Here is a 72,089-nt window from a genome sequence, read left to right as displayed (position 1 = left end):
GCGGCCTAGGAACAAGAAACCATACATCATTGCGCTTGAATTCATTTAATTCATCTTGCATAGCAATAATCCATGAATCATCTAATAAAGCATCATCAATACACTTAGGTTCAACATGCGAAACAAAAGCAAGATGATTTCAAATATTATTAAGAGAAGATCGAGTGGTTACTCCCTTCGAAGGACTTCCAATGATAAGATCCATAGGATGATCTTTGTGAAGTGTCCAATCCTTCGGAAGTGGTGTTTCCTCAACAGAAACATCTATATCATTTAAGCTTGATGAAGTCATCTCTTCTTCGAGTAATTCTACATCATCGTTAGTAGTACGAGAAACTACAGACATAGATTCATCAAATATAACATGCATAGATTCTTCAACTAATAAAGTACGTTTATTAAATACTCTAAAAGCCTTACTTTAGGTAGAATATCCGAGAAAGATGCCTTTGTCAGACTTGGCATCAAACTTACTGAGATTATCCTTACCATTATTATGAATGTAGCATTTTGATCCAAAAGCCCGAAAATATGAAATGTTAGGCTTTTTCCCTCTTCATAATTCATATGGAGTTTTCTTGATAATGGGCCTTATTGATACACGATTGATGATATAACAGAAAGTGTTCATTGCTTCATCCCAAAAATATTTTGGTAGAGAATGCTCACATATCATGGTCCTTGCAATCTCTACAAGTGTCCTATTTTTCCTCTCAACGACCCCGTTTTGTTGAGGAGTCCTAGGACAAGAAAAATTGTGACCGATGCCTTTTTCTTCACAAAAATTTGTAAAACTCTCATTTTGAAATTCAGTTCCGTGGTCACTACGGATCTGCTTTATTGAAAAAATTTTCTCATTCTCAACTCGTTTGACAAAAGTTTTAAAAAAATCAAAGGCATCATTTTTGTGGGGTAAAAACAATGTCCATGTGTAACGTAAAAAATCATCCACAATGACAAATGCATAAAGCTTTCCTCCTAGGCTAGCATTCCTCGAGGGACCACATAGATCTAGGTGAAGAAGTTCAAGGGGCATAGAAGTTGATACAAAATTTTTGCTTTTAAAAGATTCTCTTGTATGTTTGCCAAGTTGGCACGCATCACAAACAGAATCTAATTTTAAATTAAATTTTGGCATACCAACGATTAAATCAAGTTTCAAAAGTTTTTCAATGGTACTAGGACCAACATGAACTAGTCTTCTATGCCAAAGAATGTTTTCATCAACATTCAAAGATACAAGGCTTTTGATATTTGATAAAGATAAATTGTTTAAAGAAACCTTGTATACATTTTCACTTCTATAACCTTTGAAATTTATGGATTTGTCAGTAGTGAATGATATAGTGCAGTGTTGGGGAGTGAACTTGACTTAATAACCTCTATCGCACAATTGACTTATGCTTAGTAGATTATGTTTAAGCCCTTTCACTAGGAGTACATCATCAATCAAGCAATCCACTGTCTAGATATCATATGCTAGGAAGAATAATTTGATGTTGTCTCCAAAGTTGACAGTTCCCTTCTCCTTTGGTTTGACGGATTGGAGTAGATCCTTGTTCCCCGTCATATGTCTAGAACATCCACTGTCTAGATATCATATGCTAGGAAGAATAATTTTCCTATTTTCCTGCAGAGAGTGTTTTTGGTACCTTTTAGTTCTTTTGGGTCCACAGTTGTTAGAAAAGAGAAACATAAAATAGATTTTTAAGAGTTCAGTTTCTCATAGCAACATCATCGTCATTTTCCAAGAGTGCTCCCAGTAGTAGGTAGGGCTATGGTAAAACATCCTAAAAATCCTACTGAATTTATTTTGTTTTTAACAAAACTCTCTGATAATAAAATAATGAATATAAATATATATATGCCCATACATATATATATCATACATAAAAATAACTTTACTTAATTTAAAATACATAAACACAATAAATACAATAAAAGTACACATATTCAATTAAATACTTAAAATTAATTACTAAATAATCATTTATAAATATTCCATAATAAAATTCCTAAATTCCATGCATATACTGAAAATCTATAATAATAAAACATATGCGGAAATAAACGTTCTAGTCTCAACATAAAATTCATCTTAGAGCAATGGTCATGGGTTCTAGCTGCCTGGATACTCATACACCCTCGCCGCCAGTCGGAAACACATTATCCTTATTGACATTTTGCTCACCTGCACCATTTAAATCTAGTGAGCCTAGAGGCTCAGCACGTTCTATCCTTACATAACAAAATTAAACCACACACAAGCACACATCATATAAAATACGTGAATAATAATTATACGTGCATGATCTTAAAATTATATGCATATAAACATAAATAAATAATCATACTTCTAAATCATCATGTTATAACATAATTCATCATACTTTATAATTTTCGTAAAAATAACATATCATGATTTCTTAGTTCTCAACAGGTCGTATCCATGTCAGTGGCATCATACTGAGCGATTGATCAATCTATAAACCATCGTACGCGGCAGTGGGGTTTCCACCTCTGTGCTGCCACTCCACCAGCCCTCTCAGCTGGATCCATAAGCTCATCATACTTATACATCATTAGGAAGGTCACCGGGCCCAGGTATCCCGGCCTCCAACCACATCACTTTCCACCTTCACTTCAACTTCCATAAAAAAATATATTTTTCTTAACATACATTTAAACTTATCATAAAAATTCTTACATGATGCATGAACTTTAAAAAAATCTCATTTAGTTCTTTATTTCATGAAAATTTGTCCGTAAATATATATTTAATTTGTTTTCTTAAAAATCATACTTATATATCTAATAAAAATGCATGCATGAATTAAATATATATTTACGAACATTTATTTTTCCAAGGACTTGTTCGAGCTGCTGACCACTAGACTTAAACTCAAAAATTCATAGACTGGCCCAAAAACCCAAAAGCCCAATCTGACCTGGCCAAATTAGCTTCATGGGCCCCCAGGCCCATGAAAAACTATTGGACTCACTTAAAACATAATTTAGGCCCATCAACTTATTAATTTAAAGTTAAATTAATAAAATTATTAACTAACCATTACTATAAATTAGAACGATAAAATTATTAACCCGACTCAACTTGACCCAATAATTCTCATGGATCACATGGCCCATGACAAATTAGTGGGCTCACCTCAATAATTATTAAAGCCCATTAATTTAGTTCAATTAATTAATCAAGCCCAACCCATAATTTATCAACTTAAACTATTAATTAATTAAAATAAAAAACAACCGAGCCCAAATAATATAATCTGGACTCGGACCAAAATAATTTGACCTATCATATTTTAGACCCAACCCGGACCCAAACCCGAGCCCGGCCCGCCTAAACCTAAAAAAAACAAAAACAGTACCCTAACCCCTTACCTTACTCACGTGAGCAGCACTTTCCTCCTTGCTACTGTATAGCTCCGACAACCCATGGCCGGAGCGCCGCCGGCAGGACCTCCCCAGGGTCCTGTCGGTCACCCTAGACTAGGCCTAACCCAACCCCAAGCCTTGCATGGAGCAGCCGAAGTCTCCCTCCCCGATCTGCCGCGCAGGTTGCGCAGTCCACAAACCGTGGACTTTCTGACCAGCTCCGGCCACTATCGGCCGGAGCTCCGACACCTGGACCACCCCAGGGTCCCAACGCAACCTTAGGACCAAGCTTGGCTCAGCCAAAAGCCCTCCTATGCAGAATCCGATCCCATCTTCCTCCAGAAATCTGCACTCGCCCAACTTCTGTCCTAGCCCATTTAGCATGGTTCCAGCCACTTCCAGCCCTGAACCACCCTACCAAAACCGGACCTAAGGACCCTAGATCAGACCCCTAACAAAGGTGCAGCAGTCCCGATCAAGCCATGGTCAGAAAATCATCATCATGTGCCTTATACAACAAAAACGGGATTTCATGCATGAATCATAAATATTATCCTTAAATTCTGAAAACACATGCATTAACAAATCATTCATGCTTAAAAACAGTTTATATGATTCAAATGGTGGCCAAGAATGGATTCGAAACGTGCCTTGTTGAAGATTTGGACAAAACGAAGAAATTGACGCGTATCGAGCTCATCGGGACGAACGGCTTGAAAATTCCTTGCCGAAAAACCTCAAGAAAAATCGTGTGTGTTGTGTTCTCTGACATAGAACATGAGAGATGGGGAAGAAGGATGAGAGAGGCGGCTTAGAGAGTTTAAGCGTGAGATAGGGTAAATCTTTTTTTTTTAAAAGATAATCTGGGTTTAATAAATAAATAGATAATTAAGATAAATATATACTCTAAACATATAAAATTTTAAACTCTTAAATACAATATAAATTTGATATTTAACCTTAAATCCCGAAATTATAATTAATGGGATTTTTAAAGCTTAATAAAAGTCATTAAAATGACTTATCTTGGGTAAAAACGAACCTATAAATATATATATATATATATATATATATAAACACTAAAATTTTCTTGAAATAATACCTTAAAATAATATTTTAAGGCTACTAAAAATCTCATAAAATATTTTGGATGAAAACAACATCTCGTCCGTCCACTGTCCCGCCTACGCGATCATAAAATAATTTTTCTCAAATAAATTCATAAATCATATCATATAAATTTAAATGCCGAAACAATATTTAAAGCATGCAAATAAATCACATAATTCACATACTAACTCATAAAAACAATTCAACACATTTTCATATTATTTTAAAATTATTAAATCTCCTAGTTATGCATGCGGATTTACGTAGCAAATTTTCGGACGTTACAATTCTCTCCCCCTTAAATGGAATTTCGTCCTCAAAATTTGATTTAACTTAGTCGTCTAATAACACATGAATAAAATTTTTCAAAACTAATTTTCAAACTTAAATCCCAAAAACATAACTTAATTTATATATCTAAAATTCAACTTAAATCTCAAAAAAAAATTCTAACTTGTCAAACTTAAATCTAAAATCATAACTTAATCTACAAATCTAAGTGTCAAACTTACGTCTCATAAATTATCAAACTTAATTTTCTAAACATATATCATTCTAGTCATCCTGGTGTGTAACGCGTCTCAAAGGCATACTCTAATTTCCATAAATTCTCTACGTAACCGCATTGCATAACTAAGTATTTTTAACTTTAATACTGTAATAACTTAAAATTCTCATTTTCATAAATCATTAAAACAAAAATCATGTGTCTCATTCATAAAACATAATTTAAAACATTTAAAACTTACAGACTGGCAGTGCGGCTTCTGAGCTCCGTGTAGCAGGCTAGTTACCCTCCAAGGAACCTGGCTCTGATACCAAATGAAACATCCTAAAACTCCTACTGAATTTTTTTTTTTTTAACAAAACTCTCTGATAATAAAATAATGAATATAAATATATATATGCCCATACATATATATATCATACATAAAAATAACTTTACTTAATTTAAATACATAAACATAATAAATACAATAAAAGTACACATATTCAATTAAATACTTAAAATTAATTACTAAATAATCATTTATAAATATTCCATAATAAAATTCCTAAATTCCATTCATATACTGAAAATCTATAAGAATAAAACATATGCGGAAATAAACGTTCTAGTCTCAACATAAAATTCATCTTAGAGCAATGGTCATGGGTTCTAGCTGCCTGGATACTCATACGCCCTCGCCGCCAGCCGGAAACACATTATCCTTATTGACATTTTGCTCACCTGCACCATTTAAATCTAGTGAGCCTAGAGGCTCAGCACGTTCTATCCTTACATAACAAAATTAAACCACACACAAGCACACATCATATAAAATACGTGAATAATAATTATACGTGCATGATCTTAAAATTATATGCATATAAACATAAATAAATAATCATACTTCTAAATCATCATGTTATAACATAATTCATCATACTTTATAATTTTCGTAAAAATAACATATCATGATTTCTTAGTTCTCAACAGGTCGTATCCATGTCGGTGGCATCATACTGAGCGATTGATCAATCTATAAACCAACGTACGCGGCGGTGGGGTTTCCACCTCTGTGCAGTCACTTCACCAGCCCTCTCAGCTGGATCCATAAGCTCATCATACTTATACATCATTAGGAAGGTCACCGGGCCCAGGTATCCCGGCCTCCAACCACATCACTTTCCACCTTCACTTCAACTTCCATAAAAAAATATATTTTTCTTAACATACATTTAAACTTATCATAAAAATTCTTACATGATGCATGAACTTAAAAAAAATCTCATTTATTTCTTTATTTCGTGAAAATTTGTCCGTAAATATATATTTAATTTATTTTCTTAAAAATCATACTTATATATCTAATAAAAATGCATGCATGAATTAAATATATATTTACGGACATTTATATTTCCAAGGACTTGTTCGAGCTGCTGACCACTAGACTTAAACTCAAAAAATTCATAGAGTGGCCCAAAAACCCAAAAGCCCAATCTGACATGGCCCAATTAGCTTCATGGGCCCCCAGGCCCATGAGAAACTAATGGGCTCACTTAAAACATAATTTAGGCCCATCAACTTATTAATTTAAAGTTAAATTAATAAAATTATTAACTAACCATTACTATAAATTAGAACGATAAAATTATTAACCCGACTCAACTTGACCCCATAATACTCATGGATCACATGGCCCATGACAAATTAGTGGGCTCACCTCAATAATTATTAAAGCCCATTAATTTAGTCCAATTAATTAATCAAACCCAACCCATAATTTATCAACTTAAACTATTAATTAATTAAAATAAAAAATAACCGAGCCCAAATAATATAATCTGGACTCAGACAAAAATAATTTGACCTATCATATTTTAGACCCAACCCGGACCCAAAACCCGAGCCCGGCCCGCCTAAACCTAAAAAAAACAAAAACAGTACCCTAACCCCTTACCTTACTCACGTGAGCAGCCCTTTCCTCCTTGCTACTGCTCAGCTCCGGCAACCCATGGCCGAAGCGCCGCCGGCAGGACCTCCCCAGGGTCCTGCCGGTCACCCTAGACTAGGCCTAACCCAGCCCCAAGCCTTGCATGGAGCAGCCGAAGTCTCCCTCCCCGATCTGCCGTGCAGGTTGCGCAGTCCACAAACCGTGGACTTTCTGACCAGCTCCAGCCACTACCGGCTGGAGCTCCGACACCTGGACCACCCCAGGGTCCCAACGCAACCTTAGGACCAAGCTTGGCTCAGCCAAAAGCCCCCCTATGCAGAATCCGATCCCATCTTCCTCCAGAAATCTGCACTCGCCCAACTTCTGTCCTAGCCCATTTATCATGGTTCCAGCCACTTCCAGCCCTGAACCACCCTACCAAAACCGACCCTAAGGACCCTAGATCAGACCCCTAACAAAGTTGCAGCAGTCCCGATCAAGCCATGGTCAGAAAATCATCATCATGTGCCTTATACAACAAAAACGGGATTTCATGCTTGAATCTTAAATATTATCCTTAAATTCTGAAAACACATGCATTAACAAATCATTCATGCTTAAAAACAGTTTATATGATTCAAATGGTGGCCAAGAATGGATTCGAAACGTGCCTTGTTGAATATTTGGACAAAACGAAGAAATTGACGCGTATCAGGCTCGCCGGGACGAACGGCTTGAAAATTCCTTGCCGAAAAACCTCAAGAAAAATCGTGTGTGTTGTGTTCTCTGACATAGAACATGAGAGATGGGGAAGAAGGATGAGGGAGGCAGCTTCGAGAGTTTAAGCGTGAGATAGGGTAAATCTTTTTTTTTTAAAAGATAATCTGGGTTTAATAAATAAATAGATAATTAAGATAAATATATACTCTAAACATATATAATTTTAAAACTCTTAAATACAATATAAATTTGATATTTAACCTTAAATCCAGAAATTATAATTAATGTGATTTTTAAAGCTTAATAAAAGTCATTAAAATGACTTATCTTGGGTAAAAACGGACCTATAAATATATATATATATATATATATATATATATATATATATAAACACTAAAATTTTCTTGAAATAATACCTTAAAATAATATTTTAAGGCTACTAAAAATCTCATAAAATATTTTGGATGAAAACAACATCTCATCCGTCCACTGTCCCCCATACGCGATCATAAAATAATTTTTCTCAAATAAATTCATAAATCATATCATATAAATTTAAATGCCGAAATAATATTTAAAGCATGCAAATAAATCACATAATTCACATACTAACTCATAAAAACAATTCAACACATTTTCACATTATTTTAAAATTATTAAATCTCCTAGTTATGCATGCGGATTTACGTAGCAAATTTCCGGACGTTACATATGGCCTCTTTAAAAACTTATTTCCTTGGAAAGAGCAGCGTTCATCAGGAAGACCAGTCGCAAGTCAAGGCAGTTTAAACCGGTCTATGATGAACTCCCTTAGATCATGATCTCATAATGCCGACTGATGAGTTGTTAAGTACTCTTAGGCCTCCATTTCATATAGCTCTTTTGATCATATTGATATTTCAAAGATCAACATTTATGTCTAGCATGACCTATTTTACAACAGTAAGAGCATGTAGGGGGTGATCTCATTTTTGCTTTAGCAATAAGGCTAGCAAAGTCTATAGATTTCTTATCATACCCTATTCCACCTTTATCAAGGCTACATTTTTGCATGCTTAGTAAATTATTCAATTTATTACTACTAACATTGAATTTATCAAATGATTTTTCTAAGTGAGCTATGTCATCCTTTAATCTTAGGTTTTCATGCTCCTTAGATTCTAATTCATTTTTAAGGTTTTTATTTTCCTTTCTAAGAGATTTAGTCATATCATACATGAGTTGATATGCATGCAATAGTTCATCATAGGAAGGTATCTCGTCATCGCCGTCGGAGACGATGTCATCATCCTTAGGCATGAGGCATATGTTGGCTTTCTCATCGTCGTCATCGCTATCGCTCCAAGTGGCTATGAGTGCTTTCTTCTTGCCTTTGTCATTTTTCTTTTTGAGAGGGCATTCATTTGCATAATTCCCTTGTTGTTGACAGTTGTAGCATGTCACTTCCTTGTCCGTCTTCTTGAATTAATTTCCTTGCATGAATTTTTTGAATTTCCTTGCGAAGAGCACCATGTCATCATCATCATCATCATCTTCAACTTGGCTAGATAAGGCAATCCCCTTTGCCTTGATCTTTTCATCTTCTTTCTTCGTTTCCTTTCTTGTGGATACTTCCAAATCATGGGTTTTTAGGGTCCCATGAAGTTGGTCAAGATCATAGGATGCGGTGTCACCTTTGTTGGATTCGATGATGGCCGTTCTCTTTGCATCCCACTCCTTGGGTACGGTGCGTAGAGCTCTCCTCCATACTTGCTTGAATGGATATTGTTCTCCAAGTTGAGCTAACTCATTGATGATTTGAGTGAGCCTTCGGAACTTGGTGTCAACATCCTCATTGGCTTCCATCTCAAATGTCTCGTATTTGAGTTGGAGTAGATCGATCTTTGTCTCCTTGACTTGATTAGTCCCTTCGTAACATATCTCCAATTTATCCCATATCTCTTTTGTGGAGGAGCACATCGAGATCCGGTTGTATTCGTTCATATTTAAAGAACAATGCAAAATATTCATAGCTTTAGCATTTTGAGAAATTAACTTCATGTCCTCCTTTGAAAAGTCATCCATTCCCTTAGGAACTTTAACCCCTTCAACCTCTTTCATAGGTATATAGGGACCTTTCACGGTAACTTTTCAAAGATCATAATTTACGGATTGGATATATAGGGACATTCGGTTTTTCCAATATCCGTAGTTTATACCGTTGAAAAGAGGAGAACGATTGGTTGATTGCCCTTGAGCATAATCGCTCGCTAGGTTTGCCATAGAGCCTTTTTGAAAATATTTTGTAAAAAAGGTGGCTCTGATACCACCTGTTAGAACCTAATGGTGGGGGAGATTTAGGTTTTATTGGCAACTTTATCAATTTAAAACTATTATGCAAATACGCAAGCCGAAGACTTAAAGCAATCAAAAATAAATGCGGTAAATAAATGCGTAAAATAAATAAAGCGATAAATGAGATAGGATATGTTTATGGAAGTTCGACGATAAATCGTCTACGTCTCCCCTTCTTGGTTAAGATCGATTAACCAAGGATCCACTAGCACTTCAACGTCTTGGCCTTGATGGCTCCAAGGATAGCCGTACAACTCAACACGATCACCGCATCGATACAACTCGAACACTTGGCCTTAAGGGCTCCAAGGATAGCCTCAACACAACACACTTGGCTTCACACTCAAGTGTTTACAACAATTGTACAACACACTTGGCTTCACACTCAAGTGTTTACAACAATAGCACAACCAACTCACAAACTATTTTTACAAACACTCTCAAATATTTGAATATATCACACAAACACTTTGATAGAGAGAAGATTGCTTGCAAAAGAGATAAGAGACGAGTTGGGATATCAACAAATGACCTTTGAAAGCCTCTATTTATAGTTGGCAAGGATTTGAATCTGATTTGAGTGCATGGAGCGTGTGCTGGGAAGTCAAAGAGTAGACAAAAAAGTGTTCAGCGCCGCTGCCTGCTTTCCCCAGCACTGAGAGGATTTCGTGGAAAAATCATATTTCACAATCTAACCGTTGGATGGATCTGAAATGTTTTCAGAAGCTTTCTCTACATCATAATCTTTATTCTGAACGGTGGAGATTTTATTGGAACGAGTCAAAAATTTCCAGTAATTTTCGAAAGTCGCTTCATCATGTTTTCGCTTCTTGTTCTGCGCAACAAATTTGAAAAATTCATATCTCCCAATCCATCCGTTGGATTGATCTGAAATTTGGACATAAGGTTTATAACATCCTGATCTTGAGTTTTATTGGTGGAGATTTGATTTGGATGTATCAAACACGTCTAGGAAGTTTCGGAAGTTGATTCTTCATCCTTTGCTTCATGTTCTGCAGAAATAGGTACTGCGCAAATTTTGTGGAAAAATCATAACTCCATATCTAGCCGTTGGATTGATATGAAATTTTGATATAAGTTTGAAAACATCCTGATCTTGACCATGATTGGTGGAGATCGGATTATGAAGTATCAAACGTTGCCAGTAAATTTCTGAATTCGCTTCTTCATATTTTTGCTCCTTGCAGAAGTAGGTACTGTGCGGGGCATATTTCAAAAAATCATATCTCTCCATATAGCCGTTGGATTGCTTTCCAATTTGGATAGCTGGTTTAAAACATCCTCATCCGGATTATGATCGGTGGAGATCTAATTTCAATTAATAGACGATTTCCAGTAATTTTCGGAAGTTGATGCTCCATACTTTGGCTTCTTCTTGTCCTTTTCTTCATATCCACATAACAATGTTCCATCCATTCAATGAGAAATAAGAAACTTCATAACTACATTTATAGCATCAAAATAGCTTCCTATAATTTATTTGTCAATAAATATAATCTGCAAAATCTCACTTTAAATGGTTAGTAACAATTAACCGAGTTTTGTAATCATCAAAACATAATATTATAAGACTTGTTAATGCATTAAAAATATTAATCTCATAACACGAGATTTGTATGCGTTTAAGGCGTAACAGATGAGAGCACCCACTCTTGAATGTACAACTTTAGGGGATGAAAACCCAACTTTAAAACAAGAAAGAATGATGATTTAGTGGCTGCTCCTAGGGTAAACTACCCAACCAAACCTCCCTTTTTCCTCAAACACTACTTACCATGAGCGGTCCAACCGAAAAACCCATGACTCAACCTTCCCTTAATCAAATTGACTCCCGCTTGAACCGACACTCTTTACACACTTTAAACTAACCCAAGAACCAGGTTACAGCCTCCAAAACCAACCCGAGCAACCCAAATAAAACGGATTTTCGGGCAGCTCCTAAACCTTCCCGAAATCAGCACCAACCACCTTAACTTAAATCGCCCTTAACTCGACCATAACTAACCGGAATCACTCCAAATTTAAACCGATACGACCACAACATCCTAAACTTAACTTAGAACTAGACCAAACCCAGCCATAGTTTCCCGAACCATCCAGTTTAATCTAACACGCCAACAGCTCTACACATTGCTCCGAAATTCTGCACGACTTCAGCTTATCATCCACCCCTCCTATCAAACCTTTCCTTTCAGCTTGTCTCATCCAACACAGCACCATGGGAACACATTTGGCTCGTCTCCAGCCCCTGAGCCAGCCTAGGCCAATGGATCTCCTTTCCATCCTAACTCAAACCAACAATTCAAGTCATCCTATGTACCATCCATCCTTGCGACCAACCCTCAAATCCACCTTACCCACCATCCATACACCATAAAACACACCCAAAAAAAAATTCAAACTCATATCTAGGGCAGCCCATATACCATCATTACAAAAAATTTTAATTTGCAATAAAATTGCCGCAAAATGGCCTCAAGCTTTCGAACCCAAGCTCAACAAATGATAATCAATACTAGGCTCAATATATAACTCAATATCAACACATTACCTCAAGAGCGTTTCGAATTTACACAAAAATATTGCATAAAACCTACTGAAATTTGATGAAAATCTCTAAACCTCCATTCAAAAATTCACATAACACCAATGCTTAAAGTAAACAATGCACACAACATAATATTTTCACTTGGTGGCCAAGGGATGATTTATACTTGCCTTTACCCTTCGAAATCCAAGAAAAATATAGATGGAAAGGGGCTGGAAATCTCAAAATACAGCAGCCAAGTCTTCCTTAGGTCGAGCTCTGGCCGGTGGAGGGTGTGGATGCCGGCGGCGGCCGCAAGGGTGGAGGAGGGAAGAGATTTCCGTGAGTGAGGGGGAGAGAAAGAGGATGGGGCGGCTCCTTGAGGTGAAAAGGGGCTAGGGTTTGAGTCTTTTTATTTAATTGTGTAGGGATATATTAGTGTATATCTATATGTGTATGTATGTATAAGTATGTGTGTGTATGGGGTTTGAAAGTATTACTCACACCACTATTAAAAGTGCTACTTAAAGTTTTACAACTTTAACACTACTCACACTTCGTCTCTCAAAATCTTTGTTTGAAAATTCAATAGTTGAAGAAAATAATTAAATTTCACTTGCCGGATTTTAAAATGCTAATTTTTTGAAAAAATTCTAAAATAAACTCAAAAATGCCTTAAAAACGATTTGATCACCCGAAAAATCTTTAAAATAAAAGCTTGATTTATTCTCCTCAATTCCTCACAAATCTCATATCTTGCAAATCTAAGGGTTTCACCTCTAATATCCACCGTCACCTCATGCCGGAACCGGAAGTCGCTGAATTCAAGCATCTCAAGAATAATTAACTTAAATATTTGAGTAACATAAACTTCAAAGGAATTTAAAGCAACTAAATCTTAGAAATTAGAATTATAAATATTTAAACGAAATTTAGGCATGTAATCGAAATGATGGAATGCTCGACGTTACAATCTCTCAAAACTCAAGATTTCTTTTAAAATCGATACTTAAATATTTTGGTGGAAATTAAAATAATTTAAATAATCTAGATGAACGTTTAAAAGTCATTTAAATAAATACACAATCGAAATAAAAATCTTTAAATCGAATTGGACAATTAAAAGAATTTAATAAATAAGCTAGGAATTTAAAATAATTAAAATAACTAACCACTAAAATTAAGTTATTTTAAATAAATAAGTTGGATAATTAAAATCATTTAAATAAGCAAGTTTATACCTTTAAAATCTTTAAAACGATTAAGTTGCACAATAAAATAATTTAAATAAATAAACTTAAACAATTAAAAGCATTAATTAAATAGTTAGTACAATAAAATCATTTGAATAAATAATTAATATTTTAATAACACATAATTCAAATAAATAATTTAAATCGATTAATCTTAAAAATAATAATCATAATATTTATTTAAGTTAATTCTTGCGGTTTAGTAGATTGGATTTTAGGCGCTACAGAACGTGTACCAGAAACCTATCATGGTAGAACTCTGCTCAATCAAATGGTACCATGGTATGTAGCACGCTGGGCCGTTGCTTCAATAGGTGACTTTCATACCAAAAAGAATACGTGGAAAAAAGTAAATGGGTCCGAATCCATGGAATCCAACATCCACTCAATAACTCGGGCTTGAGCGACCCTATTAATGGTAATATCGATACAAGAACAACATGATAATGCATGCAGTAAAATAATCATGACATCATATACGCGCATAAGTCATGCCATATAAATCATGCAAACATAGAACATGCATACTCAAGCAGGATATCTCGGATAGTACGTCTGTACCTCTAATCAAGCAGCTCAAGCAACCTAGCCACTCGAGTATTAAAGTCCAAGCCTATAAGAAATAATCATCATCATATCACTTATCGCTTACTAAAAACATTGACTAGACTAATAGCTACTTACAGAAGCTAATAAGAGTCTAGCATTATACATGCATCTGTCGTCAGTCCTTTGATGGTGATGGCTCCAAACTCTAGGCACAACTCCGCTACGAACCAGGTAGCGCCTAGCTATCGACTGGCCTCCGAAATGATGCCTAGAAAACCCATTGGAATCAAGAAAGAAATGAGAGATAAGAGGAGGGGAATGAGCAAACAATGAGGGACTCGGATCCCCTATTTATAGACATCGATCGGAATGTTCGATCTCTCGTTCGGAGCTTCCGAATGCTCTTCGGAACTTTCGATCTCTAGCCACCGAACGCGTGTCCTTTGATTGGACAACACAGCTGCCGATAGAGTTCGGACATTTCGAATAGGAGTTTGGAGCTTCCGAACGCACCCTTGTCAAATCACCAATCAAAAACCCATAAATATTTGTCGGGTAATCTTCGGATCTTCCGAACTCTAGATCGGAGCTTTCGAACTGCTTGGAGCTTCCGAACTACACTCTAAATTCAGAAGGGTTCGGAACCACCAAACGAAATATAGCTCAAGTTCGGACATTCCGAACTGCTAGAACACCTGCCCTCCAAACAGTTTCCGAACAACCTGAATCCAATTTAACTCCTTATTAATCTCATCCGAGAATTTCTTAATCATGTTTTAACCATTTTAAACATTCTTAGACAATGAACTAATTATTTTGGAAATCGGGCTACTACATTCTCCCCACCTTAAAAGATTTTGTCCTCGAAATCAGACTTCGAAAGCATCGATCTCAAGTTCGAAAAGTCCGATCATCTTCGGAAGCTCCGATCTCGACACTTGTCACATACCTTTTCAATACACACTAGTGTACGTGTCCGCGGGAATTCAAAAGCTCCAAACAGAGATTGGAAGGTCCGATATCACCCTCTGCTTCCGATCTACTTTGGATGGATCCGAACTACTTGGGTCTCTGAACTTCCCGAACCATTTTCAGACATTCCATAGTTGATTTTTCATTTATTTTTAGCATAATAAATATCCTTAAATCATATTTTACCATTTATTACGTAAAACAAAACTCAGGTTACTACATTTATTATATCTCTCAAATTGTACTCGCCCTAATATAACATTTTCTGTTAATTTTCTAGCGAGATATAGCTCATGCCCAACCCGATGATATTGGAATAGTGTAAAGCACATATTTCATTACTTTCACGGTAAAACTGATATGTGGTTATTTTATTCATCAACAATATTCAACATCATAGTCTTTTAGTTGGATATGTAGATGTGACACCCGAATCCAAATGTCCTCGGGCGGTACATGGTCCGCAATGTAGTAACCCGCACCCAAAATTAATGTCTAATTGTTGATTATTGGAGTAATCATGGTTATATTGGGTAAAACATGATTAAGAAATCTCCAAATGAGATTAAGGAGTTGAAAATCGGATTCAAAACACTCGAAAGTGGCCCGAAGGGTTCCAAGTGATCGGGTGAATCGGATGATCCGAATCCTAGGATCGGACCATCTGAAGAGGCTTAGTTCGGAGGCTCTAATCAAGATCGTAAGTGAGTGAGATCAGACGATCCGATCTAGCGTTCGGACGATCCGAACTCAATGTGGACAGGTGTCCAAGACCAGTCAGCGTGATGATGTCATGGATGACGTATTTTTAGGGATCGGACGATCCGAAGAGCAGGATCGGATCATACGATGTGTCACCTGGATAGGTGTATGGCATGCATGCATTTTATTGGACGCGTGGAGGAGATTGGACCGTCCGAAGGTGCAGATCAGATGATCCTAAGTGTTGGCAGGACATGTGGCTCACATGTAGAGATCGGACGATCCGATGGGGGAGTTCGGACCATCCGAACTCCGGCTATAAATAGGAGGTCCGAGAGCCTCATTCAGTGCACCTTCCAACTTTCTTCCTCTCTCCTTTAGTAGTGTTTCTAGGTGTTTCTAGTCACCTAGGTGGGTTCGAGAGTTAGCGGACAGTCTCCGGAGTAGTACCCAAGTTACGGGGCAATCGCCATCAGCGGGCTGACAACAGACTCAGGTATGGTCCGAGTTCCCTAAAAATATTAGGGAGTATTTAATAGCTTAATTAAGGTTTTTAGAGCTTGATTAGTGATGCATGGGTATTTTGCATTGTAGTGTTAGAGTGTAGATGTGGGGCATCTAGGAGTATATTACAGAGGTACGGACGTATTATCCGAGATATCCTGGTAGAATATACATATTCTATGTTTGCATGTATTATGTGGCCTTGATTATATGTGCATTTATTATGCCACGGGTATTATGTTGCATACATTGGAACGTTGAGCCGGTACTGTTCATTGAAATTACCTGTAGAGGGGTCGCTCAGCCCCGTGTTTTTAGTGGATGGATTCCATGGACTTGGATCCGTATATATCCAGAGTTTTATGGTATGTGAGTCACCTCCTGATGCGACAGTCCAGCGTGCTACATACCATGACGCCTTTGACTGAGCAGTGTTCTATCTATGATAGGTTCCCGGTACCCATTCATATGCATTTATATTTGCATTCAGATCATGTGTATATTCGTACTCTCGTACTGTGTTTTAATGCTCACATCCAGTGTTTTCTGTGTTTTCTGGAGACCCCATTCGACGGGGCAGTTGTAGGTGTTAAATCAGGACATGAGATTAGTTGGTGACCAAGCAGAGCTACAAGAGTAGTAGCTAGGATTAAATATTGAATTATATTCAATTGGGTTGTATAATTGGATTTGTTTTACCGATTGTATTCTGTCGGTTAAGTATTTATTTGGTTTCCGTAGCTTATCTCTGATTATTGTTTATTTCATGCTTAATTAAGCTTAAATCTCTGATTAGTAGTGGATTTGGGTTAGGGTCACTACACGCTATATGGGTGGTTATTACCTGAAATATGAAAATTCCACCAATGAATGGGAGACGAGTGTCATGAATGAACCGATCCCACACCAGAATGAGAGGTACTAAAGATTTTATATGTACTACCCATATCAATAAGGTGCATCTTCTTTGTGGGAACTCATCACATAAGAACTCCAAAGTCAAGCGTGCATGAATTGGGGTAATTATAGGATGGATGACCCCTGGGAAGTTTCTCAGGGTGTGTGTGAGTGAGGAAGCATGCTGAAAAGACCTATCTTCATACAGTGGGGATAGTCGTCGAATTTGAGACTTTACAAATGGTATCAGAGCTTGGCCTCTCCTAGTACTGTATGGTTCGGGGACGAACCAAGAGCAAGCTGGTGGACATGTGACACCCGAAGCCAAATGTCCAAGGGTGGTACATGGCCTGCAATATGGGTGGTAATACTTGAAAAATGGAAAGTCCACCAATGAATGGGCGAAAAGTGGCATGAATGAGCCGATCCCATACCGAAATGAGAGGTACTAAAGATTTGATATGTATTATTCATATCAAGAAGGTGCATCTTATTTTCGAAAGTTGATTACATAAGAACTCTAAAGTGAAGCGTGCTTGACTTGAGGTAATTATAGGATGGGTGGCCCCTGGAAAGTATCTCGGGGTGCGTGTGAGTGAGGACCAAAGCACGCTCGAAAGACCCATCTTGATACAGTGAGGATAGTCGTTGAATCTGAGACGTTACAGTAAATGCATGATATCTTTCTGATCTACATAAAGCCAAATCCCAGATAGATTATGTATTTATACGATAAGGCACTGCGATATCATGGAGGTCAGTGAAATAACCTTTAGAATCGACATCTTCAAATAATTCTGAGATCATTCAATTGCATGAAACAAGTCAAGAATGCATATAGTTGAGAACCATGGAACAAGATATCCAAGAATCATGTGGGTTGTCAACAACCAAATCTAGCCCAACAGTAATATTCGAATATAATACGGTTTGCATTCCACAGTTAAAAGAAGGCTACATCAAAAGAGATACAACAAAACACATTTCACCAAAATTATTCTATACATATGAGTTTCAAGCAAATGGTGATATTGATATCCAGCAAATTTGTTCAAGTGACAATGTAGCCAGCCGACTTATTCACAAAGGCATTGAATTCACATTCAAGAAATTGGTGCAAAAGATAAAGATGCGTCAGTTAAAAGATCTTACAACAATGAAATCAGAGGAAGTATCTGTTGTTGTACTCTTTTTCTTTCATTCAGATTCTTCCCATTGGGTTTTACTAACAAGGCTTAACGAGATAACACTTGAGTTTACATCTCTCTGAAATAATTTGTCAATAATCATCTGAGAGGAGTTTTAAAGATAAGATTGATTATTGATACGATTTTCGATTAAAGATATGTTATCTTCTATTCAAATCTGTACATGTAATCTACTAATAGAAGTATGAACTGATGAATAAAGCATTCCAAATCATTTTCTCTTATCTATATTCTTTATTATTCACAACACATTTGCTATTATAACTAGAAGTACTTTTTAACAATAGTTACTTTTTGTCTTTTCGTCAGTCTCACCCTAAACATAACATTATCCGTCCAACATTTTTTAGGATTGTGAAGATTTGAGAATTGCGGTTGGTAATGGAACTGATATTGAAAAATACTCAATTGGTTTAGGAGATGACACTGACGCAGAACATTTGAAACGTAACATAACATGGGTAATAGTTTATTAGATGATTTTGTGTTTGATTGCGATAATTGTGCATTTTTGCAAAGCGATCGACAAAAATTTTAATATCAGCCTCCATTTCTGAAGGACACTTCTTCACCGTCATCTTCTCAACTAATGAGTTCAGAGGTTCCTTCAGCAACCAAAAAACAAGATAGGATTGATTTTTGAAGTAAAATCAAGCACATTAAAAAATAATGACCCTGATATTATGTAGAGGCACTCTTGCAACCATGAAAAGGTTGTTCTAAGATTGAATCATTTGGTATTGTAGATGATATATAGTTTTTGGGATGCAATCAAGGAAGTCTCAAATTTGGATAATCATACTCGGTACACTTTCTATAGTTATATGTTCTAGTTCTCTGGAATTTTATTAGGCAAATATTGGCATCAATGTCGGCGTGTCTTCGCCGACAACCTCTGATGCCACTAAACAAATCACTTTGTTTTGTGATGCAGATAATCCAAGAAGTTCATTTTTGGGATTATCAAGTATAATCTGACAACTCAAAACTCCACGAATTATTCGGATTTTTGCTAATAAGGTAATATCAATTTTCTGGCCACAACAGATGAATATATTTTAACTTGTGCCAATTTTTTTTAAAAAATATTATTATTATAAAGTTGGAAAATAACTTTATTGAGTTCGTAGATTTTAAGCTTTCATTATTTTATGGTGAATATACTTTAAAAATTTATATAAATTCTAACGAGTCCAACTTAGATCGGACTAGTTGTGGTTACGATTACAGGGCAGGTTGGGCAAACCCTCCCTAGACCCGTCCTGTTGTCAGCCCTAACACAAGATCACTTTTACATACATTTCAGTATTCAATACATGCATCATACACGTAAGTACAATTTATTATATGCCCTCAAATTTTTTTCGACACTACAATTCATAACACGCCCTAAGAGTAAGATATATTTTCAAACTACAATTTATACCATCCCAAAAACCTTAGTTATTAGATTTGTATATCCTTCCTAAGTTTATAAACTACTTTGTATTAGTTTTTATTTTTAACACGAGACATTTGTAACAATGTTCGAGTTTTACATTTCAACTCAGACCCGACGAATATCATGTAAATGAGACTGCAATCAACAATAGACAATGAAAAATATCAACAAACACGACATTTCCTAGTCTCAAGTGATTGCAAAGTAAATAAAAGAGCACAACGACCATTTCAAAAGCTACCAATGGTGACTAAAGCATATCAATAATTTCCTATGAAGCTGTTAAACATCACGACAGCGTGTGTACAAGAAAGAAATAAAAAATCAATTTTGATCTAAAGTTGTTACTTCAATTCTCAGAAGCACTTGCGATGAACAATAGAGGGTCCAGTTTCATCGTAATCCGCTTTGGTTACATGTTGGTTTTGAGGAAACACGACTTTGGCAAGAATGGCTCCTCCCACCCATGCCGAATACTTCAGCAAGTTATCCGACATATATTCTGGAGGCTACATGTAATCAATAAGAAAATAATGGATTATTATCAGACAAAATAATACATAGGTGTCTAAGAAATTCACAAGGGCAAACTTAAATAGATAAAGGATTTCGGTTATTTAACTTATTTTCAACCAGATCTGGATCAATTTCAAGCTAATTTTAGTTCATGCAGTTAAAAACCTAACTAAATTGGGTTGTATTCAGGTTGAACTGATTTATTTGTTCTTAATTTTAAATCTTTAAAAAACTGAAATAAAATAACAAGATGTTATACGAACTTTTAATAATATACTAGCTAAATAAGTAATTTGTTTTCAAATATACAAATATCTAAAAAAATATAGAAACTATTAACAAAAATGACAACACATATTTAATTATTAGGTGGAGGAAAACAAGCCCAAATATCGAACGTTTCTTTATCATCTGGATGGCAAGCCTATCATAAAGCTCTGCGGTTGATAAATTCATAAATCCAGGCGAGCCTATGTTAAACACCGAACGGACCCTAAAAACCTGTGTTTTTAAAAATGAGAAACTTTTACCCCTTTTCAAAAGGCTTTTACACCTTATTTTTAAAACACAAGATTGTGAGAAAGATCATTAATTTTATGTAGGGGTGACAACAGGTTTTTAAAACCCATTAATGGCTTGAAATTTCCAGTCACCTTGCTGGCTGTTGCAGAGGAATTTGTGAGAAAAATGAAAATTAGGTGAAATATGTTCCTTAAATAAATACATCCAGTTCAAGTAACTTCCACTGCTTAAAATATATAACATCGAGATGAGTATTTTCACAGCTTAACCTGACTACTTTGATTTGTCAAGAGTACAATCTGATATTCATGCAATAGATTTTAAAATCCAGTTGGTATTGTTGTTTGAGTGGGCAATTCAACGGGATTGAGAATGAAGAAAGTGGGAAGTATAAATAAAAGCCAACTATATTTAGATTACCTTAACCAGACAAGGACGGATAGCAGAGGAGCAAAGGCTAGCTTCCTTCTGAAACCTATCTTCGAAACCTACAACAAGATGCAAGCGACGGCATCAGCCACAGCAAAATAAGACAAACTGTTTGCTCAACCCAACAAAAAAATCCCCGTATAAAAGCATCATCCCTCGCATGTAGTCAGCACCAAAGCAGCTATGTCCATGAAGTTATCATAAAATCAACAGCAGGCCAACTGAAGATATAAAGTTAACACACGAACCACAGATCTGCATACAGGTTGGTAAAGTGTCTCATTTGAATAAACAAATATTTGTCACCTGGCAAAAAACAACTTTATCAACCCTGAACTCAGAATTAGTGTTAAAATGTCTTGAAACCATGAATGCATTGGATTAGATTTACCTGTGAAGTGCAGGAGTGTGCATTAAATGCTATTTAGATATCAAAAGATTAAAGTCCAAATAAACAAGATTACTTCTTTGGGTTTTTTTTAAAAAAGCGACTTGTGTTGTTAAACGGTAAGCCCTTTGATAATGGCTCCCATTTTCCTAATAAGCGCAAGGATTTAATTATTGCTAATCTAGCAAAGATAAGAGGAAGGCATTATATTGTTTATTACACTTCTTGCAAAACATTTACAGGTTTTGTAGATTTGCAGAAGATTTCAGATTAAAAAGGCCTACAAATTAAAATTATTTGTTTTCTGCCAGCAAATATTACCATTGTCATCAAAACAACATACAAAGAACATACTGAACAATGCACCTTATTCATTTGATACATAATTTAAGAATCTCACCGGTCATTGACGCACTTCCACCACAGAGTACAGTATTTTCTAGTAGCTGACGATGATTTTCGGATGACACAGTCGAAATACATCGAACAAGCTGCTCCACTATCCCGTGTGCCTCTAAATTTAAAATAGATGGTTGAAATAAGGCCTCACCGACAGTATATCTTCCTCTTCCAATTTTTATCACCTGAACGAACGACAGAAAAATTTACATCCCAGGAACACAAGAATTACCTGTTAGAAATTAATTGCTAATGGCTGATTTATCTCTAATGTCAGCCACAACATTGAAGCAACTTAAGTTCGTGTTTGTGCATGCATAAAGGCTGCTGCATCATCTAGGATGAGATTATTTTGGAAAAAGAAAATGAAGGATTATTAAGTTTTATGCGAAGGATATTTAATAATTAGGATAAAATAGGTTTTTGTTTGGTTTGTTTTTTGTATTGAGGATAATATCGTGACCTTATATTATGTTTACCACAATACCCCTTGCATGAATTAATTTTACGTACATTCCAAAACCCTTTTCTTGCCATCAATCACTCTCCTCTGTCTAACTTTTCCTTAAGCTTGGAACCATTTTTCGGTAGATCTAGGAGTTGAAGATTGTTGGCACGTAATAAAATGGCAGAGATAAAATCTTTCCATTTTACGAACACACAACTATGATGTGGTCGATATATTGGGGGTAGAAAAATTCTTGGTTTTAACATAGATTTTTGTAAAGTTTTTTGTTTCTAAATCATTTTCTCAGATCTGTTGGTTGTTCATAAATCGATTTACACCGCGTTGCATTTTCACGACTGAAATTGAAAATGAAGTCACGCGTTTTGCACTTTCGACGGACTGAAATTGAAACCAAAATACGGAAAATATCTCTGCAAAGTATCGACGGGAAGGTCGGATAACATACACAGCGACGAACCTCAATAAGAATTGATTTCCGAAGGGAAAGCGGAGAAGAAGAAAGATGTACGAGCTCTACACAACGCGCTCCAAATCGCTCTGCTGGAAGAAAGGAGTTTTGTTGGGGTATTCTAGATAAAGGGTAAAAGGGTAACACGACGATGTAGTCTATCGAACTGTAGAACTTAGGATACAGAATACCTTGGGGAAGAAATGGATTATTATCTCACGATTTCAGCCATCAACAGTGTTGTAATCACGGGCTTGAAGTTATCATTCGTATCGTTAAAAACCAGTCAAACGTAGGACAATTAGCTAACCATATGAGGTAATCATCCCTACCAAACAGGGCTAAAGGCATTGGCAGCAGCCGGACATCTAGATTAAACTTAGCATCCTTCAAGGCTCAAGCATGTATATCAGCAGTCCAATTAGCATGACAATGGCATCAAATCAAAACAAAACATCATGGTTCTCAAAGTCGGGAGGACACCAAATTATGTGGCGTGTAAGTCAATCATTGTAGAATAAAATAAACGATAGTGTAGATTGTGTGAATGTTTTATTATTTAGATGAGATTTGGTAGGATCTGACAAATATTTTAAACTTGGTAAGAGGATATTATCTTTACTATTTTATTAAGTGTGCGTAGCCTATTCTAACTGTTTTTGGTGTCATGGTATGTTTTCTCCAATTTTTTCTTTTCGTACCCCTACACTCTCTCTCCAACTCACTTATCCCACCTTTTCTCTCAACTGCTCTCATCATCTATTCTTTTATCATATCTCTTTCCATCAATTAAAACTGAATTTCATTTATGACTAATTTTTTTTATATTTGAAAAAAAAACAAAAATAAAAATAAACAAGCACTTTAAAATTAACAAATTATTTAATATACAATAAATTATATTTGTATATAAAATTTTACACACGCAACGCGTGTGCTCCGTCGCTAGTCTTTCTGATTTTAGGGATTTAGATACACTCTTTGTATTTTCTATTTAAATGTGTAAATTGTGGTCAATGAATAACATACAAAAATATTTTTTCCTCAATTCTTGTTTTCTGCATGGTAGCACGAGCTGTAGGGTTCGAAATATCCTTCATTTTGACAGCCTCCAACAGGCTTGTTCATAGTCTCCTCCTCGCAGTCTTCATCTTAAAAAATTGTCATCGGACTTGTCCAAAACTGATGCAAAGTCTGAAACGTCGGAAAAATCACTGGCGACTCTTGCTCCTCTTTCCGGGAGCAATTTTCCTCTCTTCTTTTTTTTTTTTGATAAGAAACATATATATTAATATTAAAATAGGGAAATTCAATACAAGAGGTGGACCAACGGTCCACAAAGTGCTCAAAACAGAACACACCAGACTAACTCAGTTTTTAAACACTGCCCACAAACTCAATGGCCACAATTGTTTACAGTGGGCAAAATCTGTCAAAATTGTAATATGTGGCAGTGGAAAAATGGGATATCTCACTGGAGAACTTGTGTCACCTAAGAAGTCGGATCATTCATACAAAACATCTGTGGCTGAAAATTCCATTGTTCTTGCATGGCTCATCAATTCCGTGGAGAACAATATCAGCAGCCGTTATTTGTAGTTCCAAATTGCGAAAGAAGTCTGGGACGCTGCTCGTCGGATACATTCTGACCTTGGGAATGCCTTGCAAATCTTCAAGCTTTGATCAAAACTCAAGGAACTAAGGCAGGGTTTGAATTCCGGGACCCAATACTGTTGGAGGCTGTCAGAACGAAGGATATTTCGAACCCTACAGCTCGTGCTACCATGCAGAAAACAAGAATTGATGAAAAAATATTTTTGTATGTTATTCATTGACCACAATTTACACATTTAAATAGAAAATACAAAGAGTGTATATAATCCCCTAAAATCAAAAAGACTAGCGACGGAGCACACGCCAACGCGAGTAAAATATTATATAAAAATATAATGTATTGTATATTGAATAATTTGTTAATTTTAAAGTGCTTGTTTATTTTTGTTTTTGTTTTTTTTCTCAAATATAAAATAAATTAGTCATGAATGAAATTCAATTTTAATTGATGGAAAGATATATTCATTCATTTTAATTGATGGAAAGAGATATGATAAAAGAATAGATGATGAGAGCAGTTGAGAGAAAGAGTGGGATAAGTGAGTTGGAGAGAGAGTGTAGGGGTACAAAAAGAAAAAATTGAAGAAAACAGACCATGACACAAAAACAGTTAGAATAGGCTACGCACACTTAATAAAATAGTAAATTGTTCATAGCCTCCTCCTCTTCATCTTAAAAAATGTCATCGGACCAAAACTGATGCGAAGTCTGAAACGTCGGAAAAATCACTGGCGACTCTTGCTCCTCTTTCCTGGAGCGATATTTCCTCTCTCTTCAAAACACAGCCCACAAACTCAATGGCCACAAGTATTTACAGTGGGCAAAATCTGTCAAAATTGTAATATGTGGCAGTGGAAAAATGGGATATCACACTGGAGAACTTGTGTCACCTAAGAAGTCGGATCCTTCATACAAAACATCTGTGGCTGAAAATTCCATTGTTCTCGCATGGCTCATCAATTCTGTGGAGAACAATATCAGCAGCCGTTATTTGTAGTTCCAAACTGCGAAAGAAGTCTGGGACGCTGCTCGTTGGATACATTCTGACCTTGGGAATGCCTTGCAAATCTTCAAGCTTTGATCAAAACTCAAGGAACTAAGGCAGGGTTCGAATTCCGGGACCCAATACTTCACGGATCTTCAAGACTTGTTGCAAGAGTTGGATCTTTTTCTGGACAGCCCTCCAACAAAACCTGGAAAAAGAGCATATCTTTTTTTTCTTGGCAGGACTGAGTCAGGAACTCGAGGATGTTCGAGAATGTGTTGTTGCACGAGAGCCATTCCCATCTCCTGAAGATGCATTTGTTGAGGTTCGGCGTGAAGAGATGTGCCACAAAGTCATGCTGCCCATCTCCTTACCAGCTGCGCCTTCTGCCCCGGAAGTCTCTGCCTTGATCTCAAACAAATCCGACAGCCAGGGCCAGCGCCAAGACAAACGCTCGTGGTGCGAACACTGCCAACGTCCCGGACATGCCAAGGAGAAGTGCTGGGAAATCCAAGGCAAACAAGTGGACTGGCAGCCACCGAAATGACCCCAAGGCCGTGGCTTCCAAACCCAAACAGCCACAAAGGAATAGATAGAGCAAATTGAACAATATTGTCGTCTTCTACGTCAGTCCTCTCTCAATCCATCTCCAAGTCCACCTGTTGGCTCTTCCTCCATTACCCAAACTGGTAAAATCCGTTCTGCCCTAAATTCTTGTGTTGCAGAGTCTTGGATTGTCAATTCCGGAGCCTCCGATCATATGACGGGAGACACTAATCTCTTTTCCAATTATATTCTTTCCACTAGACGTACTACCGTTAGAGCTGGTGGTTCCCTAACTCTTGTTGTAGGTGCTGGCAATATTCAATTGTCGAGTGATATTATTCTTAAATCCATTTTCATGTCCCCTTCTTGAAGTGTGATCTGATCTCTGTCAGTAAACTGGCTAAGGATAATAATTAAGTCGCGAAATTCTTACCTTTCTCTTGTTTTATTTCAGGAACTACTATCGGGGAGGACGATTGGCAGTGCTAGGATTCGCCATAGTTTTTACTACTTCGAGAATGCTCCACCCATCAGTCGACAATCTCTTTTGTCCAGTGTCAGTTCTGCATCTGTTTCGATTTTTTCCAAAATAATGTTATTGCACCATTGTCTATGTCATCCAAGTTTTTCATATTTAAGACGTTTGTTCCTTCATTTCTAATGATTAATAAAGATCTCAATTTGGTTTCATGTGATACTTGTCAACTTGCCAAGAATTTCAGAGTTGCTTTCTCTCGAAAGTCGTATACACCCTCGTCACCATTTTCATTAATTCACAGCGATATCTGGGGTGGTCCCTCAACGGTTACGACACAACATGGTAAATGATGGTTTATAACATTTATCGACCATCACACACGGGCCACCTGGGTTTACCTTCTCAGGAACAAATTTGACTCATATACCACATTCACCAAATTTCATCATTTGATTGAAACCCAATTTAATGCCCACATCCGCACTCTACGAACTGACAATGGTACGGAATACTTCAATACACTCTCGGTGACTGTAAAATTAAAATCCCATGGTATTACTGTTGTGAAAGAGAACAATGAACGGCGATCACAACAATAACAAAGAAATTACCCAATCAATAATAGCTAATAATATTGCAATATTCCCAGAGTTAAACTCTGTAATACAATATACCCTAGCCTCAGCTAGTAAACACTCACAAAACAGAAATGATAACAGAATAACTCTACTGATGATTTGCTTCTTCACTTTATACGTTACTTTACTCGTCACGTGGAGGTCCCCTCTTCTTTCTCTCATAGACTTATTTTATAATGGGCCTTTCTTTCTGGACTGGGCCTGTTTCATGGTTGTCACCCTTGTTTCATGGTTGTCACCCTTATCTTCATAAACTGATATATGCTCATGATCTTGGCCTATCTTAAAAGGGCCTGTAACAATTCCTTCCTCCTCAAAAATGGTCTTGTCCTCAAGACCAAAAGCCGGAAATTTGGATTGGAAATCATCAGCTAGCTCCCAAGTGACATCTTCCAAGGGCCGATTCTTCCATTGCACTAGCACTTGCATGACCAATTTCCCATGCTTCCTCCTGTATCTTTTATCCACAATCTTTTCTGGCTCAAAAGTCAGAGAAAAATCAGAATCTAAAGAAGAAGGCAACCTCGGTTCCGGATTGAAATTACCAACTGCCTTCTTGAGACATGAGACATGAAAAGTGGAATGAATTTTAGAATCTGCTGGTAATAAAAGTTTGTATGCACACATGCCCATCTTCTGAATAATTTTGAACGGTCCATAATACCTCGGAGATAATTTTTGGTAAACCCGCAGACAAGCGGACTGCTGTCGATGGGGACGCAGCTTTAAAAATACCCAATCACCCTCCTGGAACACAACATCTCGCCTGTGTTTATTCGCATTTTTAACCATAAGTTGTTGTGCACGCTGAAGATTGTATTTAAGTTGTCGAAGGAGCTCATCCCGGTCACTCAATTCATTAGCCACAGCGGCAACTAAAGTTTCTTGGGGTAAATATTGAAGAATGGTCGGGGGTTTCCGGCCATACACCGCCTCAAAAGGAGTCATGCCCGCTGAACTTTGAAATGAAGTATTGTACCAATACTCGCTCCAATGAATCCAATTAGCCCAACTCTTCGGTTGTTCAGTAGCAAAACACCGGAGATAAGTTTCAAGACATTTATTTAAAGCCTCACTTTGGCCATCCGTCTCCGGGTGATAAGACGAACTCATTTTCAGTCTAGTCCCTTGCAATCTAAAGAACTCCTTCCAGAAAAGACTCATGAATATTGAGTCTCTGTCACTAACAATGGATTTAGGCACGCCGTGCAACTTGACCACTTCCTTAATAAACACTTCGGCTACTGTCTTAGCAGAAAAGGGGTGCTTGAGTAATAAAAAATGACCATATTTTGATAGTCGATCAACGACCACAAATATTACGTCAAACCCTTTGGATTTCGGCAGACCCGTAATAAAATCCATTGCAATGTCCTCCCATATAGCTGTAGGAATAGGCAAGGGTTGCAAGAGCCCTGCTGGAGACAAAGCTTGATATTTCTGTTTTTGGCATTCTAAACAAGCTGCCACAAATTCATATACATCAGCTTTCATGCCTGGTCAAAAAAAAGAACTAGCCACCCTCTTTAAAGTTCTTAGCGCACCAGAATGCCCTCCTACTGGAGTAACATGCAACTCGTCAAGTATTTTTCGAAACTAGGCAGTATTTCTGAAAATTACCAACCTATCCTTGTAGAGTAAACAGCCCTTTGTCACCGTATAGAATTTAGGAGGTGAAATATTTTGTGTAACCCGCTGCTTGTATTCTCTCAGAACTGGATCTTGCTCTACAGCTTGCTGTAACTCATCAAATTCAATCCACAGTGGCATCGAAATAGAGTGTAACCCCACTGCTTCTCGCCGAGATAGTGCATCCGCAGCCCCATTATGTATACCAGCCTTATGCTTAATTTTGAATTCATAGCCCATCAATTTTACAAGCCAATGTTGTTGATCTGGTGTGGAGATTCTCTGCTGTAGGAGTGTTCTGAGGGACTTATGATCGGTCAAAACCAAAAACTTGCGGCCTATTAGATATGGACGCCAATGTTGGATAGCCATGACTAGTGCCATCAATTCCTTCTCATATGTGGACTTAGCCAAGGTGCGCTCCGCCAAAGCCTTGCTGTAATAAGCAATTGGCTGTCCTGCTTGAGTTAGAATAGCGCCTATTCCCACCCCCGAGGCATCGCATTCAATAACAAATTCTTTTGAAAAATCCGGCATGCGCAAAACTGGAGCAGAGATTAGAGCCTGTTTCAAAGCTTCAAAAGAAGCTTGTGCACTTGGAGTCCACCCAAAACTGTTCTTTTTCAACTGATCTGTTAAGGGTCTTGCTACCTTGCCATAGTCTTTAATAAATTTTCTGTAGTATCCCGTTAAGCCCAGAAATCCTCGTATTCCTTTAGTATTTCGAGGTAAGGGCCAGTGCTTCATACTTTCAATTTTCTTGGGGTCTACTTCCACTCCTTGTGTCGTGATAATATGCCCCAAGTACTTTTTTTTTTTTATAGGAAACTAGAACTTTATATATTTAGTGAAATAAGTAGATACAAAAAGTGAACCAGCGGTCCACAAAAGCTAACTATGGTCCCTTGCAAACAAAGGCAATTATCATCTAAATCAAAGCCAATTTCCAATCCCTATACAAGTCTAATAAAGCCAAAGAATGGAAGCTAGAACCCTTGTGAGCCCACATGGAAACTCTCAGTTTGACTTTGTCCCAAGCTTCCTTAACTGTTTCTTCACTATCATCAAAAATTCTTCTATTCTGCCCCAAGTACTCAATTTGTTGTAACCCGAACTGACTTTTTTTTTTTGTTCAACACCAAGTGGTTCGCCCTCAAAATATCCAAGACAATTCTTAAATTCATCAAATGATCTCTCCAACTTTTACTGTAAACTAAAATGTCGTCAAAGAATACCAAAATAAATTTTCGCAAGTAGGGGCGAAATACCTCGTTCATAATGGATTGAAAAGTAGCTGGAGCGTTCTTGAGACCAAACGGCATGACAAGGAAATCATAATGCCCCGTATGTGTTCTGAACGATGTTTTAGACACATCCTCGAGTTTAACTCGAATTTGGTGATACCCGGAACGTAAATCCAACTTAGAAAAAAACTGAGCACCATAAAGTTCATCCAACAATTCATCCACAACTGGAATAGGGTATTTGTCCGCCACTAATATCTCATTTAAAGCTCTGTAGTCAACACAAAATCGCCAACTCCCATCTTTTTTTTAACTAAGGGAATAGGGGCTAGCACTTGGTTGTGTGACCCCTGCTGTCAACATTTCAGACACCAATCTTTCTATTTCATCTTTCTGACTGTGTCCATATCAATAGGGTCGAACAGAAACTGGAGCACTGCCTTCTTTGACCACTATGGCATGGTCCTTACTAGATGAGGAGGCAACCCCTGAGGCTCATCAAAAACTTGCGCATACGGCGCTAATATCACCTTCAAGTCATCCTGCCACACAACTCCCTCACGTTGTTCCTCACTCGTATCGTCGGCTGCCCATCGAGTCCACACGGCTCCACAATATTCTACATCCACCATCTTGACAATTGATTGTAATGAAACAATGGTTCTCTGTAAAGAAGAATCCCCTTGTAGGGTGACTACATGAGAGCCCACATTGAACTTCATTTGCATCTCCGTCCAGTTAACCATCACATCCCCTAAAGTTCGAAGCCAGTCGACTCCCAAGATCAAATCCACCCCGCCTAACCCAAATACATAACTATCAATCTGCATCGTATAATCGCCCAACTGTACTGGTAGAGCTCGACATATTCCCTGCCCAGAAACTCGACCACCATCTCCCAAACACTCCAAACCGCACCGCTTCATCTACCTCCATACCTAACTTGACGATTAATTCCCGAGATATGAAGTTGTGGCTAGCCCCACTGTCAACCATGGCGATAATGTCTTGCTTGCCTAATCGAGCCCGTAACTTCATAGTTTGGGGCTGATTTAGGCCCCCGACATAATAGAGGGGAAGCTCAAGAGTGTTATATTCTGGACATTCTTCGCCCACTTTATCTTCCTGAATCTTCTCAACGGTAACACAATCTGTATTATCATTGCCCTCCTGTTCTTCTCCGCCATACTCATCTTCTGCAAAATAGATCACACGCATCGTCTTGTTGTGACATTTGTGAAGTGGGTGATAAAGGTCGCCACACTTGAAGCAAAGACCTTTTTCCTTCCGAGTGAGATATTCTTGGTGTGAATATATTTTCCCTTCTCGACCGCCTTGATGATATAGGCGATTTCCTCCTCCCTTCTCTTGCGTCGTCGGTGGTTGAGATGGACCCGGAGATCGAGGTTGGATGATTTTCTTGTGGACTGATCCCAAGAACCCCCACTCCGATAAGGGTTTGGGCTGAAAGTAGTGGGCTTAGTCCTGGTGTCCATTGGTTGGGCCTGTCCTGCCCAACCAGTAGTATAACATTTAGGTTCCCACTTTTGGCCCATCGAAAAATACCCACGGCGATTGCCCAAAAAATCACCGAACAGTTCTTCTTCAATTGCACGCGCCAAATCCATTGCACGCATGATGGACTGTGGCTCGTGAATACCGATCCGCCGCCGTGTCTCCTCGCGCAAACCACCCAGAAAATAACCCAACGCCTGGTCCTCCGGGAGATTCCCGATTTGAGATAACAGTATCTCAAATTGCTCAATATAGGCGTCGACGGGCTGTTGTTCTTGGCGTAGACGGACCAATATCTCGAAGGGATTTGCAGCCAAGCCGCCCCCATAACGTTTCACCAATTCACCAGCAAATCGCTCCCAGCTCATGTTGGGAATCTTAGTTTTCACCCACCGGAACCAATGCGACGTCACCCCTTCCATGGCGATATGGGCCAGTTTCAAGCGATTGCTAGGGGCTGTGTTCTGCAAATCAAAATATTGTTCAATCTTGCTTAACCACCCTATGGGATCTGAACCATCAAATCCAGGTAACTCGATCCTTCTTAAAACTTGTTGTAGCTCATTAGGGTGATGGTTGTGGTTACAACTCACGTCCTCCGTCGTAATTTCTGGAGGTTCTTGGCCTGAATCTTGCTGATGTCCCGACAGCAAGGAGTCGTCCCTCATCCCTCCCTGTCCGTGGATCATCTGCTCAACCAATGATTTGAGTTCCAGAAGATCGGTGACCTTCTTGGATATGGCTGCAACATCGCCATGTACCTTCGCCATTTCGCCCACCGATCGAGTAAGTGATGCCATATCCCCCTGCACCATAAACATCTGATCCTGTAGCCCCATCACCATTCTCTCCATAGCCTCCATTTTAGTTTCTGAACGAGTGTTGGCCATCTTTCTCAGTGTCGTGCCGGCAGGTCGGACCAATTTGTTGTGAAAGAGAACAATGAACGGCGATCACAACAATAACAAAGAAATTACCCAATCAATAATAGCTAATAATATTGCAATATTCCCAGAGTTAAACTCTGTAATACAATATACCCTAGCCTCAGCTAGTAAACACTCACAAAATACAAATGATAACATAATAACTCTACTGATGATTTGCTTCTTCACTTTATACGTCACTTTACTCATCACGTGGAGGTCCCCTCTTCTTTCTCTCATAGACATATTTTATAATGGGCCTTTCTTCCTGGACTGGGCCTGTTTCATGGTTTTCACCCCTTTCTTCATAAACTGATATATGCTCATGATCTTGGCCTATCTTATAAGGTCCTGTAACAATTACCCATCAAAGTTCTTGTGTCGATACTTCCCAACAAGACGGGGTATCTCAACGAAAAAATCTCTACCTTTTCGAAGTTTCCTGCGCCCTTATATTCACCATGAACATTCCCAAATACCTATGGGGTGATGCGGTGCTCACCGCTGCCTTTCTCATTAAGCGTCTACCATGCCAACCCCTTAACTTCCAGACTCCCTAGTCTCTCCCCACTGAAGAGTTTCCTCGTGGTCATATCTCCACTCAACTTCCGCTTAAGACATTTAGGTGTACCGCATCCGTGCATGTCCATAATAACCATCGCAGCAAACTTGATCCTCGAGCCATTAAACAGCGTTTGTGGGTTATTCAGCATCTTTACTGATGTTATTGTCCTAGCACTAGAAAGATGTATGTCTCGCGTTATGTTACCTTCCTTGAGAACACACCTTTTTTTCTCCCCATCTACACTTCAGGGGAAGATTTCTAATGAAGCTTGTTGGGACACTTCTCCTCTCCTCAGTGTACTTTTCGCTCTTCCATTTTCCTTGTGCCCACACTCGTCACTCGTGTAAATGACACTAGTACATCTCCTGCTCCTGTGTCAGTCACAAAACCAACACCACCAAACGAGTTGTATGTAAGGAACGGGTCTCAGATAACTAAAGATGTAGTGAATCCTAGCCACAGTCATGAGAACGAACCGATGGTAGATCTTTCTCTGTCAGGTACCACTCATGATCTTGATATACCTATAGCTCTTAGAAAGGGTGTGAGATCTTGTACTAAACATCTCATTTCTAACTTAGTTTCTTATTCAAATCTATCCTCATTATTTTCTGCCTTTACTTCTACATTGTCTAGTGTAAGTATTCCCAGGTCGGTTCAAGAAGCACCACATGTGCCTGAATGGAAATCTACGGTGCTCGAAGAAATATGTGCCCTATAACAGAATAATACGTGGAGCTTGGTAGAATTACCGCAAGGAAGAAATACAGTAGGGTGTAAATGGGTGTTCGCAGTTAAGTATAAGGCTGATGGTTCAAGTGAGAGACATAAAGCACGGTTGGTTACCAAGGAATTCACACAAACTTATGGGATAGATTACACTCAAACTTTCGCACCTGTTGCAAAACTAAACACTGATAGAATTCTCCTGTCTTTGGCTGCCCCAACCTTGATTGACCACTACATCAACTGGATACTAATAACGTTTTCCTTAATGGAAAATTAAGGAAAACTGAAAGTTGTAGAGGAAGTTTACATGAGTCAACCTCCTGGTTTTGAGAAGAAGGTTGGAAGTCATCGTGTGCAAGCTCCACAAATCTCTTTATGGGCTCAAGCAATCCCCACGTGCTTGGTTTGACAGATTCTCCAAAGTTATCAAAAGGTTCGGCAATAGTTAGGGACAAGTAAACCATACACTATTCGTCAAACACTCGGAGAAAGGGACAATAACCATTCTTATAGTGTATGTTGATGATATAATTGTCACAAAAGACGACAATCAAGAAATGCATAACATTAAGATTATGATGTCTAAGGAGTTCAAAGTTAAAGACCTTGAGACACCGAGATACTTCTTGGGAATGGAAATTTCCAGGAGTAAGAAAGGGATTTCTATTTCTCAAAGAAAGTGCACATTGGATACGTTGGAGGAAACTGGAATGTTGGGGTCCAGGCCAAGCCAAGCGCCGATTGAGTTGGGGAATAAGAGACAAATGTTGGAGGGAAATTCGGTAGATAAAGAAAGCTATCAACGACTTATGGAAAAGCTCATCTATCTCTCATATACCCGTCCAAATATTGCATTTGCAATTAATCACATAAGTCATACATGCGCTCACCTTGTCAAGGTCACCTTGATGCGGTTTACAGAATATTGCGGTATCTGAGGCAGACACCTGGTAGAAGTCTATTCTTTGCAAAAAGTGATGATCGAAGAGTGAGTGCATTCACATACAGATTGGGCCAGATATGTTACTGGTCGAAAGTCATCAGGATATTGTACCCGAGTGTGGGGTAATTTGGTAACTTGGTGGAGCAAGAAACAATCGGTGGTTGCAAAAAGCAATGCAAAACTGAGTATAGGTCGATGGCACATGGAGTATGCGAGCTCATCTGGATTCGAATAGTGATGAAAGAACTTAAAATAGAGAGCACAGAACCCACGCAAATTTTTTGTGACAACAAATCAACCATCAGTATAGCTCACAACCCAATTTATCATGATAGAACTAAGCATGTGGAAGTAGATCGGCACTTCATTAAAGAAAAAATTGACAGAGATATTGTCAGCCTTGAATACGTTCCCACAACTCACCAACTTGCCGATCTACTCACAAAAGGATTGTCGGAGCAAACTCATGAACTTCTTGTCGGCAAGCTTGGCCTCATCAACATCTACAGTCAAGTTTGAGGGGGAGTGTAGAATAAAATAAAATATAGTGTAGATTGTGAATATTTTATTATTTAGATAGATTTGGTAGGATTTGTCAAATATTTTAAACTTGGTAAGAGGATATTATCTTTCTGATTTTAGGGGATTAGATACACTCTTTGTATTCTTTTTAAATGTGTAAATTGTAGTCAACGAATAATTTACAGAAATATGTTTTCCTCAATTCTTGTTTTCTGCAATTAGACATCCATCTTTCTTAGTGAATGCAACCATGCAAAGTCGTTGAGCATGCGCGGGTGCACACCATGTTCTTGAAGTAATATGCACACTAGCACCACCATCTGGTATGGGATAGTAATATGCACACTAGCACCTACTGTCTTAAATATTTATTACACCACATTTAGTAAAATTTTTTGTTAAATTGAAAGGTTGTGGCGATTGAAACCATTCAACAAATTGGTTTCCATTGCCTCCAAGTGACTTAAGAGTTTTAGACACAAGTATATTATATTATATTATATATAAAACTGTTAGTCAGTAGAAAATATCAAAAACACAAACTCTTTGACAAATGAAAATGAAATGGGTTGGATCAGAATTAAATGTATGACGATAAACAGTACGTCATACTTTTTTAGAGCCAAATATAGAGAAGGTATCTAAGAAGGTGATATTAACTCAAAATTCAGCTATTCTATAATTTGAAATCATAGTTCACCCTCAAGACAGAAAAATAGATGCATGCACCTGTCCATCAGGAAGAGTATGTTGCTCCTCAGGACATGAACGCTGAAACTGATCATAAGAGGCAGCATCCTCAGCACAGCATGCATAGCGCTCCTTTAATTTTTCACATTCAGAGTTGCTAAGGTTCACAAGTGGATTAGATTTTCCAAGCTCTTGAGCAAATAAATTAGTCAAATCCATTCCACCGATTTCAAATCTTCTTGAAGAAATATGCTGAACTGCACCTTCAATTACTGACGCAATATCTGAAAATATTGTTCAACCGAATTACAGAAGAGTGCCAAATATAATTGCTCAACAAGCAAAACTTCAGCTTAAAGATACCAGCGAGACAGAAATTTATACAAATATATGCTTCCATGAAACAATGCCCATTGCGTCGGTTGAGCCTCAAATTTGTAATGATCGATGCTAATTACCCATAATTTGGCAAGAATTAAGAATAATCTTTTTAAAGTGCGAAATTTATAATAATAATAATAAATATCCAAATAATTAAATTGTATGTTTTAAAAAATGTATTGGCGACTATCGGAATTACAAAAGATGTTAAAACACAAATTGTAGTTACATAACACAAACGTGTTGAAATAAATTGAACAGGGTAACAAAGTAATCTCCTATCATCCATAGAAGCGCACACATAATACTTTTACCATATTTATCTCCCCCCTAAATCTAAAAAATCGAATTCCCCTCCCCCAAAATTCCCAAACCCTAGCTGCCCCTTTTCACCGCTGACTTCCCACCTTACACCTCCGGAATTTCAAAATTGATGGTGGGTTTTGATAGCCCATGTCATAAGATTTATTTTGGTACCAATATTGAGGGGTGAACCACAACCTCAAGCACGACATGCTGGCCGTCCTAACGTGCGCTGTTCTTCTCCGGTGAATCCAGCCCATTTTGCCGACTTTTAATGGCGGTTTCCAGCCATTTTAGGGTGTATGTGAGTTGAAGAAACTTTTCCCAATCAAGCCTGACTCATTTCTGTTGAACCTACCGCCCGATGATTTCGGGCAGGATTTTGCAGTTATTCCACCACGGACTGCCACTGCTCCAACCCGCTCACTTTTGCATCAATTTTAGTTCCTTTAGGTTGAATTTCCATTTTGTTCCGGGTTTTTCAGGCTGCCGGTAATTAAGAATTTTCTCGCTTCGATTTTGGCAAATATCGCACCAATTGATTATTTATTGGGCAAATGTTGTAGGTACCAAAGTTAATCGACCGTGACTTATATTTCGGTGAACCTAGAATTTATTGTTGAACTAGTACAGCGATTATTTGTGGAATCATGAGATTCGTGAATATCAATTGAGTTGTATTGAGATTATTCGAGCTAAGACATGGTTGAAATTTAAGTATTAAGATTTGAGAATTTTATTGTTAATAATTACAAAAATGAGAAATTTGTGAAAGGTTTAACTAAAATTATTGAATTGGGTATTTTGGTTCGAAAAAGTAATATTTGGAAACTTTAAATGTCTAACTTAATAGTTTGGGGATTTTAAGCTTAAAAGTAAATTGTTTGCGAAATCTTTAACCCAAATTAGTAAGTTGAATAAATTTGGGGAAATAGATAAGAATTTGAAGAAAATAGAATAGTAGACATACTGACATAGGTTTGAATAATCAGGGAGTTTCCACCACTTCATAGAATTTACTTGTGGTTATTGAGTTAATCTTGAAGTGCGGACTGATCGAGTTTCATTACGGCGTCTACAGAGACGTACACCAATATGACTAATGTCAACTTTCAATGGCTATTAGTTAGTTTATTACATGTATATAATCATGTGCTCTTATTTGTCATTGAGTTGAGAGTAATGCAATTTATAAGATTATTCCTTGATTTATAAAATAATAAAATAAAGTATAAATTTGAGAATTGGGATGCATTGGAATAATGTATTGATTATATATATTTATGAGCACATTCATATTGAGTCACGGCTCTGTTACCGAGATGATTCTACACTCTTTGATGAGCTTTTATAGACATCAGAGCCGAGGGAGTGATTGGATCACACCTTGAATAAATAGCAAAAGGGCCGAGCAGTGCCAAACCTAACACAACTGTGCAAGGCCGATGTATCTGACAAATCACAGCCCAAGCACAGGTGACCATAGTTATTGCTATCATTTGCGTTGGATCCCGATTGATACCCGAGACTTTGTTGGTACCTTATGCATTTTGTTGCATTGGTTATTTTACAAGTCATTTATATATGTTGTAATTATTCGATCTTTTTGTCCTCGTCCCTTGGGGCTCCTTAGTTTGTTATGTGACTCTGTGCTAGGTTAGACTGTGGTACAAACGCAACTAGTGGAACTTCTGCTTGTGGTGCCCCATGAGTTTGAGTTGGAGTTCATGATTTCCCAGCTATTTACATATTATCATCTGGAGATGATTACAATTACCGGAATATGCCCCGAGTAGTTGTAATGTATAGATATTTGATTGTTGGATTTGGAGATTGTGTGATTTCGCCAGTGCGGCTCTGCATGCGGTGGGGCTTGCATGTAGATTTGTTTATGATGTGGCCAGTGCAGCCTTTTTATTTGTATTGTGTCACAGGATTTTGTTCGAGTGAATATTTTGAGTTTGTTTAATTTGATTTCCATAGTATGTCCTATTTACGGGAAGATCATGACTAAATTTTGTAGGCCCAAAAACAAATTTTAACTCGTTTTTGTTGTTTACGCTACTTAATCCTGATTGCAAGTTAATATATTATAATTGGGATAACAGGTCCTCACAAAATCACTAAAAGTAAGAGAAAGTAAATGCTTGAAGGAAGAAGGCAAAAGATTTTAGAAAAAAAATATTACTACCGCAATGTTTGGTTAATTATTTATGTTAAAAAACGGTTTCTTTCTCCTAAAAACAGAACAAAGAATATATCACATTGTCCAGTTCAATCTTCCAAAAATATTTTGTATCTTATTTTTATATCTTCCCACACAATCATTACTTTATCACTCTTAATTCAACTTTTCATCCATTCCTAAACTACATTATTATTTTATTATATATTATAGCTCGATACATTTTATTTCAACATTTTAAATCATATATGATGAAAGAACTAAATATATATAATTTGACATAATATCTATAATTAAAAATATTCTTTCAAATGAAAACAGACATTTATTACATTCTTCCAACACAATCTCTCAAAACATAGTTCCCAAAACAATTTCCAAAAACACTCAAAAACAGTACCAACCATTACCTAGTATGTGTTTTTCATTGGAATCTTTTTGTTCGTAATATGTTCTCAACCGAAGTATTTATTTTGGGAAGCATGGAGCCAACTCAAATTATGAAGCAAGAAAGGTGAATTGGGAAAATGTGGATGAGCAGCTTGCACAACGGTTGGTAATAGAAAGAAAACTGCCATCAGCAGCCGAGAATAGAACTGTGGAATCATTTATTCAGAGAACAACAAGCATGCACTTTTATCAAATAGCCATCTTCTATAGCTTGTTTTATCGCATAAGTCTACTGTCTACCCCATTTAACATTTTCATAGGTTATAAATACTGGAAATCGAAGGGTGTGGTGTAGAGTGGAACACCATAGATTTAAAACCACACCCCTTTTGCTTACGACGTTATGCTTAAGTTGGAAACATCATAAAATATGGACGGCGTCAACATCAAATAGATGTAGTGATTTGTGACACCTGAAGTCTAGAAGCAATTTCAACTCTGCCATCAACTAAAGAATCTATATTACCGAAAAAAACAGCTGCAACAAATACCTGTCTTGCCATGGCCAATATCCACCGTGCAACCTGAGATACGTCCTACCGCATAAAGTGATAGCACTGCTTGCTCAGATGCATAAAAGCCTGAGATGTTGAAATTCTCAAACATCATTTGAACCAACTGCTCTCTAATGGCCTGTCTGAAAAGAAATTTATTAATCCTATAATAGCAAAAAATATTTACAAAAGACTTAACGCAATAAGTTCTCTTCTTCATAACCAATATGACAAAGGTGTATCTTCGTGGTCGAAAGCACAATTTGAATTTGGCAACTAATGTCAGTTGCTTGGAAAATTCAGACGCTACAGTTCAAGATGTCATTCAAAATCTGCAAGATGTTCGATTATTCTCATTCTCTTTCCTTTTTTCAAATCTCCGAGAGTTTTAGGCCACTTAAACTTCCACTTTTGAGTGAAAACATAAACTTCGGGAAGGGAAATATTGTGATTACTATTGTTCACGTCTATGAAAAGAGACCAAGTGATCAGAGACTATGAACAGATAGGAAATTCTACGACACCTTCAACTCTTATTTCCTACAGAAACTTATAAGAAGATATATTTGTCATTAAAACACTAAAAGGTACTTCAATTAGTTCATTGGGAAAACCATTCATGACTCTATCTTGGTAACTCTCACTAGCTCTGCCAATATTTAAAAGAATATATGCCAAACAATAGCTCTTTCTCTTATAAGAAGAAACACATTTGCATTTTCCTCTCCCATCTTCAGCATCGCCTTTTCAAATTCTCCAGATCAAATTTTGCAATTCAAATACATGTGCATGTCTCATGTTACAGCACACACACAAAAAAAAAATATTGATCAGTGAGCAATCATAAAATGAGAAAAGAAATGATAAAGCATCTATTTGAATGATATCAAAACACTTTGCATAACCTTAGGAGTTGCGAGCGGATCAGTAAATAAAACTTGTCCTTCATTGCCCATCTCCCACCCCAGCCCAGTATAAAACACATGCTTCAATAGATCTTCCATTGCATCCCAGTCGCTGATAAATCCTCTGACAACTGGATCAACAGTTTTGTTCTCAAACAAGAAAGCATCAGTCGATGAATCATCTTCAGGTACTTGTTTCATTTGAGTCGGAATTACCTGCAGTGTGATAGGGAACGTGCTAAAAATAAGAAAAAGAAGAAAAAAGAAAACAATAAAGAAAACCTCAATAATCAAAGCAGGGGCATCCCAACACCACATAAAATCAAGCAGCATAGTGCTATTAACAAAGAGGAAGTCATTAAAGGTGTGATCTTTTGATGCCATAAACAATAAATCTGTACTTGGTTTAGGCCATGCCAAAAACTTCATCAGTTCCTTAATTCGCATTCTTCTTCTGCATCTCCATTCCAACAGAACCGCGGCCCTTGAGAATCTCCAAAATCAAGCCCATTCTAAAAACCCTATTTCGGAGTCAAAATCTAAAATACCTAATCAGACTTCACTTACCAAGGGACCTTCCATCCTAAGAACTTCCCAGTACAAATTAAACGCAGTTAAAAGATTCATTTTTCTAAAAGAAGAGAACTAGGAGGGGTTACCTTAGGGCCGATTTCCGGCAAAGCATGGTTAAATTTGAGAATTTTAGAACCGACATCGACCACAGCTGGCTGCTCCATTTTCCCGCTTTAATCCACACACAGAGAGAATCTAGGGACTAGAGGGGCATACAAGAAGTGAAAGATAGGATAGGTAACCGAATTCTCTTTTATTCCATGAAGAACAAGTTTGAAAATCAACGCCATCAATTTTATGGCACCTTTGGAAGGTCGATGGGTATTCAACTTGCATTGACTAAGACTTATCAAGACATTGGAATCTTATTTTAAAAATAAACTTTTAAAACATTGGAATGAAATTATTTATTTTAAACAACATAAAGTTATTGATGTATTTGATTTTATAATATTTTTTATTGTTAAAATTATCAAAAAGAGTATAATATTCATAATGTAAATAGTAATATATATATATATATACAAAAATATTTTTACATTTATCGTAAATGTTAAATATATATTAAAAAAATAAAACTATTTTTAATTTTAATTTAGAAAAAAAAATTGATAAATATATTACATTTATTCAATAAAAAATATATAACATTTCAACTTTTAACATTTTTTATAAAAAAAATCTATTACATTTTCATTATACTCAATCGTATTCACACGCATTTCATTATATATTAATATACTTTTTAAAAAAGGCCGACCATTCGGGTCGAACCCGTCCAACCCTTCGGGTCAGACCCAACGTGTCGACAGGTTTGGCCACCCATAAATCGTAACCGAACCGCTTGTTTTGGGTCAAACCCATTGACTCGGTTAACCGGGCAATTGACCACGGGCCAGATCCGGCCCTTGTCCAAGTCTATTTTGTAATATTTTTTTATTTTTAGAATAATAATAATGATAATAATATTGTGGAGATGCAAAAAAAAATGTGATGTGAAATGAGAGATCAATATTCGATATGTCATATCCAAACTTTTAAAATCCAAACAGATCTCTTCATTTGAAAAACCATTATATACATTCTCAACCTATCATGTTTCATATTCTTTTCTATTAAACATATTTTTAAGGAAGGAATATGAGTAAGCCAAAGCCGATAAGAAGTTAGTCTAGTGTCATAGTATTGCATGATTTTTTTAGCACGCATACAGTGTCACATTTTAATATAGGATTTAAGTTCAAGTCGATCTCACAGAGAATTTGACCTCAAACCGAGCCCTGTAGAAGGAGAACGAACCAAAACAATCTAGCTCTAGTTTCTACTCGTGCATAGAACACGACTCGCCACTTCAGGCAGTTCGGCCTCCCAGCTCCGGCCACCACCAGCAGGAGAACCACCGTGAGGAACTTCCCCATGGTCTTGGGGTTCTAACCAACCTAGAACCAGACTCTAACTCGCTCTGTGGACCAAGAACGGGCTGCTGCACAGAAACTGCTCAACCTGCGCATAATCTGACTTTTATGATGCATCCAGCCTAAGACAGTGCCTATGTAAGGCTCGAGATTAATTAATTTTAATTCGAGAATATTTAATTTGAGAATTTTTGGAGTTTAGAATTAAATTATAATATTCTAAAATTATTTAGGATTGAAATTGAATTAAAAAGAAGTTTCAAGGGCCAATTTGCAAATAGTGAAGAAATGAGGGGCCAAAGTGTAATTTTTAGCATTTGAGTGGGACACATGTCTTTTCTATGTATAGGAACGTGTAAATACATGTACATGATCAGATTTTCAGAATTCCAAAACCGAGAGAAAGAAAAAGGGATGCTCAAGACATTTTATCATCTTCAATCCTTGATTTCTCAAGATCCGTTCAACCGATTTTTGATTCGAGCTTAGTTTTGCGATCCTTGCAAGAAGAGCTACGATTTGATGTAAGTATATCCATGTTCCGACAGATTTCGGGATATGGTATATTGAGGGAATCAAATTATGATTATGTATTCATGTTCTTGATGTTATGAGAATTATGTATTCGGAATCAGATCGAAGAAAGGAAGATGTATGTACTTGTTATGAATTTCCAGCATGTATTTCGAAACCTATGCCTACTGATCTAGATGGTTTTTGATGTTATGTTGCTGGAATAACATGTATTTGAAGTAGAAATGGATGATAGAGTTGTTAGATTTCAGTTTCGATTATCAATTTTGTATCGTTACGCCGTCGGTTTGAAAAATGATCAAGTTTAAGTCTAGATTGATTGAGCTGGACATTGTTTGAGTTCTTGCTGATGTTCTTAGACATATTTGAAGTATTTTCATATTGAAAACAGGGGACTTCAAGTTAAGAATCCCGACTTCGAAACCGATCGACGAAAGAACAAGGTTTGTGACTTGTTAGCCATGAAGATTGAGAAGAGTATGAGCAGATTTTTTATTGAGGTTTTGTTGTGAAGCTATATCAGATTTGAAGAGCTTGAAACCAAGATTGAAAGGTATAATACAACCTTAGCATAAAGGGCTTTGAACATTAAAGATGATTTTCTTGAATGCCCTTTTCAAAACCACATACTATGTGCTTATATGATTGGTACTTGCATATATAAGTGTTCGCTTGAATTAGCTTGTTATTTGTTGGTTACTAATTCTTATGCTTCTAGACTTTGATGCATTCATATTGAGCCAACAACCCTTTGAGATTTGAATGGCAGATTTGCCGAAATAATACGGACGTTTGGTTATATATCGAGGAACTTAGTAGATAGATCGACTCCTATTGCTAGAAACTCGATATAGTTAGCCAAAGTTCGGGAAAAGATCTCAACGCCACCCTGAAATGGAGAGTAGGTGGGAGATTAGTTGCGTTCTTCTTCCCCGGGATCCCAAGAACCGATATAGAACTTGATAGCAAATTTTTAAATCATGCATTCCATTAGATTTTTGGGTTTACGATAGATGCTCTATGATTTATAAGACATTGAGATGTTCATATGGCTATTGATTTTAAATGCTATTCATGTTTATGTTTTTTTATACTGAGATTAAATTTTCACCGGAGTTATTCGGCTATTTCTGTGTTTGTATATGTGCATGAAAATAGATGGGGCAAGCACAGGACAGAGACGGTTGTGAAAAAAAAGAGATGGAGGTATATTGTGTGACTTCGGGTTAGAGATTGCAGAAGTTGTTGTCAAGAACTCATGTTTAAGTTCTTGTTAGATGTTTGCATGAACCTTAGCAAGTAGATATGTATAACTTTGAACAATAAGAAGCTTGTTGATGTACTAGCATAACATGTGATAACAACTTGTAATGTTTTGATCCTTAAACACCTTATGATATTCCATGTTTTCTTCTAGATTTTGATGTTGGATTCATGCCATATATGTTAGTTGATGTTTGAGGATCAAATCAGGGGCAAAACCTTTATTTTTGGCTCTATAGGAGTGGATCCCCGTGGCTCGGCGCGCCCGCGCAGCCCAAAAGGCGCAGCCGTGCCTAACCATTGCACCATAGGTTCCATGAAAAAAATTGGGTTGCTTCTTACCTTGTTGCCCCGATGTAGATTAACATAGATTATATGTTATGAATTAAGATTAGCACCCAAGGTCCCCGCAACAGGTGGTATCAGAGCATAAGTTCTAGACTAATTAGAAATGAGTGAGCGGGGTAGATCGAGTTCTCTTATTTGATTCATTTTTCCTGAGATTAAATGCATTGTTGATTACATAAATTACATATGAGCATGCTTTAATATTTTCAAAATAATATGATTACATGATTATATGATTTATATTGATAAAGCATGCTTGATCTTTAAGAATTACATGCTTACCTGAATAGCTGAGTTGATTGGAAGCATGTATTGTTGAAAATGAATCAGAACTGGATCAGAACTCGATCTCTTGAGAAGGCATGACTATGCTGATCAGAGGGGGACTGAAACAGAATGGTTGAGTCTAATATATTGATGTACTTGTATACTAGTACTTTTGAATATCATATATGCCTCCTCGTAAAGCACCGATTACTAGACAGACAGTGGCTGTTCCTCAGCCAAAACCGGTAAATGTGTCACAAGCCGCAGAAGCTCCTAGACCAGAACAGGGTAGTACTTCCAATGATCCAATGGACGTGACTGCTAGACCGATGGAAACTTTGTTGAAGAGGTTCCAATCTTTCAAGCCGCCTACAGTGAAAAAGGAACTGGGAACTCAGTGGACTGTGAAAGTTGGTTAGAGGATATGGAGATGTTGTTTGATTCCCTTGATTATGCAGATGACAGTAGAGTCAGACTGATTGGGCACCAACTACATGATGTTTCCAAGAGTTGGTGGATAACAACCAAGAGAGCTCTTGAAAACCGAGGTACGACTATCACTTGGAAAGTATTTACAAAAGAATTTTATCAACGTTTCTTTCGAGTGTCATACAGAAAGGACAAGGGTGCAGAGTTTGCAAATTTTAAACAGGGGAATCTGAACATCGAAGAATATGTTGCCAAGTTCTCTACATTGCTGAAGTTTGCTCCACATGTAGCTGGGAGTGAAGAGGCCAAAGTTGATCAGTTCATCAATGGACTGAATCTCGATATGTTTACGTTGGTGAATTCTGGGAAGCCAAACAACTTTGCTGACGAACTTGATCGAGCAAAGGGAGCAGAAGCCGGTTTGAATAAGCAACGAGGAGAATCGTTTGTTGCACAGTCTCAACGATAGCCACAACCATCACTGCAATTTCAGCAACCATCTCCCAGATTTGAGAGAGGTAGCAGCAGTAGTGGTAAAAAATATTTTCTTAAGGCAAGAGGAAATCAGTTTAAGAAGTCAGGCAGTGGTTCATCCAGCTCCAGTGGGCCGAGACAGAGCAGTTCTGGTCAGGGTTCAAGTTATTCTGGATTGTATTGTAGCAAATGTGGAGGGAGACATTCCAGTGATCAGTGCAGAGGTGTGTTTGGGAGTTGTAACATATGCCATCAGCCAGGAAATTTTGCCAAGGTATGTCCACGGCGTGGTTCAGTGAGGTCTCAAGGTGCAGTGTCATTTAGATCAGTGGCTCGGCCTGAAAGGCAAGCATCTTCTGTTCACTCCTTCTAGCCACAGCCTCAGCAGCAGAGCAAACCAGGAGGTAGCCAAGCAGCAAGTCAACCTCCGAGACAACAGGCCCGTGTCTTTGACTTGACTGAAGAACAAGCTCAGGCAGCACCTGATGATGTCATAGCAGGTAATTGTACTCTTTGTGGTTATCCTGCTTACGTGCTAGTAGATACAGGTGCATCCCATACTTTCATATCTGAACAATTTGCTACATTGCATGCATTGCCTGTTGAATCATTATCTGTTGTAGCAACTATATCTTCACCTTTGGGGAGAGGTATCATATCAGTGAAATATGTTTGAAATTGTATACTACAGTATGAAGATAATTTGATAGAGATAGACTGTATTGTGCTTGGATTTTAAGATTTTGACCGTATTATTGGAATATATGCTAACCAAGTACAGGGCTATCGTAGACTGTTTTCAGAAAGTGGTAAGATTCAGACCTGAAATGGCAGAGGAATGGAAGTTCTATGGTAAGGGTTCAAGATCTCAAATTCTTTTGATATCAGTTTTATCTATGACTCGTTTATTGCAGCGAGGAGCAGAGGGATTCCTTGTTTATGTAGTAGATGTGCTGAAAACTAGCCCAGAATTGGCTGACTTTCCAGTGGTTAGTGAATTTGCTGATGTCTTCCCAGATGAATTCCAGGATTACCTCCTTTTCATGAGGTAGACTTCAGTATCGAACTGACTCCAGGTAAGTTACCGATTTCTAAAGCACCTTAAAGAATGACACCAGTTGAATTGAAATAGATGAAAGAACAATTAGAAGATTTTTTAGCCAAAGGGTACATTAGACCGAGTGTTTTACCTTGGGACTCTTCGGTTCTATTTGTACGAAAGAAGTATGGACAGTGAGACTTTGCATTGACTATCGGCAACTGAACAAGACAACGGTAAAGAATCGTTATCCTTTTCCTAGAATAGATGATTTATTTGATCAGTTGTAGGGTTCAGCAGTTTATTCCAAGATAGATCTAAGGTCTGGTTATCATCAAATGAGAGTTCGGGATGAAGATATACCCAAGACTGCATTCAGAATGAGGTATGGCCATTTTGAGTTTATTTTTATTCCGTTTGGTCTGACGAAAGCTCCATCAGTGTTTATGGGCCTTACGAATCGGGTATTTCAGAAATACTTGGATGATTTCATTATTATTTTGATTGATGATTGAAAGAGTGGGTGCCCGGTGAGCCAACTTGTGGCTAAGGGCTTTGATGACTCTTTGTATAAACAATCTTTTGTTTAATATAATTTACACTTTTATTAATGGCAATGACTTTATCTTTCTTCATATTGTTATATTGTGATATACTATTGTTGTTTTGTTAAAGATCTTGAATATACTATAGTGTATGTAAGATGTGGTAGTACATGGGGATGTCTATCATGAAACACATCTTATAGTCACTGTATATTCTAAATGGTTCCTAGTCGATTGAGCCGTCCGTTAATAAGGATAAGGATCGCTCGAGATTGAGACTAGCATTTGCGATGCCGAGTACCACGTTTCATTGGTATGGAACATAGAGATGTTCAAAGCATGCAAATGGATATTCATACGATGAATGATCGAACTACCCTATCCGGACTTTCCAAGTGGTTATCACTTATCGAGTGGATAAAGTCCGCGGTTTTGTTTGTACACCATTAGTCCTTACTACTTGAAACATCATTGAGACTCTATATGCTAGTACTGTACTTTGACTCGTTTACCGACTCTATTGGGGTCATCAGGTGTCGGGATTGGGTACAGTTACGACACATATAGGAGTCGATGCTTTGTTGTCAAGGATTCACCACATACTTGCTAGTGTGGATATCCTATGCAATCTGAGGAGATATTAGTGTGACGAATCTCTGGCCAGAGTACATGATGTGTTTTAAGAAATGGTTTCTTAGTAGCACATGCGATGTCACTATTTGATCTTCAAGATGTATTGCATAGTTATCGAATCTCGAACGACTCTCGATTTACCAATGGTTGTTGATTCGATCGGGATATATGGATGAAGGGACCGCACTGTACGCTAACCAAAATCTATTGGTTCTTGCAGGCACTATCAGTGATACCTAGGGAATCATGGGGCAATGTTGCTAGGCGCTCTTACCATGATTCGATGGGCAAGTCGGAAATTGTTGTTCCGAGTCACAAGGAGTTGTGAGCCCACGGCTAGCTGTATCCCTGAACCATTGAGGGTCACACAGAGTAATGGATTTTTAATCCCCGTTGAGATAGTTAAATTTAAAGAGTTAAATTTAATGAACAAAGAAGTGGGACTTCTTATTTAAGAGTAGAGGAGTAAGATTTCCTAAAATGACATAGGGATGGGCATTTTTGGAAATCACTGAATTCGGATTCAGAAAATTTATCTTGACTTTAAAAGGTGCAGAAATGGTTTCTGTGCACATTGGTGAAATCGGTTTATCAATCAGAGTCATGTTGAATTTTATATTAATTTCTGAACATGCGGGATTTGCTTGTCAGGCTTGAACTTATGACTAATGGGCCCTAAGCTGTTAGCAGCCCACATTATAAATAAGTTATTGCATTACAGAAATTACACAACAGAGGTCACAAAATATTTTCGAAAACCCTACCTGTGTTTTCTAAAGTGGCCGCCCCCCTCCCTCTCTACTCGGGAAAATCCAGCCTGGGAATTTTGAATTTGCAGTCTGGTTTAACGGATCAAATTCGTTAATTCTCTTCGTAGAAACTTCTGATAGATTTTCTAGTGCAATCTATCAGAGGGATTAAATTTCCGTTCGTGGACCTGATTGAAGAATTGTTCGTCCATCAGTTCCTGGGATATACAACAAGAGCAGATAATCTGTTGGTGTCCATAATCTCGATTCGAGATTGGAGGTAAAAATTTAATTGTTATTTAATTTTTACACGCACAATTTAATCGTAAAGTTTTGATACCCATTATGGAATCGTTCCATATAAAAATTTTAAACTTCCGCTGCACCGGGTATCAATCCTGATTGATCTGATCACGGTTCTCCATCAGTGGTATCAGAGACAGGTTGCTCAGATCAAGCGATTAAATTAATCGATTGTACAAAAATTTTTTAAGCCTCGGTTTTTTGAAACAAAATAAATTTTTTTAAAATAAAATTTTTTTTTTCGGGCAAAACACGGGCAGCGATTGGATCGCTGCCCGAGGGGCTAGCGAGGGTCGCTGCCCTAGGGGTAGCGACGGGCTGCCTGGCCCGAGCCCCTTTGGGGCGCGGGCAGCCCAGGAGCATCCCGGGCGGCCCGCGAAAATTAATTTTTAATTTTAAAATTAAAATTTTAATATGTTAAAATTCTATTTTTGGTCCGATCGAAAATTGTTTTTGATTGGTCCACGAGGCGTCGGATCGAATTGTTCGAGTCCGAAAATTTTAAAATTGATTTTTGGATAAATTTGAATTTTTGAAAAATTTATAGATTTTATCCGTTAAATCAGATTTTATGAAATTAATTATTTTTGGTACAATTGATGATAAGATATGATCTTATGGAAATATTGAGTAAAATATGATTTTATGTATAAAATTGGATTTTATATGTAAAATATGATTTTATTTGATAAAAAAGATAAAATATGATTTTGTATGTAAAATAAGATTTTATATATGGAATATGATTTTATCCTTTTAATTTAAATTGCCATTGCATGTTATCCAATAAATTAATTTTGAATTAAATATTATTGGATAATGATGATCGATTGCCATGACCAATTTTGTAGGTGTATGTTAGGAATTTACATTTGTTTTTATTGTTGTTGGATTTATTAATGGGCCTGGTTTATGGCCCAATATGAATTGTCATATGTAATAAAAGTGGGTCTGGTTTATGGCCCGTTCCCACCCCTTAAAATGTATCCCCTACTTGTCATAGTTATTTATTGTAAATACATTAGACTTAGTGGGAGATGAAGATTTGAAGATGGAGGTGGGCCCAGCAGACAATAAAGACAGAAGAAATGTAAATTGGAAGCTCAATGTAATAGGATTACATTGCATACCTGCATATTACCTAGGATTGGACTTAGACTCGTGATTGGCAACCACGGGTCGATTAGAAATGGAATCGATCATCCTATATAATATATGATATTATCGTTGTATGCATGTTTTAGACTAAATTGTATGAATCCGGCAAGCATACAAATTATAAATGATGAGACAAATTTTCAAAATTAAAATCCCTCATTTGAAATATGATTTAAAATTGATATCAAGATAAATAAAGGAAATTTAAATATTGTTTAAATGTTCCTACCTTCCATCAACGATCAATGTATGAGATGCTACCCGCGAATACGGTCCGACTCATATTATTGGGGGGGCCCGTTCGTCGGAAAACTGTACATTGGATCGACAAATGTTGTAAGTTGGGTGGAACTCCCATGGGATCGGCTCATATTATTGGGGGATCCACATGGTGACCGTCCATCACAACTTAATATTGATGGGTCATCTTGACATGTCACAATAAACGGCGTCATATTATTGGGCCCTTATTGGACATGAGGTAAAAACGTGGAGGTTGCTTTGGAAGCAATTGAGCTCTACCTTTTGAAAATTATGGTTGGCTGATATTATTCGGGACCATAGTTTGTCAATTGGACTCCATGTTTCCACTAAGGAAAACAGTTTCCCGTTTTCACTAGAGGGTAGTGAAATCGTTAAAATAGTGGGAGTGAGATTCATAAAATAAATTTCGCCTATTTTATGTCTTAGTAAATTAATTAAACAATCACTGATAATTGTCTGTTTCTTTTCAGTATTTCATAAAGATGAATTCGCGCAATCCACTATTCTCTATTCTCGAACAAAATAAACTGACTGGCGCAAACTATACGGAATGGTTCCGTAAGTTGAAGATTGTCTTGACCTCGGAGAAGATGCTCTACGTGTTAGAAAAATCTCCTCCGAAGGAAGCACCAGCTGACATAAGTCCAGAAGAGTTGGCCAAACTTGATACATGGTGGGACCATGATATCAAGGCCAAATGCTATATGCAAGCCTCGATGTCTGATGAACTCCAGAGGCGATTTGAGGATACCGTGAATGCTGCTGACATTCACGTACAACTCAAGGAACTTTTTGGGGCTCAATCGAGAGCTGAAAGGTTCGCTACTGTAAAAGAGCTAATGACGTGTCGCATGCGTGAAGGGACTTCGGTCCGTGATCATGGGGTATGAGTGATTTGGCTCATACAGAAGTTGGTAACGCTTGATTTGGTGTTGGAGCATGAACTCAACGTGGACTTATTACTTCTCTCTCTTCCTTCTTCGTTTGACGGATTTATGGTGAATTTCAATATGAACAAGATAGAGGCCTCCCTTGAAGAGATGGTCAATATGCTTGTAACATATGAAGCCACTTTAAAGAAGGATAAACCAGTTCTCTTGGTGGGCTCCTCTTCTTCTGCTAAGAAGGGGCCAAGTACAAAGGGTAAGAAACGTTCTGCCCCACCCAAGAAAACCGAACCCGAGAAGAAGAACAAGACAAAGGCTTCAAACATGGAAAAGTCCAAGGATGTTTGCCATCATTGCAAGAAACCCGGTCATTGGAAACGTAACTGCAAGGAATATCTAGAGCAGTTGCGAACTACGAAGGGTATGTTCTATATTGAAATAAATGATTTGCAGGTGATGACAAGAAGTCGCAAGCTTAGAATGGGTGAGACCCAGCTGAGGATCGGAAATGGTTCTAGAGTTGAAGCCAAAGCTGTGGGAGACGTTTATTTAATTTTGCAGAACGATTTTAAGTTACTTTTGAGAGATGTTTTATTTGTTCCAGATTTGATTAAAAACATTATTTCTGTTTCTATGCTTGATAGATATGGTTATTCTTGCAATTTTGTGAATGGGATTTGCAATATTTACAAGAATGAATGTTTGATTGGAAATGGACAACTTGAAAACGATCTATATAACTTAAAATTAAAAGACGTTTCAATAAATTATGTTGATAAACCGGTAACAACGAACAAAAGGAAAATCGATAGTCAAAACCCGGCAAACCTTTGGCATGCTAGGCTAGGTCATATTTCCTCAAGGAGGATGAACAAGCTAGTGGGAGAGGGCATGTTTGATATGTTTGATATTAACTCTCTATCTACTTGTGAGTCCTGCCTGAAAGGAAAAATGACTAAATCTCCTTTTAAGGGGAAACCTGAGCGTAGTCAAAATCTGTTGGATTTGATCCATACAGATGTTTGTGGTCCATTTAGAATAGGAACTCAATTTGGCCACACCTACTTCATTACCTTTACTGATGATTATTCTAGGTATGGGTATTTATATTTAATGAAATATAAGTCTGAAGCATTTGAAAAGTTCAAAGAATTCAAGGCTGAAGTAGAAAACAAGCTAGGTAAAATTATTAAAGCACTTCGATCGGATCGAGATGGAGAATACTTAAGTACCGAGTTTTTGGACTATCTGAAAGAGAATGGGATTCTCTCACAGTGGACTCCTCCTATGACACCTCAGCTAAATGGTGTATCGGAGCGTTGTAATCGAACTTTGTTGGACATGGTTCGATCCATGATGAGCTTCACTGAGCTTCCACCTTCGTTTTGGGGCTATGCGCTTGAAACGGCGGTGTTGTTGTTGAACAACGTCCACACCAAAGCAGTGGATAAAACACCATACGAGTTATGGAATGGCAAAGCTCCTAAGTATTCGTATTTGAGGATTTGGGAATGTCCTGCTTACGTGAAGCAGACAGTGGGAGATAAGTTGGATAGTCGATCCACCTTATGTTATTTTGTAGGGTATCCGAAGAATTCAATCGGATATTATTTCTATCATCCTGCTGAAACAAAGGTGTTTGTTTCAAGGAATGCCACCTTCTTGGAGAAGGAGTTCTTATTGGATAAGAAAGGCGAGATGATGGAACTCGAAGAAATTGAGAAGAACCCGAAATACAAAATAATGATCCTACACCTCAGGAATCAATGATGGACACGCCTATACCTAGAAGATTCGATAGGACTTCTAGACCTCCTATTCGATATGGTCTTCTTCTTGAAGGGGATCAAGATGAACCCGATGTTGGATGTGATCCAAGAAACTTCAAGGAAGCAATTTCTGATGCGGATTCAAATTTATGGCTTGAAGCTATGCAGTCGGAAATAGATTCGATGCATACAAACCAAGTTTGGTCTTTAGTAGATCCTCCCGATGGAATTGTTCCAATAGGGTGTAAATGGATCTACAAGAGAAAGCTTGGGCCTGATGGTAAGGTATTGACCTACAAGGCGCGATTGGTGGCGAAAGGTTATACTCAAAGACAAGGAGTTGACTATGATGAAACCTTTTCACCAGTTGCAATGTTCAAGTCCATAAGAATCCTTATTGCCATAGCTGCTTGGTATGAATATGAGATATGACAAATGGATGTGAAGACTGCATTTCTTAATGGAAACATTAAGGAAGAGATCTATATGACGCAGCCTGAGGGATACACATCCATGGGAAGCGAGCATAAGGTATGCAAGCTTCAGAGATCGATCTATGGTCTCAAACAAGCATCAAGAAGTTGGAACCAGAAATTTGATGAAACAATAAAGGATTTTGGTTTCATCAAGAACCCGAGGAGGACCCGTGCGTGTACAAGAAAGTAGTTAAGGATGCTGTGACATTCTTAGTACTTTATGTTGATGACATCCTACTCATTGGGAATGACGTAGGGATGTTGCAGTCAACAAAGATATGGTTATCAGGTAGATTCTCGATGAAGGATTTGGGTGAGGCATCCTATATTCTAGGGATACAGATCTATAGAGATAGATCTAAGAGAATGATAGGACTCACTCAAGCAACCTACAACGACACCATATTGAAAAGGTTTTCTATGGATGGGTCCAAGAGAGGACATCTACCTATGTGTCATGGAGTTTCTCTATCCAAGTCCATGTGTCCCAAGACTGATGAAGAGATAGAGAAAATGACACATGTACCATATGCGTCAGCCATAGGTAGTATCATGTATGGGATGATATCTACCAGACCGGATGTAGCATTTGCTCTGAGTGTCACGAGCAGATATCAAGCTAATCCCGGTCAAATGCATTGGAAAGCCGTGAAGGACATTTTTAAGTACTTACGAAGGACTAAGAATATGGTCATGGTATATGGAGGAAGAGAACTAAAATTGGAAGGCTATACCGACTCTAGCTTCCAAAATGACGTGGATGACTCGAAGTCAACCTCTGGATTTGTGTTCATGCTCAATGGCGGTGCTGTCTCTTGGAAGAGTTCCAAGTAGGACACCACAGCGGATTCCACCACTGAGGCAGAATACATTGCAGCATCAGCTGTTGCTAAAGAGGCCGTTTGGATGAGGAATTTCATCCAAGAGTTGGGCGTTATTCCTGAAGTTGTTGGTCCAGTCCCGGTGTACTGTGACAACACGGGTGCCGTTGCTCAGGCAAAGGAACTAAGGTCTCATCAAAGATCCAAACACGTACTGAGGAAATACCACATCATCCGGGAGATCATGGAAAGAGGAGACATCACTGTCGAGAGAGTGGCCTCTGCAGACAATATCGCTGATCCACTTACTAAGCCCTTGCCAGGACCATTATTTGACAAACATCGCGAAGCAATGGGTCTACGTAGTATGACTAGTTGGCTTTAGGGCAAGTGGGAGATTAAAAGAGTGGGTGCCCGGTGAGCCAACTTGTGGCTAAGGGCTTTGATGACTCTTTGTATAAACAATCTTTTGTTTAATATAATTTACACTTTTATTAATGGCAATGACTTTATCTTTCTTCATATTGTTATATTGTGATATACTATTGTTGTTTTGATAAAGACCTTGAATATACTATAGTGTATGTAAGATGTGGTAGTACATGGAGATGTCTATCATGAAACACATCTTATAGTCACTGTATATTCTAAATGGTTCCTAGTCGATTGAGCCGTCCGTTAATAAGGATAAGGATCGCTCGAGATTGAGACTAGCATTTGCGATGCCGAGTACCACGTTTCATTGGTATGGAATATAGAGATGTTCAAAGCATGCAAATGGATATTCATACGATGAATGATCGAACTACCCTATCCGGACTTTCCAAGTGGTTATCACTTATCGAGTGGATAAAGTCCGCGGTTTTGGTTGTACACCATTAGTCCTTACTACTTGAAACATCATTGAGACTCTATATGCTAGTACTGTACTTTGACTCGTTTACCGACTCTATTGGGGTCATCAGGTGTCGGGATTGGGTACAGTTACGACACATATAGGAGTCGATGCTTTGTTGTCAAGGATTCACCACATACTTGCTAGTGTGGATATCCTATGCAATCTGAGGAGATATTAGTGTGACGAATCTCTGGCCAGAGTACATGATGTGTTTTAAGAAATGGTTTCTTAGTAGCACATGCGATGTCACTATTTGATCTTCAAGATGTATTGCATAGTTATCGAATCTCGAACGACTTTCGATTTATCAATGGTTGTTGATTCGATCGGGATATATGGATGAAGGGACCGTACTGTACGCTAACCAAAATCTATTGGTTCTTGCAGGCACTATCAGTGATACCTAGGGAATCATGGGGCGATGTTGCTAGGCGCTCTTACCATGATTCGATGGGCAAGTCGGAAATTGTTGTTCCGAGTCACAAGGAGTTGTGAGCCCACGGCTAGCTGTATTCCTGAACCATTGAGGGTCACACAGAGTAATGGATTTTTAATTCCCGTTGAGATAGTTAAATTTAAAGAGTTAAATTTAATGAACAAAGAAGTGGGACTTCTTATTTAAGAGTAGAGGAGTAAGATTTCCAAAAATGACATAGGGATGGGCATTTTTGGAAATCACTGAATTCGAATTCAAAAAATTTATCTTGATTTTAAAAGGTGCAGAAATGGTTTTTGTGCACATTGGTGAAATCGGTTTATCAATCAGAGTCATGATGAATTTTATATTAATTTCTGAACATGCGGGCTTTGCTTGTCAGGCTTGAACTTATGACTAATGGGCCCTAAGCTGTTAGCATCCCGTATTATAAATAAGTTATTGCAGTACAAAAATTACACAACAGAGGTCACAAAATATTTTCGAAAACCCTAGCTGTGTTTTCTAAAGTGGCCGCCCCCCTCCCTCTCTGCTCGGGAAAATCCAGCCTGTGAATTTTGAATTTGCAGTTTGGTTTAACGGATCAAATTCGTTAATTCTCTTCGTAGAAAATTCTGATAGATTTTCTAGTGCAATCTATCAGAGGGATTAAATTTCCGTTCGTGGACCTGATTGAAGAATTGTTCGTCCATCAGTTCCTGGGATATACAACAAGAGCAGATAATCTGTTGGTGTCCATAATCTCGATTCGAGATTGGAGGTAAAAATTTAATTGTTATTTAATTTTTACACGCACAATTTAATCGTAAAGTTTTGATACCCATTATGGAATCGTTCCATATAAAAATTTTAAACTTCCGCTGCACCGGGTATCAATACTGATTGATCTGATCACGGTTCTCCATCAATGATATCTTAATCTATTATAAGAATCTTTGTGATCATGCTGAACATCTAAGAATTATCTTGAAAACTTTGAGAGCAGAGAAATTGTATGCCAAGCTATCGAAATGTGAATTTTGGCTGGAGAAAGTTGTGTTTCTTGGGCATATTATATCCGGAGACGGGATTTATGTTGATCCTAGCAAGGTTGAGGAAGTTATCAACTGGCCTAGACCCACATCTGTATCAGAGATACGGAGTTTTATGGGCTTAGCAGGCTATTATCGCAGATTTCTCCAGCATTGCCAAGTCTATTACTCAGTTGACTCAGAAGAATGCACCGTATGTTTGGACCAAAGCTTGTGAGGTCAGTTTCCTTGAGCTGAAGAAGAGATTCACGAGTGCACCAGTCTTGACAATTCCTTTAGGTACTGGTGATTTAACTGTTTATTGTGATGCTTCTCACATGGGATTAGGATGTGTTCTTATGTAGAGAGGGCATGTCATTGCTTATGCCTAGAGACAGCTGAAGCCACATGCGACCAGATATCCAATTCATGATCTTGAATTGACAACCATTGTATTTGCACTAAAGATATGACGACACTATTTATACGGTGAGAAGTTTGAAATTTATTCTGATCATAAAAGTTTAAAATATCTGTTTTCGCAGTCTGAATTGAATATGAGGCAACGAAGATGACTAGACTTGTTGAAAGATTTCGTCTGTTAGATCAAATATTATCCAGAAAAGTCTAATGCAGCTGCAGATGCCTTGAGAAGAAATTTATGTTCTTTATCCTTATCTATGATAGGTGTATCTAGATTGGTAAAATATTGTTGTGTTTCTGGATTAGTGTTTGAGACATATATGCAGCCTATCAGAGTTTGTGCCATACAAGCTGAGCCAGAATTATTAATCAGAATCAGAGAAGCACAGAAAGAGGATCAGAGTATTCAGAAATCTATTGATATGGTCAAATCAGGGCATCGATCAGAATATCAGGTTAGTGATGATGGTGTTTTATATGTGAATAACAGAATTGTTGTACCAGATGTTTCAAAATTGAGACAGCAGGTATTGAAAGAAGCTCATTGCAGTAGATATAGTATTCATTCTGGTGGCAGAAAGATGTACAATGATTTGAAAATCATTATTGGTGGAAACAGATGAAATCTGATGTTACAGAGTTTGTATCTCGATGTCTGAATTGCCAACAGGTAAAGGCCAAAAGAAAGAAACCAGGTGGTCTTTTGCATAGTTTACAGGTTCCAGAATGGAAGTGGGATCACATTTCTATGGATTTCATTATAAAGCTACCACGTTCATCCAGAGGTTGTGATGTTGTTTGGGTTGTTATCGACAGATTGACGAAATCAGTCTGTTTTATTCCTTACAGAATGACATACAAACATGATCATATGAGAGAGATTTATGTTAGAGAAGTTGTACAATTACATGGTGTTCTTAAATCTATCTTTTCAGATCAAGACCCTAGATTTACATAGCACTTTTGGCACAGCTTGCAACAAGCTCTTGGTACTCGATTGCATCTGAGTACTGTGTATCATCCTCAGACTGACGGACAGTCAGAGCGGACTATCCAGACACTCAGGATATGCTTAGAGCTGTAGAGCTAGATTTTGGCACTATTTGTCAAGATTCATTACCACTTGTGGAGTTCTCGTATAATAACAGCTACCAGACGAGTATTGAGATGGCTCAATTTGAAGCTTTGTACGGAAAGAAGTGAAGATCTCCTCTCTATTGGGATGATATCTTAGAGGCACCTGATACTAGGCCGGATATGATTCGAGAAATGACAGATAAAGTGAGACTTATTCAGAAGAGAATGAAGACAACGCAAGATAGACAAGCCAAGTATGCAAGTGTTCGACGCATGCCTTTGTGTTTTGAATAGGGAGACAGAGTGTTCTTGAAAATTTCTCCTTTAAGAGGCACAGTCAGATTTGGCAAGAGAGGAAAGCTATCTCCCAGATTTATCGGTCCTTATGAAATTCTCGAGAAGATATGCGATCTTTCCTATAGACTTGCTCTTCCTCCAGCTCTTTCTAGGATACATGATGTCTTTCATGTTTCTATAATGCGAAAGTATCAGCCTGATGTTTCTCATGTACTCTAGCCAGATGAAGCAGAATTAGATGAGACTTTGAGTTACTTTGAAAAGCCGATACAAAAACTTGATCAGAAAGAGAAGCAACTTCGATACAAGACCATTTCATTAGTGAAAGTCCAATGGAGTCGTCATGGTGTTGAAGAAGCAACTTGGGAAGTTGAATCAGACATGAGACGACGTTTTACAAAACTATTACATTGATGTAAGTCTTATTCAGTGTTTCTGTTATTTCATTCTCTTATGTGCGTATTGATTGCATGCGATTTCGAGGACGAAATCATATCTAAGAGGGGGAGAATTGTAAGACCCGAGATTATTTAATTTTAATGTGTTGTGAAAAATTACTCGCAAGCGTACGAGTGTCAAGTTTTAGTAAAGTGAAAAATAGAGTGTCGATCCCACAGGGAATAATTTGAAAATATTCAATACTTGCAATTAAAATAGTCTTAATTTTATTTAGAAAATTAAACTTTATAAGGGTAATGACAAAGTAAATAAATATAGAAAATTGAAAAGCGCACACAAACACAATCCTGTAAAGATTATCAATCAAAGGAAAATAGTCTAGAGGTTTGATTTCACCTGGTCTCAACAATATTCAATCTCAATCAATCTATTTTCATGAATTCATTTAAATTAATAACCAAGAACACATAGATTATACTATTTCCCTCTCCCGAGTATCAAATAGAATGTATCAATTACAGATCGATTTCAATATCCCTATAAAAAATCTACTTGTAATGATATGTGTGAAACAATGTTCTTTTTAAGTTCTATTAAAGTTATAAGCTCTCCCGAGTCATATAAACAATTAAAAGTGTGAATTCTATTGATCCTATTCTAAATCCCCTCTCCCGAGTGCCGGATTCTGAATAAATATGACAAATCAATTTATGGCCAGTAAATTAAAAAGACTATCAAACCTAGAATTACAATTAATTTAGAAGAATTCTATTCATAAAAATCAACCATTCATAAATATGTCTTGACCAGGCTACATCGACCTCTAGACTTAAAAAGTTTAGTTCATAATAAAATTCATAGCAATATAAATCATGTTCAGAAATTCAAACATAATTCAATCTCAAAAGAAATAAATAAAGTAAAGATAACAAATCCGAAGTCTTTCTTCCGTGTCCGGTTGAAAAGTCTTCGTCTTCGTTCCAAGCAACTCCAAATCTCGATCGAAACTTTAACAACTTTTCTCTCAAGATTATTTTTGTGTAGTGGCCGCTTCTTCCTCCTCATTAGGTCTGAAAAAACCCTTAAATATACCCTTAATATTCGTCCAAACACCTTCCAAAAGTATCCAAAAATTCCCAAAATTAAACACAGCACTTCGTAATACAGACTACGACGCGCGGATGCACCACAAGAGAGGCGGGCGCGCATAGCTTCCTGTCTCAGACATTTAATAACTTGAATTCATGCGCGGGCGCACCACACCAAGCGCGGGAGCGCATAGCTTCCTGTGGAAAAATTGTTGAGTTTCACTTCATTTGACGCGCGGGCGCACCACGACAGGCGCGGGCGCGCATAGTCGTCTGTCCAGGTTTCTTCAAACTACGAACCATCTTCGCTTGCTTCGCTCTTTACTTGACTTTTATGATTTCTTCTATCATACATTCATTATTTCCTGTAATTCCTGACATCCAACAAAAACAACAACAACTTCCACATAATACAGCTCGAAACCAAGCAATTATCCAATAATATCAACACAAATTACGTGCACAAAAGGCACTTATCAAATTCCCCCAAACTTAAATGTTTGCTAGTCCCAAGCAAAAATCATTCAAGCCTCAAACACAAAACACTAACTATTCCACTCAACAAATCAAGACCAACCAAGAAATACTATGAAACAATAGCCTTAGCAAAATATTCAGAAAATTTCATCCAATCATATCAAACTAACATTTTTCAAACACACGTTAGTGACCTCCAAAAATTACAAATCCCGCAACTCACGTGCAAAATACTCTTATCTAACTCAATTCACACATTCATAGATCAGGAGGACTTTAACAGGTGAAAGGATCAAACATAGGATAATTACTTCTGAAACCCACACGAAAATCAGGTTATTTCACAAAAGAAACTTGTGTGCATGTTTCGGTCAAAAATTCATATTCATTAAGAGTGTCAATCAATCATTCATAGGCTAGATTCTCGCAACCCTTCTTCACTAGTATATTGGGCAACTGAGACTCGGTCAATAGGACTTAATTGACTTATAATGTAAGGCCTGGCTCATGGCTACAAATGAAGAAAAAGAATTCAAAATAAGGAGTAATTCATATTCATGCTCAATCTAACTTTAACTCCTTTTTCATTCACAATTTCACATTCTTTCTTCTTCAATTCACTTCATTTTTTTCACTTTCTTCATTCTTATTTTTCACAACTTTTTTCTCTTTTTCCCAACAATTTCAACTTTTTTTTTTTTTACCACCTCTTTGCATCTTTTCAATTCATCATCACACCATTCCATTTTTTCACAAATAAAAACTAGGAGCATATCACAATTTAGCATTCAATTTACTCCCTTAAAGGTAGGAATTAGTGTATAAGCTATCGGGTAGTCAATGTAGGACCTTGAAATAATCACGAATGGGGGTATAATCACATGTTTACACGCATGCCATTCGATTTTCAGATAACTCAAACAAGGTACTAGGGATAAAATTAATAAGGTAGCTTGAAAGGCTCAAACGAATTCAGAAAAAAAATGCCTAAATCATCCCTAATCTCAGTATTGCCCGTATTGCGCCTCAAAGGGTGTCCGAACTAGTTCTAGACAATCTCAATTCACAAGTAAATCACGCAAATTTTAACCAGTGCAGAAAAAAATAATCATCAACAGAAAACGATGATTTTCAACTCAGATCACGTACCTAAAGTACTCATGTATATCTTGTGAAAGCTCAAAGGGCAACTAAGGATACAATACTTCCAATAAAAATCAAGCCCAAAAATCTCAAGAATTGCCTCATTCACTTCTATGTTTGTATGTTTTAATTCAGACTTAAGCAAAAGCACAGAATGTATAGGGATTCATTCATCTCAGTGGTTTACTGATAAAAATTCTTTTAGTTCAATCATGGAGTAAAGCTAAAAAATTTCATTTGCATCATTGGCCAATGTATTTTCATTTCTTTCATGGTTTCTTGGATGTAACTCACATTCACTCAACAATTCACCTTTTCACAACCTCACAAACTAATCCAATCTCGCAAATGCATCCCACCACTACAAAATACAGAAGACTAACACAATAAACAGAAACAAAATAAAACAAAACACACAAAAAGGAATAAAAACACATTCAGCACTTTGGAATCACGAAGCAAAATCCCCCCAAACTTGGTACAATTAGTGTCCTCAATGATTTAAACAAGAAATAAATAGGACATGTACCGCAAACGACGACCGTCAGTGGTCGTCGCTATCATCACACATATCGTGACTATCAACAGCAGGTGTCGGGTTTGAAGTACCACAAGCAGGTGCCCACTGAGGAAAAGGGGGAAAAGGATGAGCCGAACTCGCCGCTTGAGGAAATTGGTGGCTTAATGCACCAGTGAATCCCATCATGTAATCTATGAAAACGTCATTTCTTTGCTGAAAGTGATGGAATTCTTGACGATGTTGGCGCAAACCTTCCTCAATGGAAGTAACCCGCGCTTCCAAAGAAGGAGGCGTCGCAGACTGTGATGCAGAAGCTCGACTAGCAGCAGCTCGAGCATTGAAAGATCTTCTAGCCACACGTTCTCTTTGTTCACTAGCATATTGGTGGCGAGAGGACGAAGAACCACCGGGTATGAGAGCCGTAGGCTTCAACAACTCTTCAGTCGGGCTCCAATCAACCCCCACTGCTTCACAAAAATCAGTAATAATGGAAGGCAAAGAAAGGCCCCCCCTTGAGTAAACACATTTTGAATCGTCTCTTGACAGATACGGCCCAAATCCATAGCCATTCCTTCCACGATGCAATAAACAAGAATCGCCCTTTCACGTGTGACTTCATGATCATGGTCTGTGGGCTTCAGTCGAGCACAGACGAGAGCGTACCATCTCTTGGCATCACTTTTCAAATCAACCTTTCGCAACTTGGAAGGTTTAAAATCACTTCCCAATCTCCACACAGCTCCCTCGACATAGATAGATTGGATAATAGCATCATAATCAATGTCCCCAGATCGATATGCCACATTCTCATCATTATCTATTGGCGGAATCTGAAAGAGAGTATTAATGGCAACCGAATCAAACGGCACCATGTGTCCTCTGACTAATACTTTGAAGTCAACGCGTTTAACTTTCAGATTGGCATAAAACTCTCGCACCACTGAAATAACAGCTTCTTGAGGCAACCGTCTGGACCAGTTCTTCAGTTGTAATTTTCGGGACACGCGGCCGCGTGTGACATTTTGGAATTGGTTCCTGAAAATGAAATAAAGGAAAAAAAAAATATATATATAACTAACAAGGAAATGACAAAATGCAAAGCAGAAACAGAAAATACAAAATTAAAACGAAAAGGACAAATGGGTTGCCTCCCATTTAGCGCTTGTTTTATAGTCCTCAGCCGGACTTGCACCAGTTTTAAGCCGGGTCTGTGAGGAGAGTACTCTCAGTACTTCGTACTTCAGTACCATGATAATGTTTCACCCTTTGCCCGTTCACTTTGAATATTCTTCCATCTGTACATCGCAGCTCAATCGCACCGTGCAGATATACCTTCTCCACCATAAATGGTCCAGACCATCTGGACTTCAATTTTCCTGGAAACAATTTTAGACGGGAGTTAAATAACAATACTTTCTGACCTGGTTCGAATTCGCGAGGTACAATGTTCTTATCATGCCACTTCTTTGTTTGTTCCTTGTAGATCTTGGCATTCTCATATGCATCATTTCGAAACTTGTCCAATTCTGTCAACTGTAATTTACGTAACTCCCCCGATGCTTCGATATCCATATTCAGCTTCTTGACCGCCCAAAATGCTTTATGCTCTAACTCCAAGGGCAAATGACATGCCTTACCAAACACCAACCTATACGGTGACATCCCAATCGGTGTTTTGAACGCAGTGCGGTATGCCCATAATGCGTCATCCAGCTTGAGTGCCCAATCTTTTCTATTCGTCTTCACCGTCTTCTCTAATACTTGCTTGATTTCTCGGTTAGAAATTTCCGCTTGACCATTGGTTTGCGGATGATATGCACACGCCACCTTATGCCTGACACCATACTTAGCGAGCAAGGTATTAAAAATTTTATTACAAAAGTGCGTACCTTCATCACTGATTATTGCTCGTGGTGTCCCAAACCGTGTAAAAATGTTCTTCTGCAAAAATTTTACTACAACACGAGCATCATTAGTAGAGGTGGCAATTGCTTCCACCCATTTCGACACATAATCCACTGCTAATAGGATATAAGTGTAGCCAAAAGAAGGGGGAAAAGGACCCATAAAATCAATACCCCACACATCAAATAATTCAACTTCTAAAATGTTTGTGAGGCATAATTCATGCTTTCTAGAAATTTTTCCCGTTCTCTGGCACTTATCACATGATTTCACTAAGGTATAACTATCTTTAAATAACGTAGGCCAATAAAAACCAGATTGTAATACCTTAGCGGCAGTTCGGGTGGCTCCAAAATGTCCTCCATAGGGAGAAGAATGGCATTGTTCCAAAATTTCAGCTGCCTCTTGCCCCGCCACACATCGTCTAATCACTTGATCAGCACAACGTTTGAAAACATAGGGATCATCCCATAAATAGAACTTAACGTCATGGAAAAACTTCTTCTTTTGATGTCGATTCAACTCTGGAGGCATAGCACCACAAGACAAAAAATTCGTTATATCAGCAAACCAAGGGGTATAGGAACTTACCTCAAAGATCTGTTCATCCGGAAACAGTTCCTTTATGCTTTCCTTCTCCTTCACGTTCTCTAACTCCAATCTCGATAAGTGATCTGCAACTTGATTTTCACTTCCCTTCTTATCCTTGATTTCAAAGTCAAACTCTTGTAACAGTAGGATCCACCTTATCAAGCATGGCTTAGCGTCCTTTTTGGCAAACAAGTAGCGAATCGCTGCATGGTCAGTATAAACAACTACTTTAGTACCAATTAAATATGGACGGAATTTATCAAAAGCAAAAACTACTGCAAGCATCTCTTTTTCTGTAGTAGTGTAGTTTTGCTGGGCGGCATCCATGGTGCGGCTGGCATAATATATGGCTCTGAAAATCTTATCTCTCCTCTGGCCTAATACCGTGCCCACTGCATAGTCACTAGCATCACACATAAGCTCAAAGGGCTCCTTCCAATCCGGTGCAATCATGATGGGTGCTGTGGTCAACGCTGTCTTTATCTTTTCAAAGGCCTGCAAACAATCATCATCAAAAATGAATGTAGAATCTTTTTCAAGTAAATTACACAGGGGTTTTGTGATTTTAGAAAAATCCTTGATGAAACGCCGATAAAACCCTACATGGCCTAAAAAACTTTTGATGCCCTTTATGTTCTTTGGAGGTGGAAGCTTCTCAATTGCAACTACTTTAGCTCGATCCACCTCTAATCCATTGGATGACACTTTATGTCCAAGGACAATGCCCTCTTGAACCATAAAGTGACATTTTTCCCAATTTAGCACTAAATTCTTTTCCTGACACCTCTGCAAAACAAGAGACAAATTATGCAAGCAATGATCAAAAGAGGTACCAAATACGGAAAAGTCATCCATAAAAACATCCATCACGTCCTCCACCATATCTGCAAAAATCGCCATCATACACCGCTGAAAAGTTGCAGGTGCATTACACAATCCAAAAGGCATCCTCCTGAAAGCAAACGTGCCATAGGTACACGTAAAAGTGGTCTTCTCCTGATCCTCTGGTGCTATAGCAATTTGATTATAACCTGAATACCCATCTAAGAAGCAGTAATAGCAATAACCAGAAAGTCTATCAAGCATTTGATCAATGAAAGGAAGTGAAAAATGATCCTTACGAGTAGCTTTGTTCAACTTCCTATAGTCTATACAAACTCGCCAGCCAGTTACTGTACATGTGGAGATTAACTCATTATTTTCGTTTTTAACTACAGTAATCCCACCCTTCTTAGGCACCACTTGAACCGGAGATACCCAACTACTATCAGAAATAGCATAAATCACTCCCGCATTCAGCAACTTTAAAACTTCTTTCTTAACTACCCCTTTCATGGCGGGATTCAACCGCCTCTGATGATCAACATAAGGAGTATAAGACTCTTCCATCAAAATTTTATGCATGCAAATTGTTGGACTAATACCCTTAATGTCAGAAATTGACCACCCTAAAGCAGTTTTAAATTTTATCAGAACTCGCAACAATTTATCTTTTTCTACATCAGACAAATGAGCAGATATAATAACAGGACAAGTAGAATTTTCACCAAGGAATTCATAACATAGGTGCGCAGGCAATGCTTTCAGATCATGAGTTTCAGGAGATACCTCAGGTGCACTATTTTCCAATGCTTCAGATTCCTTAGAACTCACCATTTTTTCTTTCGGAGCGCTGTCTAGGAATATTTTTTGTTCATGTAACTCCCAATCTTCTTCCTTATCAACCACCTCGTCCGCCACCAAACACCTTTCTAGTGGGTCATTACTTCCTGCACATGAAAAGGAATTATGAGAATTAACAATTTCAATGCTCTTACATGTACTCACCTCGCTTGGCTCCCTCATGGTATGATAAATGTTGAAAATCACAGCTTCACCACCAACGCGAAGTGTGAGCTCTCCTTTATGGACATCGATCAATGCGCGTATAGTAGCTAGAAAGGGTCATTCAAAGATCAAAGGAGTTTCTTCATCTTCATCCATGTCTAAAATTACGAAATCTGCGGGAAAGATGAACTTGTCGACCTTCACCAAAACATCCTCCACAATACCTCGAGGATATGTGAGACTCCGATCAGCCAACTGTAAAGTGATGGTGGTTGCCCTGACTTCTCCAAGCTCTAAGGTCCTGTAGACAGAAAGGGCATCAAATTAATACTTGCTCCTAAATCACATAACGCTCGATTAACTTTAGAACCACCAATAAAACAAGGGATAGTAAAACTCCCTGGATCCTTAAGCTTTTGTGGCAATTTTTTCTGCAGGATTGCACTACATTCTTCTGTCAAATTCACCACTTCATTGTCTTGCAATCTTCTCTTCTTGGACATTACATCTTTGATGAACTTTGCATAGTTAGGCATTTGTTCCAAGGCATCTGCAAATGGAATATTGATGTGTATCTTCTTAAAGATATCTAGAAACTTGGAAAATTGCTCATCAAGTGCCTTCTTCTTAAATCGCTGTTGGTATGGAAGTTGTGGCTTGTACATCGGTTTAGAGTCAGATTCCTTCGTGGGCTCTTCAACCACAATTTCTTCAGCCACTGGTTCTTCTACTTCTTTTTCTCTGCACTTCTCTTCAGCTTCTAACTTCTTCCCTCTTCTTAACTCAACTGCTTTGCATTGTTCTTTTGGATTCACTTCAGTATTGCTGGGAAACTTCCCTCTGTTTTGATCCTTCAAAGCATATGCAAGCTGTCCAATCTGTGTCTCCATGGATTTCATCATAGCTCCCAAACTGCACATGTGTGTCTCCATGCTGTCCATTCGAGTTTCAGTCCTCGACATTCGCTTGTTAGATTCAGTAACAAATGTAGACACCACATCTTCCAACGACGCTTTACCTTCCCCTTGATTTGTGTTGAATCCCGGAGGGGGTTTCAACACATTCTTGTTGTTGGCATAAGAAAAGTTTTCATGGTTACGTAAACCAGGATGATAAGTATTAGGAGGAGGGTTACCTCGATAATTTCCATAGCCTCTGGGATTGATATATTGAGCTTCCTCAGGTGGATGAGATTCTTCTATGGCAACTAATACACCTGCAGGTTCTGCGATATTCACCTTGTTCAGAGAAGCAACTTGTGTACTCAACGCAGATAACTGTGCAGTAATGGATGTAAGAGGATCCACACTGTACACTCCCTTCTTGACTCCCGTACGTTCAGATGGCCATTGATAACTATTTATAGTCATCTGTTCCAGCATATCATAAGCTTGAACGGGGTCCTTGGCAAATATAGTACCTCCAGCAGCAGAGTCCACCGACATTCTTGTATGCGTATTTAATCCATTGTAGAAAAACTCTATTTCTTCCCAATCTGCAATATTATGATTAGGACAACGCCTTAACAAATCTTTGTACCTTTCCCATGCCTCATATAGCTGTTCAGAATCATGCTGTTGGAAGGTACTGATCTCAATCTTCAGCTGGGTTGCTTTGGATGGTGGAAAGAATTTCTCTAAGAATTTCACAGCCATTCCTTCCCAAGTTGTTATGCGTCCTAGCGGCAATGCCTGCAGCCAACTCCGTGCCTTGTCCCTGAGAGAAAAAGGAAACAAACGTAAGCGTATTATATCCTCAGAAACACCATTTATTTTAACAGTATCAGTAATCTCTAGAAAAGTGCGCAAATGTAAATGAGGATCAGCAGTGGCAGTTCCATTGAATTGGTTCTGCTGAACCATGTTAATTAATGCCGGCTTCAACTCAAAGTTGTTGGCATTTATTGTCCCTCGAGCGATTCCAGAATAGTGAGCCTGGATCGTCGGCCTGAAATGATCTCTAATTGGCACCAAGGGCAATTCATTAACATTTTCTTCAGCCATGTTAAGTTGTTCTTCTCTCCTAGCTCTTCTCAAAGCTCGTGCAGTTCGTTCAATCTCTGGATCAAAGAGCAAAGAATTCGCACTTTGAGATCTTCGCATAAACTGAAATTAAGAACAATAACAAATTATTAGTAATTAGATTAAAATAAAGAAAAGCTCTAAATTAAAACTTCGACTAATTGGTAACAAGATTAAAAAAATAATCAAAATTATTCCCCGGCAACGGCGCCAAAAACTTGTTGTAAAAAATTACTCGCAAGCGTACGAGTGTCAAGTTTTAGTAAAGTGAAAAATAGAGTGTCGATCCCACAGGGAATAATTTGAAAATATTCAATACTTGCAATTAAAATAGTCTTAATTTTATTTAGAAAATTAAACTTTAGAAGGGTAATGACAAAGTAAATAAATATAGAAAATTGAAAAGCGCGCACAAACACAATCCTGTAAAGATTATCAATCAAAGGAAAATAGTCTAGAGGTTTGATTTCACCTGGTCTCAACAATATTCAATCTCAATCAATCTATTTTCATGAATTCATTTAAATTAATAACCAAGAACACATAGATTATACTATTTCCCTCTCCCGAGTATCAAATAGAATGTATCAATTACAGATCGATTTCAATATCCCTATAAAAAATCTACTTGTAATGATATGTGTGAAACAATGTTCTTTTTAAGTTCTATTAAAGTTATAAGCTCTCCCGAGTCATATAAACAATTAAAAGTGTGAATTCTATTGATCCTATTCTAAATCCCCTCTCCCGAGTGCCGGATTCTGAATAAATATGACAAATCAATTTATGGCCAGTAAATTGAAAAGACTATCAAACCTAGAATTACAATTAATTTAGAAGAATTCTATTCATAAAAATCAACCATTCATAAATATGTCTTGACCAGGCTACATCGACCTCTAGACTTAAAAAGTTTAGTTCATAATAAAATTCATAGCAATATAAATCATGTTCAGAAATTCAAACATAATTCAATCTCAAAAGAAATAAATAAAGTAAAGATAACAAATCCGAAGTCTTTCTTCCGTGTCCGGTTGAAAAGTCTTCGTCTTCGTTCCAAGCAACTCCAAATCTCGATCGAAACTTTAACAACTTTTCTCTCAAGATTATTTTTGTGTAGTGGCCGCTTCTTCCTCCTCATTAGGTCTGAAAAAACCCTTAAATATACCCTTAAGATTCGTCCAAACATCTTCCAAAAGTATCCAAAAATTCCCAAAATTAAACACAGCACTTTGTAATACAGACTACGACGCGCGGACGCACCACAAGAGAGGCGGGCGCGCATAGCTTCCTGTCTCAGACATTTAATAACTTGACTTCATGCGCGGGCACACCACACCAAGCGCGGGAGCGCATAGCTTCCTGTGGAAAAATTGTTGAGTTTCACTTCAGTTGACGCGCGGGCGCACCACGACAGGCGCGGGCGCGCATAGTCGTCTGTCCAGGTTTCTTCAAACTACGAACCATCTTCGCTTGCTTCGCTCTTTACTTGACTTTTATGATTTCTTCTATCATACATTCATTATTTCCTGTAATTCCTGACATCCAACAAAAACAACAACAACTTCCACATAATACAGCTCGAAACCAAGCAATTATCCAATAATATCAACACAAATTACGTGCACAAAAGGCACTTATCATAATGCGAGAATATTTAATTTGAGAATTTTTGGAGTTTAGAATTAAATTCTAATATTTTTAAATTATTTAGGATTGAAATTGAATTACAAAGAAGTTTCAAGAGCCAATTTGCAAATAGTGAAGAAATGAGGGGCCAAAGTGTAATTTTTAGCATTTGAGTGCGGCACATGTATTTTCTATGTATAGTAACGTGTAAATACATGTACATGATCAGATTTTCAGAATTCCAAAACCGAGAGAGAAAGAAAAAGAGAAGCTCAAGACATTTTATCATCTTAAATCCTTGATTTCTCAATATCCGTTCAACCGATTTTTGATCCGAACTTAGTTTTGTGATCCTTGCATGAAGGGCTACGATTTGATGTAAGTATCTCCATGTTCCAATTATATGGTATATTGAGGGAATCAGATTATGATTATGTATTCATGTTCTTGATGTTATGAGAATTATGTATTCGGAATCGGATCGAAGAAAGGAAGATGTATGTACATGTTATGAATTTCAAGCATGTATTTCAAAACCTATGCTTACTGATCTAGCTGGTTTTTGATGTTATGTTGCTGGTATAACATGTATTTGAAGTAGAAATGGATGATAGAGTTGTTAGATTTCAGTTTTGGTTATCAATTTTGTATCGTCACGCCATCGGTTTGAAAAATGATCAAGTTTAAGTCTAGATTGATTGAGGTGGACATTGTTTGAGTTCTTGCTGATGTTCTTAGACATATTTTCTGAATTTTCAGATTTAAAACAGGGGACTTTAAGTTAAGAATCCCGACTTCGAAACCTATCGACGAAAGAACAAGGTTTGCGACTTGTTAGGCTTGAAGATTGAAAAGAGTATGAGCAGATTTTTGATTGAGGTTTTGTTGTGCAGCTATATCAGATTTGAAGAGCTTGAAACCAAGATTGAAAGGTATAATACAACCTTAGCATAAAGGGCTTTGAACATTCAAGATGATTTTCTTGAATGCCATTTTCAAACCACATACTATGTGCTTATATGATTGGTACTTGCATATATAAGTGTTCGCTTGAATTAGCTTGTTATTTGTTGGTTACTAATTCTTATGCTTCTAGACCTTGATGCATTCATATTGAGCCAACAACCCTTTGAGATTTGAATGGCAGATTCGCAAAGAATACGAACGTTTGGTTATATATCGAGGAACTTAGGAGATAGATCGACCCCTATTGCTAGAAACTCGATATAGTTAGCCAAAGTCCGGGAAAAGAGCTCAACGCCACCCCGAAATGGAGATTAGGTGGGAGATTAGTTGTGTTCTTCTTCCCCGGGATCCCAAGAACCGATATAGAACTTGATAGCAGATTTTTAAATCATGCATTGCATTAGATTTTTGGGTTTATGATAGATGCTCTATGATTTATAAGACATTGAGATGTTCATATGGATATTGCTT

The 72,089-nt window shown here is 37.7% G+C and overlaps 1 protein-coding gene and 1 non-coding gene across 5 annotated transcripts; one reads left to right on the top strand and one right to left on the bottom strand.

Annotated features, from left to right (window-relative positions):
- Nucleotides 1-20,215: 20,215 nt before the first annotated feature.
- Nucleotides 20,216-41,835, bottom strand: LOC140884843 (actin-related protein 7). 4 transcript variants are annotated; one of them, XM_073291725.1, is made up of 8 exons: nucleotides 41,624-41,756; nucleotides 41,366-41,485; nucleotides 40,965-41,180; nucleotides 40,057-40,198; nucleotides 36,286-36,530; nucleotides 22,307-22,490; nucleotides 21,510-21,577; nucleotides 20,216-20,560 (listed from the first exon to the last, which is right to left on the bottom strand). In XM_073291725.1, the coding sequence occupies exons 3-8, from the start codon at nucleotides 41,163-41,165 to the stop codon at nucleotides 20,408-20,410; spliced, it is 993 nt and encodes a 330-aa protein (XP_073147826.1). In that variant the 5' UTR covers nucleotides 41,166-41,180; nucleotides 41,366-41,485; nucleotides 41,624-41,756; the 3' UTR covers nucleotides 20,216-20,407. The 4 variants fall into 4 exon arrangements, 3 of the variants coding, with proteins under 3 accessions (XP_073147826.1, XP_073147833.1, XP_073147822.1); XM_073291732.1 differs by having other exon boundaries at nucleotides 41,366-41,503; nucleotides 41,624-41,735; XR_012150748.1 differs by lacking the exon at nucleotides 41,366-41,485 and adding an exon at nucleotides 21,767-21,824 and having other exon boundaries at nucleotides 20,422-20,560; nucleotides 41,624-41,835.
- A 26,667-nt stretch (nucleotides 41,836-68,502) lies between these two features.
- On the top strand, nucleotides 68,503-68,608 carry LOC140876975 (small nucleolar RNA R71). The gene has a single exon (XR_012149197.1). It is a non-coding gene; the product is annotated as a small nucleolar RNA R71 (small nucleolar RNA).
- The last annotated feature ends 3,481 nt before the right edge of the window (nucleotides 68,609-72,089 follow it).

This window comes from Henckelia pumila, chromosome 1, assembly GCF_033568475.1.
Source record: "Henckelia pumila isolate YLH828 chromosome 1, ASM3356847v2, whole genome shotgun sequence".
NCBI classification, from domain to species: domain Eukaryota; kingdom Viridiplantae; phylum Streptophyta; class Magnoliopsida; order Lamiales; family Gesneriaceae; genus Henckelia; species Henckelia pumila.
This window is presented reverse-complemented; position numbering and strand designations above follow the sequence as displayed.

Excerpts from the sequence above, each read along its gene's own strand:
- LOC140884843 (XM_073291721.1), bottom strand. The coding sequence starts at position 41,701 with ATGGAGCAGCCAGCTGTGGTCGATGTCGGTTCTAAAATTCTCAAATTT. Across the intron at positions 36,531-40,056 it reads TATTGGCCATGGCAAGACAG|ATATTGCGTCAGTAATTGAA; the intron begins GTATTTGTTGCA and ends CAATATTTTCAG. Across the intron at positions 21,578-22,306 it reads TGGAAGTGCGTCAATGACCG|GTTTCGAAGATAGGTTTCAG; the intron begins GTGAGATTCTTA and ends ATCTTGTTGTAG.